The 63,633-nt window shown below is 40.1% G+C and overlaps 3 protein-coding genes and 1 long non-coding RNA gene across 7 annotated transcripts in view; 3 read left to right on the top strand and 1 right to left on the bottom strand.

The window, feature by feature from the left end:
* Positions 1 to 8,240: 8,240 nt before the first annotated feature.
* Positions 8,241 to 36,282, top strand: LOC130915108 (protein shisa-7). Of its 2 annotated transcripts, XM_057834848.1 has the most exons (7): positions 8,241 to 8,762; positions 9,610 to 9,736; positions 18,206 to 19,958; positions 24,403 to 24,557; positions 24,986 to 25,051; positions 27,818 to 28,003; positions 28,099 to 36,282. In XM_057834848.1, the coding sequence occupies exons 3-7, from the start codon at positions 19,276 to 19,278 to the stop codon at positions 29,061 to 29,063; spliced, it is 2,055 nt and encodes a 684-aa protein (XP_057690831.1). In that variant the 5' UTR covers positions 8,241 to 8,762; positions 9,610 to 9,736; positions 18,206 to 19,275; the 3' UTR covers positions 29,064 to 36,282. The 2 variants fall into 2 exon arrangements, with proteins under 2 accessions (XP_057690831.1, XP_057690830.1); XM_057834847.1 differs by lacking the exon at positions 9,610 to 9,736.
* A 7,749-nt stretch (positions 36,283 to 44,031) lies between these two features.
* Positions 44,032 to 49,880, bottom strand: LOC130915162 (uncharacterized). Its single transcript, XR_009063057.1, has 4 exons — positions 47,705 to 49,880; positions 44,371 to 44,554; positions 44,237 to 44,285; positions 44,032 to 44,154 (listed from the first exon to the last, which is right to left on the bottom strand). It is a non-coding gene; the product is annotated as an uncharacterized LOC130915162 (long non-coding RNA).
* si:dkeyp-69b9.6 (zinc finger protein 628) lies at positions 48,564 to 58,451 on the top strand. Of its 3 annotated transcripts, none has more exons than XM_057834970.1 (4): positions 48,564 to 48,985; positions 49,329 to 49,445; positions 52,142 to 52,765; positions 54,893 to 58,451. In XM_057834970.1, the coding sequence occupies exons 3-4, from the start codon at positions 52,546 to 52,548 to the stop codon at positions 57,232 to 57,234; spliced, it is 2,562 nt and encodes an 853-aa protein (XP_057690953.1). In that variant the 5' UTR covers positions 48,564 to 48,985; positions 49,329 to 49,445; positions 52,142 to 52,545; the 3' UTR covers positions 57,235 to 58,451. The 3 variants fall into 3 exon arrangements, with proteins under 3 accessions (XP_057690953.1, XP_057690955.1, XP_057690956.1); XM_057834972.1 differs by having other exon boundaries at positions 49,329 to 49,460; XM_057834973.1 differs by lacking the exons at positions 48,564 to 48,985; positions 49,329 to 49,445 and having other exon boundaries at positions 49,467 to 54,250; positions 54,350 to 58,451.
* A 2,439-nt stretch (positions 58,452 to 60,890) lies between these two features.
* dbpb (D site albumin promoter binding protein b) overlaps positions 60,891 to 63,633 on the top strand; it is a 10,790-nt gene continuing 8,047 nt past the window's right edge. The window contains exons 1-2 of the mRNA XM_057835255.1: positions 60,891 to 61,416; positions 61,577 to 61,893. Of these exons, the coding sequence (XP_057691238.1) occupies positions 61,704 to 61,893 (190 nt within the window). The 5' untranslated portion in view covers positions 60,891 to 61,416; positions 61,577 to 61,703. The remainder of the gene's footprint in view (positions 61,417 to 61,576; positions 61,894 to 63,633) is intronic.

Raw genomic sequence — 63,633 nt, 5'->3', positions numbered from 1 at the left:
GGTGAGCAAAAATCCCAGAACCACATGGGGGGGGCCTAGTGAATGACCTACGGAGAGCTGGGACCACATTAACAAAAGGCTACTATCAGTAACACAATGCGCCGCCAGGGACTCAAATCCTGCTCTGCCAGATGTGTCCCCCTGCTGAAGAAAGTACACGTCCAGGCCCGTCTGCGGTTCGCTAGAGAGCATTTGGATGATCCAGAAGAGGACTGGGAGAATGCGTTATGGTCAGATGAAACCAAAATACAACTTTTTGGTAGAAACACAGGTTCTCGTGTTTGGAGGAGAAAGAATACTGAATTGCACCCAAAGAACACCATACCCACTGTGAAGCATGGGGGTAGAAACATCATGCTTTGGGGCTGTTTTTCTGCAAAGGGACCAGGACGACTGATCTGTGTAAAGGAAAGAATGAATGGGGCCATGTATCGAGAGATTTTGAGTGAAAATCTTCCATCAGCAAGGGCATTGAAGATGAGACGTGACTGGGTCTTTCAGCATGACAATGATCCCAAACACACAGCCAGGGCAACAAAGGAGTGGCTTTGTAAGAAGCATTTCAAGGTCCTGGAGTGACCCAGCCAGTCTCCAGATCTCAACCCCATAGAAAATCTCTGGAGGGAGTTGAAAGTCCGTGTTGCCCAATGACAGCCCCAAAACATGACTGCTCTAGAGGAGATCTGCATGGAGGAATGGGCCAAAATACCAGCAACAGTGTGTGAAAAGCTTGTGAAGAGTTACAGAAAACGTTTGGTCTCCGTTATTGCCAACAAAGGGTACATAACAAAGTGTTGAGATGAACTTTTGGTATTGACCAAATACTTATTTTCCACCATGATTTGCAAATAAATTCTTTAAGAATCAAACAATGTGATTTCTGTTTTTTTCCCCCACATTCTGTCTCTCATGGTTTACCCATGTTGACAATTACAGGCCTCTAATATTTTCAAGTGGGAGAACTTGCACAATTAGTGGTTGACTAAATACTTATTTGCCCCACTGTATGTTTTTTATCTGTTTAGGTGTATGATAGCTTTCGTTTAGGCTTTCGTGTATGTAAATCCAATTTCCTTTTTCGCAGTTTCTTACAGTTCGGTCACAGACATTGACTGCAGTTTCCGCTCATTTGTTTTGTTGTGCTTTTTCTGTTTTCAAGACATATTGCTTTGAGTTTTCTGTTTTGACGCTTTGATGTCTTCATCGGTCATGTCTGCCTTTACCAACCTTCCCATGTTGTTAGTACTTGGACCAGATATTACAGACCGCTGATTGTGAACAACCAACATTTTTGCAACACTGCGTGATGATTTAACTTTTAGAAGTTTGATAGTAAAAATGTACAGGATAATTCCATAATTTTTTCCTCAAAATTGAGTGATTGCATTTTTTTCCCCTCCAGCTTGCTCAAAAAAAAGTAAGTGTAAGTCATACCTTTTTTTCTGGATTTCTTTTAGTGTTTCTTAAAGCCAGAAAGTTGCACTTGAAAAAGACTTTAGTAATGTGGCATGTCTGTGATCTGCTTTTTTTTCTCCAAAATTAAATAACTGCATGAACAAACATCCTACAAGACTGGTGATTCCATAATTTTTGCCAGGGGTTTTAATATCAATATTTAGAATATGTTGGAATGATAACATTCCTGTATTTATTATTTGGCTTGCCTGTTAGCTTGTGTTGTTTTCATTGAACTGAATTTCCCTTGGGGATTAATTAAGTCAATCTCACTTTCCATTTCTGTCTACTGATGCTTAATTGCTCTCTATTACTGACATTGAAATTTTCTCCATTTTGGTTCTCTCTGTCACTAATGATCTCTGTCACTCTTTTTGTTGATGTTTCTTCATCTATCTTTAATAATTTGGCAAAGCAAATATATATATTTTTTGTACTTGCGCCTGCGTGCAGAATATTCTTGATTTTTATTTTTTTTTTCAATTAGAGCAAAAATGTTTTTCTACTCTGCAGCCTCAATAAGAGTTTTTAACTGATGAATTTTATGTTGTGGTTTTAAGAAGGGGGAAAGATGCAGTATATACAGTGGGGCAAATAAGTATTTAGTCAACCACCAATTGTGCAAGTTCTCCTACTTGAAAAGATTAGAGAGGCCTGTAATTGTCAACATGGGTAAACAAACCTCAACCATGAGAGACAGAATGTGGAAAAAAACAGAAAATCACATTGTTTGATTTTTAAAGAATTTATTTCCAAATTAGAGTGGAAAATAAGTATTTGGTCACCTACAAACAAGCAAGATTTCTGGCTGTCAAAGAGGTCTAACTTCTTCTAGCGAGGTCTAACGAGACTCCACTTGTTACCTGGATTAATGGCACCTGTTTTAACTCATTATCGGTATAAAAGACACCTGTCCACAAACTCAGTCAGTCACACTCCAATCTCCACTATGGCCAAGACCAAAGAGCTGTCGAAGGACACCAGAGACAAAATTGTAGACCTGCACCAGGCTGGGAAGACTGAATCTGCAATAGGTAAAACGCTTGGTGTAAAGAAATCAACTGTGGGAGCAATTATTAGAAAATGGAAGACATACAAGACCACTGATAATCTCCCTCGATCTGGGGCTCCATGCAAGATCTCACCCCGTGGCGTCAAAATGATAAAAAGAACGGTGAGCAAAAATCCCAGAACCACACGGGGGGACTTGGTGAATGACCTACAGAGAGCTGGGACCATAGTAACAAAGGCTACTATCAGTAACACAATGCGCCGCCAGGGACTCAAATCCTGCACTGCCAGACGTGTCCCCCTGCTGAAGAAATTACACGTTAAAGGAATTCAGTCCTCCCGGCCAAAGCCGAACGGAAATGGTGCTCCGCTGCTCGACGCCCCCGCGAGACAAACTGGGAGGAAGCAAAACTCTGCGCGTTCCTGTGTAACCCTTTGCACTGACTCTAAGTTCCAAAAAGTTTGAAGAAGGCTCACCGATAGCAGGTTGACAATTTTTTCGTTCACAATAGTCAAAAACAAGGCAAAACAGACGACGGGGGAACAATGCTGGATCCAGGGTCGGTAACACAACGGCTACATAGGAATGTCTCCGAGGAGCGACAAATTGTTATCTCAGTGTTCAGTTTTTTTAACGCTTGTGTTGGAGTGGGCCGGGTTGAAGGCGGTGGGACGTGGTTGCCACAGCGACCGACGCAGGCCTTGACGTCCTAGGCGCCTTTGCTATCAAGTTGTTGGTAGGGCAGGAGCGCCCTGATCCCTACCGGAGTGCTGATGACGCTTTTCTTCGCCTATCAGGCGATAGGCTCCTTCACTTTACTGTGCCTAAGGGCATGGGCCTGTTTCTTTAAGCTATGGCTAAATGCTTTACCATAATAAATGTGTTAGACTAATGCAAAGAGTTATATGGCGTCTAAGAGAAAAGTAACTATTTCCTTCAACGTCCAGGCCCGTCTGCGGTTCGCTAGAGAGCATTTGGATGATCCAGAAGAGGACTGGGAGAATATTTTATGGTCAGATGAAACCAAAATAGAACTTTTTGGTAGAAACACAGGTTCTCGTGTTTGGAGGAGAAAGAATACTGAATTGCATCCGAAGAACACCATACCCACTGTGAAGCATAAGGGTATGCTTTGGGGCTGTTTTTCTGCAAAGGGACCAGGACGACTGATCTGTGTAAAGGAAAGAATGAATGGGGCCATGTATCGAGAGATTTTGAGTAAAAATCTCCTTCCATCAGCAAGTCTCCAGATCTCAACCCCTTAGAAAATCTGTGGAGGGAGTTGAAAGTCTTTGTTGCCCAACGACAGCCCCAAAACATCACTGCTCTAGAGGAGATCTACATGGAGGAAAGGGCCAAAATACCAGCAACAGTGTGTGAAAAGCTTGTGAAGAGTTACAGAAAACGTTTGGCCTCCGTTATTGCCAACAATCGGTACATAACAAAGTATTGAGATGAACTTTTGGTATAGACCAAATACTTATTTTCCACCATGATTTGCAAATAAATTCTTTAAAAATAAAAAAATGTTATTTTCTGTTTTTTTTCCACATTCTGTCTCTCATGGTTAAGGTTTACCCATGTTGACAATTACAGGCCTCTCTAATATTTTCGAGTGGGAGAACTTGCACAATTAGTGGTTGACTAAATACTTATTTTCCCCACTGTAACTAGAGGAGCACCCTAAAAGAGCAGACCTCATATTACAAACTCTTTGTCCTTCCAAACGTACTGTATTCTGCAAGTTTCATAATAGCCCCTTTATTCGTTGTTGAGTTATCTTCAACACAAACATACATAAAAAAAACTCAGCGACCTTTGACCCCATGACCCAAAATCTAATCACCTCTTCGGTTTCATATTACAAACGTATCCTGCAAGATTGATAAAACCGTTATTCATTCTCAGGTTATCCTATATATAAACAAATTCAATTGAGCCCTGTGACCTTTGACTCTAAGACCCCAAGATTTGATCGCTACTTCCGTTTCATTTTACAAGCATATCCTGCAATCTTGATCATAATCCCTGTATTCATTCTCAAATTATTTTAAATACAAATTCAATTTAGACCTGTAACATTTAACCTCATGACCCCAAAATTTGATCACCACTTCCATTTCATGTTACAAACTTATTCTGCAAGCTTGATAATATTCCCTTTATTCGATTTAGAGTTATCTTAAAAACAAGCAAACATACAGACAAACAGGGAAACAGACATATAGAACAGTATACATAACCTCCGCCTCCATAGGTTTGAACAAGTGGCGGAGGTAATAATAAAATATTTCTCTTTTTTGTTCTATCCCTCCCTCTTTCCATCTCATCATCCCTCCCCTAAAATGACAAGAAACCTTTGGCTCATTCCACAAATGGAGGACCCTTACTTTAATAATACACTGCTGGCCAAAAGTATTGGCACCCCTGCAATTCTGTCAGATAATGCTTAATTTCTCCATGAAAATGATTGCAATAACAAATGCTTTGGTAGCAATATCTTTATTTATTTTTCTTCCAATGAAAAAAACAAAAGACAAAAAGAGAAAGGGAAAAAAAATAATTAAATCATTATCATTTTACACAAAACTCCAAAAATGGGCCGGACAAAAGTATTGGCACCATTTAAAAAATCATGTGATGCTTCTCTAATTTGTGTAATTAACAGCACCTGCTACTGGTGGTGGCAACAACTAAATCACACTTGCAGCCAGTTAAAATGGATTAAAGTTGACTCAACCTCTGTCCTGTGTCCTTGTGTGTACCACATTGAGCATGGAGAAAAGAAAGAAGAGAAAAGAACTGTCTGAGGACTTGAGAAGCAAAATTGTGAGGAAGCATGGGCGATCTCAAGGCCATCTCCAAAGACCTGAATGTTTCTGTGTCTATTGTGCGCAGTGCCATCAATAAGTGTAAAGCCCATGGCACTGTGGCTAACCTCCTCTATATGTGGACGGAAAAGAAGAATTGATGAGAGATTTCAACGAAATCTATGGTAGGATACCCAGAAAGAGCCCACTTCTGACCCAGAGACATAAAAAAAGCCAGGCTGGAGTATGCCAAAACTTACCTGAGAAAGCCAAAAACATTCTGGAAGAATGTTCTCTGGTCAGATGAGACAAAAGTAGAGCTTTTTGGGAAAAGGCACCAATGTTAAGTTTACAAGGGAAAAAAACGAGGCCTTCAAAGAAAAAAACACAGTCCCCATAGTCAAACATGGCGGCGGTTCCCTGATGTCTTGGGGTTGCTTTGCTGCCTCTGGCACTGGACTGCCTGACCGTGTGCATGGCATTATGAAGTCCGAAGACTACCAACAAATTTTGCAGCATAATGTAGGGCCCAGTGTGAGAAAGCTGGGTCTCCCTCAGGGGTCATGAGTCTTTCAGCATGACAATGACCCAAAACACACTTCAAAAAGCACTACAAAATGTTTTGAGAGAAAGCACTGGAGACTTCTAAAGAGGCCAGCAATGAGTCCAGACCTGAATCCCATAGAACACCTGTGGAGAGATCTGAAAATGGCAGTTTGGAGAAGGCACCCTTCAGATCTCAGAGACCTGGAGCAGTTGGCCGAAGAAGAATGGCTTAAAATTCCAGCAGAGCATTGTAACAAACTCACTGATGAATACCAGAACTGTTTTTTAGCAGTTATTTTGTCTAAAGGTTGTGCTACCAAGTATTAGGCTGATGGTGCCAATACTTTTATCCAGCCCATTTTCGGAGTTTTGTCTAAAATGATAATGATATATATTTTTTTCCCATTCTGTTTTGTGTTTTTTCATTGCAAGCAAGAAAGAAGATATTACTACCAAAGCATTTGTAATTGCAATCATTTTCTGGGAGAAATTGAGCATTATCTGACAGAATTGCAGGGGTGCCAATACTTTTGGCCAGCAGTGTATGTGGTAATTACAATTATTGATATTTACATAAACGGGGTTGTCCTCTTTAGCAGCATTAACATCCAGCTAAAATGCTAGCTTGTTCTCTTGAGAAAAGCTAATATTATAGAGATTTGCAACCCTGTTACTATGATTATACAAGGGTGTAGGTTTGCTCTCAATATTGGTAGGGACGATAACCCTCACAAAAAATGGAGCCTTCCTTCAAGTAAAACACTACTGCTTTTGTCCACAAGCACAGCCAAACTCAACCAAAAAATGAAAGCTCCTTTGGGCTCCTTAAAGACCACATAAATAAAATAAAAACTGGGGAGAAGGAGGAAAACCTTGGTTCACTACATTTCTCACAGTTTAATGAACATTAACATTAGAAAACATACAGGAAAGCAGCTTCCTCCTAGAGTTCGAGAAATTCATATAGATTAGTGTTATGCTTACTCTGATGCAGGTCAGACTTTCAGTAGCAAAATTAGTGGTGTGTTCCCCACCTCCACAACATTGACGTCTTTTTACATTACTTACTGTGGCTGCTGCTGGCGGAAAAAAAATTCTAATATCCGTCGTCATCAAAGGGTGCAGAGGAGGCAGCATGTATTTCTGTCGGGGCTGTGAATGTGTGTGTGTGTGTGTGTGGGGGAGGGGGGGGTCAAGTCATCAGCCAATCAAACGTGCGATTGAGGGGAAAACATTCAGCAAGTGAAAGGGGGTCAATGTAGGTCTGAACATAATGAAAGTACTTTAATTCACTTAATAATGTTAGGGTCAATTCTATCCTTACAACATATCCTATATACCTGAAGTCATTATATAATGCAAATAAGGTTGCTTAAAAGTTGGTGGGGACAATTTCAGCATCCTGCAAAGTTGCTAGTGTTATGTCCCTACTGTCCCTATGCAAACCTACGCCCTTGGATGATACTAACTATTGCAAATACGAAGAAAAAAAACAAAAACCAAAGCAAATCATGTCATAAAAATGTCACCGTTGATCTGTAAGATGAGCTAATCAAGCCATTGGCGTTTTACTATCTATTATTGATGAATATGAAGAGGAAAATCAGGAAAGTGAAAGCTTATTTTTCAAGAATTTTGAAACCAACATATCGTCCAGTTCTGGGATGACCATTTTACAGTAGAATCCATTCTTATCTTTTCGATGTTATTAATGGATTGGCTGAGTCTAATTTTCCAGAACCATTGTTTCTATGCCAATTTCATATGTTCAAAAAAAAAAAAAAAAAACCTTCATCTTAACAACCAAATACTAAAAGTACATCATGTATTGTGATAACCTAACTTGTACAGTATACAAAGTACCAAAAATTGACGACAACAATGCAACGCAGAGGCAATATCTAATAAAACACTGACATGATGACACATTGATGTGATTTTCACAGCCTTGCGATTGGCTGGCGACCCGTCCCGGGTGTACCCCGCATCTTGCCGGAAGTCAGCCGGGACATTTTCCAGCTCACCCACGTCAAAGAAAAAAAAATGGATGGACGAAAGAAGTAAATTATGTTTGGATTATGTTTCAGTACCATTGACGTGGATAGACGTCCAATCCATTTGCACTGGGAGAGGCTGGAAGAAATTATTCGCCTCTCACATCAAATGGATTGGACGTCTATCCTCGTCATTGGCAGCCAATGAGTAAATTGGATGCAAGTGACTAGTGTATTCACGCATTTTTTTTTTTTGCACCAATCCTCTCCCCCTTCCCTCCCTCCTTTGGTTTCATCGCTTTCATAATTGCCACCAACATAATGACACTGTTGCCTTGGCAACCATGTCTCTATGTCTCCTCTCCCCCTCCCCTTCTCCTCTTCTTCCTCTCTTTCGCCTCCCCCCCTTTCTCGCACATTCACCGGAGGCTGATCGCGCTCATACCGGCTTCAATTAAACTTCTTTTCCGCTTCTGCTTCTGGGTCTGCCTCAGCCTCGCACTTTGAGTGATGATGAGAAGGCGCCTAATCAGCTCCGAGCAGAGTTGAGGGTCTCATCAGAGGGTCCAATCAGGATTGTGCATTTCTACAAAAGTTGTATTGAAAAACCCGCTGCGCTTTCCGTCGTCTTTGGTGGGGAATGTTCCAGCTGAACCCTGACATGTGTGAGAACATCTCAGAACATCTCGTCTGGTGGTGCTGACCCACCCTCCCCGTTGCTAAGCCACCCCCCCTCCTCTATATGTCGTGCGTGCGCGTGGATTTAGCAGGAGCGAGGACGATGGAGACCTGCGACAGTGGTTCAGTTTAATTTATTTATTTTTTTTAAAGAAAAGAGAAAAAAAACAGGTGGTTTCGCTCCAAATCCTGAATCCGGGTTCTCACAATCAATAACAACAGGCTGGCAGTCGAAGTGAGAGACAAACCTAACACAGCAGAGCACAGGTAAGACACGATCAACACTTTTTTCCTAACGATTATCATAATAATCATCTCAGTGCATGCCCCCCCCCCCCCCCATTTCGTCATCTTTAACCCATATTTTTTGCAAACACGTCCAGTTTTCCAAAATCCATCATGCGCTTATTTATTATTATTATTATAACAACCTTGATTTGCACAAACATCCTCTCATATAATGCGAATAATACTACTAAAAAGCACTCGTGAAGCAGACAAACCGGCTCGAATCCACCCACGCACCCACAGCAGCAGCATCCGCACAGTACGTGCAAGTCATGTCCATTTCCCCGTTACAAGTTGCAAGTAATGAACATGTCAGATTAAAATCGATGTCACTCATTGCGCAGCGGGAAAAAAAACCTGAAATCGTTTCCCAAAAACACGCCACTGAGCATTTTTTAAATTGAACATGTCGTATTTTTAACACCCCCTTGTGTCCATGGTGTATTTTTCCCATGTATTTGATGGTTTTCTGACTAACACCTGTTGCAATGAAAAGTAACGCGCGGTGGGTGTGGCTTACTCGGTGAGGAATTTAGTGGATTTTTTCCACCTTTTTTTGGGTTGTTTTGTTGTTGTTTTTAATTGTCCTCCCAGTGGAAGCTCTTCACTATGCATGTTCACACTTGTCAATGTGTACCATTCACTTGCACACCATCGCCCCCCTCCCCTCTTGCTGCATTGCCTCAGTTTTTTAGTTGCTAAATTGAACAAATTTGACGTCTATTCCCGTCAATAGCACTCAATGTGATATCTCATTCATTTCGTCGAAATGAATTTGACATCCATCGTCGTCAATTGCTTCTTGTATCCCCTTCCCCTCACACAGACAGCGCTGCAGTGCTATTCTGAGAGAGTTAGCTGCCTCAACCCACGCACGGAATCTGAGAGAAAGCGAGAGAAAGGCTGAAAGAAAGACGAAGGAGAGCGAGAGAGGAAAGGCGGACTGAAAAGAGGTGTGCAGTAATGGTCTTTCACTTTGACGCACCAACATGTTGACCATTATTGGACCATGTATACATGTGTCCTAATGTTGGTGATGTACTGCTAAGTGCTGGGAGAAAAGGACTTGGTTGTGTAGCCACCCACCCACACGCCGCCCTCCCACTCGTGGTCGTCTCTGCTCCTATATCTTCCTGCTCGCCTCTCTTTGTGAGGTTTTAAATCCTTTCGTTTACCTCTATTTGCGAGGAGAATAAATGATCAATTTCGTGACGATATGATATCAATACGATATTTGTCAATACTGAAAAATCTGCCTCGATTCAAGGCCTTCGATCGATTTTCTTGACATTTTTTTTTGCTGTCGCTGAAGATTTTCTCTTTGCTCTGCAAAGTTTGTTTCAGTTATGTGAATACAAATATATACGGCGGAAAACACAGACAAGACTGAAAAAGCAGTTTCTGCTCTTGCATTCCTTTTTAAAAGAAACTGCTGTATTTTAAAGACCAAATGTGAAGTAAGGTTGGCCAACCATGTTTTTGAATAATATCAATTAGAGATGTCCCGATACGATATTTGGATCGGATCGGACGCCGATACAGGCAAAAAAATGCGCATCGGTATCGGATCGGCCGACACGGAAAAATTCCGATCCAGACTTCCGATCCAGTTTTTTTTTTTTTAAACTCTGGTCCGGGTTTTCCAGTGCAGCGATTTACATAATCCATTCCAGTTTCTGCTTCGGTTTCCCTAAAATCCGGTCCGCATTTTACAGCACACCTTCAACACACTACATTACCATCTCCCAATTTACCGAGAGACTTTATCGGTAAAAATGTCAGCTGTGTGGGATCATTTCACCTTAAAGCAGGGGTGGGCAAACCGGTCCTCGAGGGCCGCAGTGGGTCCTGGTCTTTATTCCAACTGTTTCAGCACACACAGTATAACCAATGAGGTTTCAGTGGAAACAAGGAGCACCTGACTGCAATGAACTGATTGCACTTGTAAGAAACCAGATTGGTGAAAGGCTGTCCTCATTATGGGTATGAACAAAAACACGCACCCACTGCGGCCCTTTGTGGAATTAATTGGCCACCCCTGCCTTAAAGGACAACAAAGACGAAGAGGCAGAGGGCAACATATGCCACAATAAAGTCAAGCGTGGTGGTAAATCTGTAAGAAATTTTAATACAACCGACCTAATCAAGTATTTAGCGAAATACCACCACAAACAATATAAGGAGTATGTTAAGAAAACCGAAGACAAAAAGAAACTACACTGGCAGAAACTTTTGCTGGCACTCGACTGTCCCAAAGCCCAGGGAATAACAAGAGTCATTGCCGAAGAATTCATTCTGGAAGACGAGCCATTATCTCTCGTGAGTAAAGACGCACCATCCAACACTTTGAACCACGGTACAACATGCCGAGCCGTCATTACATCCTTGAGCGGTTCGGCCGTGGAAGATTCGAGAACGATTCACAAACATCCAAATTCCGATTATTGAAATATGTCGAGTAAAGTGGAATTAATATACAGCGCGGTCTTTAGGACACAATGAGAAACGGACCGCATTGCGTCCCGAGAGTAAACGTCATGCTTGTCATAGACCCGGGTAATGCCAATGCTCAACTCACGGCTTTAGCTCAACTCATGCTGCTGGATAAAAAACACAAGAATACCTGACCGCTGCTGACAGCCGCTACAAACTACGTCAACATTGTTTTACTGTAGATAATAGATATCATATGTATATAGAATTAGATGCAAAATGACAGACTCGACGGCGTTAGCAACATTGAAGTATGAAAAACTAGATGCGTTAGTAAACGGCCGCCATCTTAAAGCAGGAGACTTCCCTAGTAGGCTGTTGTGAACCTTCCAAGCGAACCTAATTAACTTTTTATCTAAAATACTCCTAAATCGGCAAAATCTTGACTTGAATCTATCTTCAAAACAGTTTTAAAATTTTCACATGTCGAAAGTAGACAGAAGGGAAGTTATGGAATAACGGGAACAATTTTAATAACTTTAACAGCTGATTCGCAAAATTAAATGAATTGAATGTAGTTTGAAGCTGCTGATACAGAATGGGAACTTTAGTATTTTATTTACTGTTTTAAAATGTTAACTTGATACTGAAATAGTTGTTTATTTAAACCTGAGAGGCTTTTTATAAAATTATTGTAACTAATGCACGAAACATTAAAAGCATCTAATAGCTTGGGGAGGTTTGTGGGATTTTCCACTGAGGTTGTTTGTGTGTTTTGCTTTTTTTTAAGACAGTTTACAATATTATTTGCACGTTTTACTGACTGACTATGCCATTTCTGTTTGTTATTTATAATGTTTCGTGTTTGTCACTGAATAAACAGGTCAGTTTCTTGTTACGAACCGTTGTGTGTTATTCAAACTCACCTAATTCAGCTGGCTAGTTGTTATCAAGAATACTAAAACTCTTTTCAACATGAGTCTGGCAACTAAGTAAGGAGGCTAAATAACTTTAACACATGCTCAGATAGGCCGGTATCGGTATCGGCCAGTATCGGTATTGGATCGGATTTGCAAAACAATATCGGTATCGGATCGGAAGTGCAAAAACCTGGATCGGGACATCTGTAATATCAATGGCTAAACAATTATAAGCATATTTTCGTAATTTTTTTAATGCAACCCTTCCAGATTCTTTGTTTGAACCATAGCAACGCCCTTGACAACGAAAATGCTTTTCTTCGACAATCTTCGGAAATTACGTCACACAGAGAACTGCGAGGGAAGTCCGCCATAGAACAGTATTGTTGCATTGCTTCCTGGTAAGATGCCACGGAGGTGTGTGGCGATGTATTTTTCTCAATCTAAAGAGAAGTTGTATGAGTGGCCAAAGGATAGCAGGGAACGTAAATGGACATCTTTTGTTCACACGAAGCGAATGAATTTCACGCTATCATTGAGTAGTGTTCTCTGCTACAAACACTTCAAAGATGCCTGCTTCCTCAACCGGTCTTCTTATGTTTAAGGATTTGCAAAAAGGTAAAGTGTGATTTTTGGATAGATGACTGATGACTTTGTCAAAGCAGAGCTGCCAACTGTTGTGGAATGAACAGTAGAAGGTAGCGACGTTAGCCGAAAGGTAACTCGAGGCAAAACCCCGATTGTGTTGTGGAATGAACAGTAGAAGCTAGCAACATTAGCCGAATGCTAATGGCAATCCCTGATCATAGTTGTATTGAGTTCATTTTGTCTACACTTATAAATTCATCAAAACTTTTCTTTTATCCCAGGCAATAGTAGGTGGTTTATTAACCTGACGTGTTTCGGCGAACACCTCTGTCTTGGTCGGAGGGTCCGAAGGCGGAAGTGTTCGCCGAAACATGTCACGTAAATAAAAGCTAACGTCGCTAGCTTCTACTGTTCATTCCACAACATGATCGGGGATTCGTCAAAATTTTCTTTTATCCCAGGCAATGGTAGGTGGTCTATTTACCTGACATGCTTCAAATCATAAAAATAATAACAGCCTATATCTTACCAATCTTGTAATCTCAATGGGTCTTGTCTCCATTCCATGGCAGGTAGTTTGGGCACATTGTTTGCATCCTGATTAGCGTCTGGCTAATGCATGTACGGTCCAACATAAAATTCCAAACTCCTCTTCTTCCTCCAACTCTTCAAAAACTAGAATCTCCTCACTTGCGCTCGATCTATCGCTTATATCGCTGTTTGAATCATTGTTTGAAGGGCTTTGTATGGCGGCCGTATGGAGCGCTGCCATCGCTGTTCTCGGTGTGACGTATGACTTCAGGGTTCGTCCCCTTTCAGGCTCGAACTTCGGAAACGTGATTATTTTGTCAAATATACAACATATAAATTATTTTTTCATGCTTTATTTGTTGGACAATGTTTATTTACTTTAATTGTGACCCTATTTGCCATTTTATGAAATTACTTCACATTTGGTCTTTCAGCCAAAACAACTGTTGTGTTTGATAGAACAATATGTCTATATGCTGCCCTAGCAGATTCATCGCGCATTAAGCCCCCGAACTATTTTCAATTTGTCCGTTTTACCCTGAAAACCCCCGTTTACAGACGTCGCGCAACCACTTTTGTTTCACCTAGTCTATCGCCGTCAATGCCAGCCAATGAGTTGGGAGAAAAATGTTCAGATAGACTTGACCAAAAGTAATGAAAAAACACAAGCTTTTAAGGGATCCACAGATAGAAAGACTGTAATTTTCGGACAATAAAGCACTACTTTTTTCCCCCTCATTTTGAATCCTGTGGCTTATTTGTTGATTTATTTGCGTTAATAGGTAGCACTGTTTTTGACTGGGGCATCATAGGACTGCCATAAGACCGTCATAATTATGACATGACACTATCATGGGCATTAATCAATGCTTATGACAGATTTCATTAAGTATCATCCGGCAAATTATGTCACTAACTCTGTTTATGTCCAGCTCGGATCTTTTACATCCATTCAAAAGTGAGATCATGGGCCGGATGACACAAAATGACATCTGTCGTAAGCCTTCATTAATGCTCGTGGCAGTTTCATGTCATAATTATGATGGTCTTATGACAGTTTTATGGCACCACTGTCAAATAAAGTGTTAACAAATACCATAGCTAGCAATATGTACATCTGTAGTGCTGCAATGCATGCTAGGAGGTATGTTGAATGACAACAGTGCTGACAGAAAAATGGCAGCAGAGGTTGATTGTCTTCCCCAAGGCAGCAGTGATGGCCAAATAAAGCTTTTTGAAGCAATGAAGCTTTGCAGCCAATTGGTGGAACGCTTCATGGTGTTTCATTTGGTCTTAGACAATCATATGATGCCGTTGTCAAATAAAGTTTTACCAGTTAAAATCCTTTGGTGTAAATATCCATTATGGCTTATCTATGAACAAATGCCATTTCCATGTCAAATTTTGTGTGTGGCGGCTTATAGTCAGGTGCGTCTTATAGTCCAAAAATTACAGTAGCTCTTAAAAGATAAACGTTATTATGAGTTAAAATAATTTGATATTGAAACCCCTCTTGATGTTTCATACAATTTGTAAAATTAGCTTAACTAGAAGGTCACCAATGTTGTTGACGTCGCAGGGCGGTCACATGGTTACGCTGCCGGGCTTCCAGAGTATGACTAGCGACATAAACATGTCATCTGTTCAACCCTTTCAGTTTGAACCCGAGAGGAACATTCATGAGCATGATAGCACTGACGATATTTCACAAAACGAGCAGCAAAAGCAAAGTGAACAGGAGAGACGGGAAGAGACACGATGAGTCTAAAAGAGGCGAATTAGACACCCAAAGTATTACCGTGAGCTTTCAGCTTGTTTTGTTTAGATGCATACAGACAGAACATAATAAAGATGCCTTAAGAAAATACTTAAACATACTAATATCAAATAAAGGTGGTTTAAATATGCTATGTGACTAATGTGGTCAACAAGTCAACAATCTGCCTTAAAGCTACCACAATACAAAGCTTAAAAGTAAGAGAGGGAAACACATGCAAAAATTATTTTGAGGCAATAAAAAGGTTATGAAAGACTCAATAAAAACACAAATAGTAAGTACTTGCCGCTTTTAACCCATAAGCGCATGTGTTGGACATCTCGCCCCGTAGAAGGAATTGCAGTAACCTGGTAATATTCGTCGAGTGACATTGACAATCTACGACTACGTCATCACCCCAAACATTCATTGCGTGCTTAAAACATGGCGCCCTCCCTAGGTCAAAACATGTACTAAATAATATAGATTTTTAAATCAATGACAATATTTTAATGTGTTTCTAGTAACATATTTTAGTAGAAGACAACAGTTGTGGCTTATTAAAGCCTACAAATCTTTATGTCCGGGGTTTCCTTTAAAGTTACGGCGAACTATTGGCAGCTCTAGTTGCCAGAATATTAACGTAAAAAAAAACAATGAAAAGCAATAAATAAAGTTGTGTTGCTATAGTAACCGTAAATTTCACGGAAAATGTTTCAACTGAAAATCATGGTCGAAAAGATATTATTTTTGTGATCCATATACAACCAAGCTTGATAGTATCAATATGCTCCATCTCTCATACACCCCCTTTCCAACTAAGATTTGAATTTACGCCGCCATCTTGGCAGTCGAGGGTGCTGACTATCGAGCAACGGAAGAACTGCCTGGGATGTTCTTTGTGTGTGTAAGGTTAAGAAAAGCTATTCCTGAGAACTTAAAATCACATATCAGCAGTTAAAGATAGAGCGGACTGTTGGCTCAGCAGTCAGCATGTTCAACTGTCACGATGACAATATCAATCAAAGCGAGGTTGGAGAGGGGGGAGATTTTAAGTTTTTTGACAGTGTACACAGTTTATAAAAAACTGGTTAAACAAGTGGTGGTAATGGTGGTGGTGACATCACTGTGCTTCCTTGCCGTGTCATCACCATAGCTGTCAAACGCGCTGACTGCTGAGTCAATAAACAAGTCGATACAGCTGGCGAACACTCATTTTTAATTCTCCAGGCAGTAAGGTTTTCTTAATCTTTTGCACTGCACTTGCTCCAACTGGTCTTTATCGCACAGTATTCAGCACCACCACCATTAAGACTGGTTAAAAATGTATCACAGTCAGGGCCGGCCCAGGCCATTTGGGGGCCCTAAGCAAAACAAATGCCAAGCGACCCATATTTTTGGCCCACCATTTCGTCACAGTGTACTGTGAAACCCATACATGCAATCCAACCTATATGTCCATATTTTGAACATTAATCGGATTTTGTTGCACTGCACTCTTCAAACTTCTCACCCCAAATGATTGTCAGTACTTACAGTAGATAACGCCAAACCTTTTTCTAAAAGAGGAAAGAAAGAACTTTTATTTTTTAAAGCTTGTAATCAAGTATCAAAACTCACAAAAGTCAAATAAAGCAAACTGTAGTAAACAAAATAGAATACAAATTAACAATTGCCAGATTGCCCCCTATATGGGCCCCCTAGTGGTCAGGGGCCCTAAGCAGCCGCATAGTCTGCGTATAAGCTGGGCCGGCCCTGATCACAGTATTAAAAAAATTACAAAAATCTCATTTTTCTACCACATTTTCAATTTGAGAAAAAAAACACTGTACCATATAAACCTGTATTTTACAATGGTAAAGTTCTGGCAACCAGTTCTGTAGAGTTCTAACGATAAATCGATCGCAAGCCCTTGTATTAAATTGAATCGTGGCAGACTTTGTAATATCAGCAAATATCACATCGTTGTGCAGATAATCTATATCGTATCATCATGAAAATGATACATCGATCTGGATCAATACATCGACCAGTTAGCAAAGATCCAATCAAGTCGATGCAAACTCAAAACATTGATTGTAATGTTTTTGACAAGCCATTTTGTTAAAAGAATTTCAAATACTCTAATTTTCGGACTATAAGCCGCTACTTTTTCCCCTCATTTTGAATCCTGCGGCTTGTAGTCCAGTGTGGCTTATTTGTTGATTTATTTGGGTTAATAGGTAACACTTTATTTGACAGCGGCATCATAAGACTGTCATAAGAACATCATAATTATGACATATCACTATCATGGGCATTACTGAATGCTTATGACAGATGTCAATATGTGTCATGTGGCATATTATGTCACTAAATCCATTTATGTCCAGCTCATATCTTTTACGTCCATTCAAAAGTGAGATAATTTGCTGGATGACACTAATTCACATCTATTATAAGCATTCATTAATGCTTATGACAGTGTCATGTAATAATTATGACTGTCTTATGACAGTATTATGGCACCACTATCCAAGAAAATGTTACCAAATACCATAACTAGCAATCAATGAAACAACTGGAACAGTAACTGAAGAAATCATTAGCACAGAACATGACTGTTATTTACATTGTAGCACCGCCATGCATGCTAGGAGGAATGTTGGATGACAACAGTGTTGAGAGCAGGTGGCAGTAGAGGTTGACTGTCTACCCCAAGGAAGCAGTGATGGCCAACTGTAGCTTTTAGTGACAATAAGGCTTTGCAGCCAATTGGTTCAAAGCTTAATGGTGGTTCATTTGGTCTCATGACAGTCTTATGGTGCCATTGTCAAATGAAGTGTTACCAGTTAATATCTTTTGGTGTAAATATCCCATAATACAATGAGGACAACTGCGGCTTATAGTCCAGTGCGGCTTATCTATGAACAATGCCGTTTTCATGTCAAATATGGTGGCTGGCGGCTTATAGTCAGGTGCGCCTTATAGTCCAGAAATTACGGTACCTGAAATGTTTTAGCAACAAACTGGACGAAAAATTAAATTTGCTTTGTATTTTTTTTCATTGCTTAACGTGAAATGTAAAAGCGTGTTAAGTTGGCAGACCTTTAATTGAACTGAGTCATGGCTGACTTTTAATATGGGTGAATATAAAACATACTCACTATTTACCTTGCTGCTAATCACTTCATCTCTTTTTTCCTGTATTCCAGCGGACCCCCCGTCCTGCATACAAGAGGTCCCTCAAGTCATTTTTGGCCCCATCTCCCCCTTTCCCAAACACCCCCTCAAAAACTGCAGGAGCCTCCATTCTCTGCCACGCATCTTTCATAATTACATATCATTATATTTTCTCCAGCGGGTGACGGATCTGCCAGCACACAATCACTTTCCCACATTTACATACTTCCCCACAAAAGTACTATTCTTTAACCCCTCCCACCAGTGACAAATAAGGGCTAATTTTTCTCCCTTTTGATTTTCTGGAATTTTTATTTTTCACATGCGGAGACGCCATTCATCACACGTTTAATTAGTCACCCCGTTTTAAATGGCGCTAGCAATTTGGGAGGCGAGCGCGGAAGAACGGCAGAAGTCGTCGCTGCGAATGTCTCTCGCAGGCGGGGAGCCATTTCCTCGGTTTGTGCTTACTCCTAATTTCCAGCAGTAGCATCCTCCTCCTTCTCCTCACACTTAAAAGCTTCCTCATTATCACCAACCAGCACCCCATCACAGTTACAGCCAGTGCCAGGCCAGCGCGGATACACCAATCCAGAACTAAAAGTACAGCGTGTATCTATAGATATGCCCGAAGATGAGTTAGTTCGGCGGGGGGTGTCTCCCTCGGGCTCCCCTTAAGTCAGTGAGTGAGTGATGAGATTTCCGACGAGTGCCTACTTTTTGAATGTGCCGTCACGCACAGAAGAAAGCAGTTTATAACGTTTACATTTGAATATACGTGAAAAGAAAAATTGCTGTTCAAGTGCCGCGATAAGCATAGGAATGTAAAAGAATGCCTCATACCTTAAATTGCTCTTTAGTCTAGAGTGAGACTAAAAGCATTTGTACAAAATTCATGCACTGTAGAGGCAAAACCATTAGTTGTATTCACACAAAAAAATTGTGTTCGCTTCTGACCTTTGTTTTTTTTACCGAATTTCATCTGGCCGGCTTATCTGAATGAAGCTGCTTTCACATTGTGAATCTTCTCCACCTCATTAGTGGAATCAGCTGGCGAGCTAAAATCTGAACAACAAAAACGCCGTCCCACCGTCATGTAAAAATGACGCCCGCCGCCAAGCTCCGAATCTTCGCCTTGCTTTTCTTCCTTGCCGCCCCATACGCCTTTGGGGAATATGTCGCCCTGTCTTCCGCCCCTTCCCCCGAGCCCTCAGTCCAGCAGCTCAATCCAAAACTGTCCGTCCTTTGGAGCAGACCCGCAGTTCCTGAGAAGGTTGAGGAAAATCCCCCAGATGGAGACCTGGAGGCACCCCCCAAGCCCTTGGCTCAAAAAATGTTCCCCAAGAACGTGACGTCATCGGAGGCCCTGGCCCCACCACTCGGCGCGGCCCAGGCACCTCCGCGCCTCACCGACATGTGGATAGACGCGTGCCAGGGTTATTACGACGTGATGGGTCAGTTCGACAACTCGTTCAACTGCACCTCAGATACGTACATCTACTGCTGCGGGACTTGCCACTTACGCTTCTGCTGCCCCGATCGTAACCGGCAGCTAGATCAAAACAGCTGCAAGAACTACGATTCGCCCACGCCCAAGCCTGACCCCGCTATTTTGATCATAGAAGACCCCGATCCGGAATTCGACCCCCTCAAGCAACAGAGCCATAACACTGGCTTTGTCATCGGAGGCGTGGTGGTGTTCATGGTGGCCGTGGCTGTGGGCATCAAGGTTGTTTTCAACAAAGTCCAGCAAGAGGCCATCCAGAGGGACCTCAACATGCCCAGGTCGGTTGTTTTCCGCCATTTTTCTCCACAAGTCAAAGTTTCCCTTTTTAGCTCATTGGCTGCCATTCACCGACAATCAAAGTGTCGCCTGGCATTCTCTTTCATTCATTATCTACTATTGACGGCCAAAGACATCAAATTCATTTGAACTGGAAGTGAATGTTCAAACAGTTTGGACAATCAATGGCAGCCAATGAGTTTGGTCTGGAGCCAGAGATTGGATTTTATCCCTGTTGATAATCTGTAAATATTTTCCCTTCAATTTTGTCTTCAGCCAGAAAAATGCATACTCACTTGGATTCAGGTCGGGTAAATGACTTGGTCATCATAAAACAGACCCTTTCCAGCTAAAAAACAAAACAAAACAAAAAACTGTTTACATTTGCAGTATGCTTTGAACATCCATGTCATTCTATGAACGCAACCAAAGAGTTTTCCTAGCAGAGAAATTCAATATCATGAATCCCCTGACCTGAATCCAACGGAGTATTCATCATACTTGCAGAAAACCGAAGAAAAATGCCAACAAGAACAGTTAAGTGAAGATAATGCAGAAGAAACCTTGCCATCAAATTATTATTTATGGCAAATGTGTTGATAAAAGAAATCTTCTAATCCGAAAAAATCAGATAAAGTTAGGGCTGGGTGAGTTTAAGAAAAAAAAAATGGTAACACTTAACAATAAGGGTCCCTTAATTAACATTAGTTAATGTATTTTTAGACACTAACTCATGTTTAAGTAACATGACAATAATTCATTTAATCCCTTATCTAACATTTATTAATATATTAATCAACATGAGTTAATGCATTTTAAGACAATAACTAATGTTTAAGTAACATTACAATAATACAATAATTAATACAATTGCTTATCTAACATTTATTAATATATTAATTAACATGAGTTAATGCATTAGTTAATGCATAACCAGACAGTAACTAATAGTTTGGTAAAATTAAAAATATATACAGTATATCGGCCTATATAGGGTAAGGGTTTGTTAACTTAAGCATTTATAATTTCTTAGTTAACTTAGTCCACTTTACAATAAGGGTACAAAAAGCATTCCGTAATGGTTAATAAAGGTTAAGGGGGGGAGGGCTAAGCATTTATAATTTCGCAGTTAAGGGATACATGTGCTACACTTTACAATAAGGGTCCAAAAAACATTCAGTAATGTTTAATTAAGGTTAAGTAATACTTATGATGTACGTTCATGTGAAATAATACCATACTTAAGGCCAGGTTATAATATATAATATATAATATATATAATACATTACTTAATATTAATTCACATGTACATTAGTGAAATAATAAATAGTTATTAATGTATACTGGTACTAGTAAGTGATTATGTTATTTTAAAATGAGAAACATTGTTCTGTGAGTCTGGGCGCTGCTAACCTAACCTTAAGTATGGTATTATTTCACGTGAACGTACCTCATAAGTATTACTTAACCTTAATTAACCATCACTGAATGTTTTTTGGACCCTTATTGTAACGTGAAGATGTAGCACATGTGTCCCTTAACTAAGAAATTACAATTGCTTAAGTCCGCCCTTCCCAACCTTTATTAACCATTACTGAATGCTTTTTGAATCCTTTTTGTAAAGTGTAGCACATGTGTCCCTTAGCTAAGAAATTATAAATGGTAAGTTAACAAACCCTAACCCTAAATCCAAAACCCTAACCCTAACCCTATATAGGCCTATAAATATTTTTAATTTTACCAAACCATTAGTTACTGTCTGGTTATGCATTAGCTAATGCATTAACTCATGTTAATTAATATATTAATAAATGTTAGATAAGCAGTTATTTTAATTATTGTAATGTTACTTAAACATTAGTTATTGTGTAATAATGCATTAACTAATGTTAATTAAGGGACCCTTATGATAAAGTGTTACCAAAAAAATCAGATCAATCTCTGTGATCGTCCGTGTCTTATTTAGTCAACCATATGTATATACAGATGCAAACTGACTAGTATGGAAGATTTTTTTTCAAGCAGTTTATGAGGGCTGCGGCTATCGATTAGTTTAGTAGTCGATTAATCTATCAACTACTTAGTTCGAATAATCGAGTAATCGGATTAGGAACAAGTGAACATTACAGAATAAATTTTAGGAGCTGTAAAATAGGGCTGTAACTTACGATTATTTCCATCATTGATTAATCGGACGATTAAGCAAACAATTAATTGATTAATGGGATTAATGTCACTTCTTTCAATTACCTTCACAATTTACCTGCATCAATAATCAAATTCATTGGCAATTAATTTATTAATCAATTTAATCATTTTTTGCAGCCTTATTAAGAAGCTAGTTTAGACGGTAAGATGTCCAAAAATTGGCAAATTTGTGAATTGTTGTTTTCCAAAGTAAAAGCAGATTATGTTTCATGTCGTACTTGGACTTAACAAAAATATAATGAAGAAATCTGATAATACTTACAAATGAGAAGTCATATATGTTATAATTTCAAGAGTTTAGACACCTTTAAGGTGAAGAACGTCATAAACGATTAATCGGTTATCACAATAGTTGTCGATAAATCTATTAAATGTTCCACCTCTACAGTTTTTTGCGCTACAGGTGTGCTTCACTGTAAAGTTAACTACACATTTGGAAAACTACACTAGAATAGATTTCATTTTTGGAATGCCGGCTAGTAATATTCAATATATACAATATACACTAATATAGTAATAATAAATAATAAATTTTATTTCTAGAGCGCTTTTCAAGCTACACAAAGACGCTTCACATGAAAGATGGAATCAAAATAACAACAAAACAATCATACAATTAGAATAAAAACAGGATAAAAGTAAATAAAAAAATTAAGAGGTGAGGATAGAACAGAGCTAAGGACGTTGCAGGATAAATCTTATTTATTTTATTTTGTATACAAAGATAGGCACCAATGAATAAAAACTACCAATTAAAAAATGTGAAAAGAATAGAGATCAACAGATATGGAAAAAAACAACAATAGCCATCATTTCTTTTTGGTCAGATCGCCCAGCCCTAGTTATTTTAGGTGTTTTTTTTTCTTATCATGAGCTAATTCAGTGTTTTGGTGAGTCAGGCAAATCCTTCCCAGGGTAATATTTTCTTTAAACAGTTTACGTCCACCTTAGTACAGAATGTGAGAGCTTTTGCCGTCTATGGTTATTCCACATATCTGTGAATGAATGATGTGAAGAAATGAGGTTTTCAGGACTCAATGAATGGCCCAGATTCATCATTCTGGCCTCACAATAATTTTCTTAGTCATCAGCTGGAAAGTGAGAGAGGCTGCCGCACACTCGTCTGGGCCGCTTAGCTCATGTACTGCGCTGTATGGGAAGCCGCAATAATGGAAATTTTAAGTTATTTATAGTTTCTTATACAGTAAGCACAAAAGAATTGTGAAGTAATGTCAATAAATTGTGTTGGTATTGATTGACACCCATAGTGGAAAGTGATTGATTAAAAATGTGTTGAAAATTGTTGCTGGTGTTTGTAGTGAAAACAAAACATATTATTATGAATAAAAATAAATAAGGTCCTCACAATCACCAGATTTTAACTCATTTTTAAGAATGGATTTAATACTTCAGATTACAGTTTTGCAGAAGGATGAATATTTTTTGCTTATTTTTATAGAAATGTTTGCATAACCTTACTACGACAAACTGGAAATAATCATTTTTATTATTATTCCTACTTTTTTCTGCAGAAAATCCTTGATTTTTTTTTTTAAAAATTCATAAATCATAAATAAATGATTTCCATTCAAACATGCACCAGGGATGCACAACGAAAAAATATCAGTTGAATCAAGTGTAGTGTTAAATATTAATATCATAAATAATGCAAAGTATTATCTTTTTGAAATGCTCCAAAGCCTTCAATCCTCACAATTGTTTTTCAGATTCCATGAAAATAACCAGCATTTACTCACACCTCTGTTGGCCTTCAGTGAAATTGGACTTTTGGGCTTTATTTATGCCCAAAATATTGAATTATTGATCATTTGTACACCTAGTAAAAGCCTACAGCTGCACTCTTACGCTACATTAGCGAACTGAGTGTTTGTTCTTACACAAAATTCCAACTAAAAGAGCCCAAAGTGGAATAATGAACCGGATCGAGACTGGCTTTTCTCAAAATGTTTTACGTCACAAGTAAGTACCACACAACAAATTTGCTTTGGCGTAAAGCAGTGCAAAAATAATTTGTACCGCCAGAAAATAAATGTTGGTAATCCCTGCCAGGAGGTGTTAATTGTCCAGTTCAATAAAACTGAGAATGCTAATGTTTTAGTGGCAGTCTATTTGTTAAAGAAGATGACGAGCACTGCTGTGATTGTCTGCGAATGGCAACCAGTGAGTTGATATCACTTCTGAAGGCAAGTACCCATACCATTTTCCCCTTTGTTTCAGGGCCTTAGTGGACATGCTGCGACACCAGTCCGCTCCAGTACAGCAGGACGAGAGGAACAACAGCGTGGCTCTAACGGTGGCGGACGGTCAGGGGACACTGGGCCGAGCTCAGAAAAACCTCTACGCTCCAGGACTGCCGAGCAAAGACAACAGATGTGAGCGCCGAGAGCTTTTTGCAGCACAAACCCACAACTTTATCGGCGTGTATTGTTTTGTGGATGGAATGTGTGAATACATGTTTTTTTTTAACAACTTCTGCAACAACAGTAGCGTTGTAGTTTTCATGACCTTTTTCACAGGAGTAGTAAATTGTCGACTATTTACTCCGATGTGTGCACAATTGCCCTTTTGTTGTTTATTGTAGTAAAATTTCATCACGTTACTGCTATAAAAACATGTTGTAAAGCAGTGCATGTGTAGAAATGTTCGCAACACTATGATTAATTAAGATTGTAATTTGCCATTCATGATCCAGTCACTAGAAAAGCGTATGAGAGGGTGTCAAGTGTGCTTGAAAAAAATCATCTCTTGATTGGGTAAAATGAACTATTATGTTTTTTTTGTTTTTTTTTTTTAATTACAGTGGGAAACCTACAACATAATTTTATAAACACCTCAGGCTCCAGTCCTAAGCACACAGCAACTATTGGTAAGTATGACCAAATAGAAGTGCCCTGAATTACAAGTGACTTACGAGCCAATTATATAGTTGCAAAATTTTAAATACTGACAAGCTTCAGTCGTGTCATTTCCCTGACAAGCAAGCTACTAAAGTACTGCATCATTGGTTGTTATTATGTGGCAGCAAGGGTGTAGGTTTGCATAAGAACGGTAGGGACATAACACTACCAACTTTTCAGGATGCTCAAATTGTCTCCATCAACTTTCATTATTTGCATTATATAATGTGTTCAGTTATATAGGTAATTTAGATGGTTTTTCTGTACGTTGTAAGGATAGAATTGACTGTAGCGTTATTTAGTGAATTACTTTCATTATGTTCAGACTTATGTTGACCCTTTTTTACTTGCTGAATGTGCCAGTCCATTTTTTTTCATCAAACGCACATTTGTTTGGCTGATGACTTGGCCCCCCTACACACACACACACGCAATCACAGCCCCGACACAAAAAATACAACATGGTGCCTCTGTCGAAGACGAAGAATAGACAAGTTTTTTACTGCTAGCAGCAGCCACCGTGAGTAATGTAAAAAGACGTCAATGTTGTGGAGGTGGGGAACACACCACTAATTTTGCCACTGAAAGTTCGACCTGCATCAGAGTTAGCATAACATTAATCTGTGTGAATTTCTCAAACTCGAGTAGGAAGCTGCTTTGAAAGAAAACTCCTCCTGTATGTGTTTTCGACTGTTAACGTTATTTAAACTGTGAGAAATGTTGTGAACTCTGCTGGAAACTATAGAACCAGCAAGATGCTGCTTAGAGACATTCTGTGTTTCACAGGAAAGAGGTGACAGTCAAAAAAAAAAAAAAACAAAAAAAAAACAGCCATGCTGCTGCTTGAACACTTTTCATTCATTCATTAAAATGTATTTATTTTCTCCATTATTTATGTAAAAATATTTTAATTTTCAGCCTATGACATTTTTTTCAGATAATCACACATTAATCATAATCGAAGTAAAAAGTTTAATTAATCCAGATTTAAAGTTTTTTTAGGGCTGTCAAACGATTACAATTTTCAATCGAGTTAATCACAGCTTAAAAATTAATCGTAATTAATCGCAATTCAAACCATCTTTAAAATATGCCATATTTTTCTGTAAATTATTGTTGGAATGGAAAGATAAGACACAGGATGGACATAAGCATTCAACATACTGTACATAAGTACTGTATTTGTTTATTAAAACAATAAATCCACAAGATTGAATTAACATTATTAACACTTATGTGTATTTTACATTGCTATTTGATTGGGAATGCGAGTTCTCTTTGCATTGAGCGCTTTTCTTTTTGTGAACATTATTTTCTTGAAAGATAGGAATATTATTCTTGTTGTGCTTTCACTAAATGATACTGTAGCGACTTAACTGTTCGGCCCAAATGCATAATGGGAAGTTAGGCAACCATGACTGTCAGTGGTAGCTGCAAATGGTATACAGTATGTTCTGTATTGTCTTCAATTAGGCATTTTAAGAAAAAGAACGTCTCCTGCTCCGCCCAAATGCATGATGGGAGGTAGGGCCACCATGACTGTCAGTGGTGGCTGCCAATGGTATACAGTATGTTCTGCGTTGTGTTCAATTTGGCGTGTTAAGAAATAGAAGTCTCCTGCTCCGCCCAAATGCATGATGGGAAGTTGGGCAGACATGACTGTCAGTGACGGCTGAAAATGGTATACAGTATGCTCTGTGTTGTGTTCAAGTAGGCGTGTTAAGAAATAGAACGTCTCCTGCTCTGTCCAAATGCATGATGGGAAGTTGGGAACCATGACTGCTAGTAGTGGCTGCTTAAGCCGTTCACATGTCAATTAGCTTTTCTCTGCCTTTTTGGTCTCAATGTGCAAAAATGGCATCATTGTGAACTGTTTGAGGCAACGCATGAACGGGTCATTACGTCCATGCGTTAATTGCGTCAAATATTTTAATGTGATGAATAATTACTGCCCGTTAGCGCGATAAATTTGACAGTCCTAATTTTTTTCCATAACTGCTCAACCCGTTGACGCATTTTATAAATGAAAATAAGGGAGAAGAAGATGAAAGAGAAAACCAATTAAAGCAATGTATTACACTTTTGGTGAAAGACAATGTAGGCTAACATGTAGTTCCATGTATAAGTTAAGTAGTACCCCCCCCCCCCCAAAAAAAAAGAAAGAAAAAAAAAAGAAGAAATCCTTTATATGAAGCAAAGGGAGATTGCCCCATTTTGAAAAATGATTTTCTCCCATGAAAACAACAATTAACTTTTTTCCTTTCACCGTAGGAAACACATGAGCATATTAATGAGAAATATAGCCCGTCCCCAGCAAAAAGAGTAGATGCAGGTTATGCTGTTACAGCGTCCCAAACAATGTTGAGACCAAACCTATGCCCTGCAGACAATTGTAAGCTATACTTACTTGTTTATAGGTTTTGGTATCAATAGATTGCACATATTTATGAACTTTATTAATTACTCAAAAGCTAAAAAAAAAAAAAAGATTCAACATACGACAAGTCACACTGACCTATAAAGAAAGTAGCCCGCATACAATATTAGTATGCTAGTAAACGAAACAAAATGGTGGACTCACCACATAAGGGACTTTATAGCGTATAGGGAGTAATTCCAAACACAGGTCTGTTGCTGTGAAAATTGGACTGATGGAAACACTGCTGCGTGCTGCTCAGTATATTATGAGGAGCAAATCTCATTTAACACCGTTTTCCCCTCGTGGCCCCTCTCAGAACGCACCCCTCGGATGAACAACGCACAACTGGCAGCGGGAGGCACCTTGCTCTCCAATAAACACAACAACACCAAGTCGCAGCCTTCCTTCCACCACTCCCTCCACAACCTAGCCCAGCTGCCTCCCTCCTACGAAAGTGCCACTAAACCCGAACTCAATAGATACTCTTCACTTAAACGGCTCGGTAAGTGCAGTCATTTTTCCAAAGATGGCGACACTCTCGACCCTGATGTGTCATCGTGTTCTGATAAATTGAGTGAAATTTCGTTTGGTTTTCAGAAAAAGGTCTCGACGAATACTCGTCTGGTTACTGTACCACCAAGCGGCGGCCTCACACCGCCCAGCCGGCTCTCCAGTCATCCCAGCACCACCTTCACTGGGGTGGCGACTACACACTAAGTGGTAGAGGAACACTTCCCAGGCACGCGGCCCGACCCTGGATTCCGCCACCCCCCTCCGGCATGCCTGCCTCACCAACTCCCAATCCTTACCCCCTGGATCCACCGGAGCCCCAGTACAACCCTAACTACGACACTCTCTCCAAACCCAGAAAAGTCAAGTCTAGTGACCAGCTGCTCAACATGGGTGACGTCCCTGGTAACACAGGGACCCTGTCGCGTCTTTCCAAGAACCAGCAGCACCAGTACTACAAAGCAATGGCTGCCTCCAATAAGAACTCCAACACGCAGACCCTCACCCGCAAGACCCAGGACAGGCAAGACAGGCAAGATAGGCAAGACAGGCAAGACAGGCATGACAGATCAGACAGACAGGACCGGATGCTCATGTCCCCAGACCACTTGGAAGAGAGAATGGGCGGTATGGGGGTCATGGATCCGTACTCCCACCCAGGTGGGGGCGTCCCTACACTCCCTCGCCAGCAGAAAGCCCAGTCCCAGCAGAACGTGTGCGCCACTCCCTCCCTGGATCGGCACCACATGATCAAGATGAACTCTCACCCAACGTCCGGAAGAGAGCAGGAGAGGAACCCGGGAATGACCGGCCATATTAGCGGGGGCATGGGCTGGGCGGGGGAGATGCCAGCGGCGGGTGTCGTCATGGGAACGGGAACCTTAGGGGGCCACAACGCCCGCAGGATGGCTTTCGCGTCTAAACGGCAGAACACCATAGAGCAGCTGCATTTTATCCCGGGAGGGGGCGGTGGCGGTGGTAGTGCCGGGTCAGGGGGGAGCAGCGGCAGTCAGGGGATTAGAACGGGGAGCAAAAATGAGGTTACGGTGTAAAGAGGCATTGTGCCTATCGTACAGCTTGCCCAACGCCGCGGGACTAAAGCGCCTGTTTGCATTTAAACTCGTAGATTCTTAGCTGCCAGAAATATAATATTATTGTTGTAACGGTATTATACACTACTCACAAAAACTGAAGATTTTTTGGGGGTGAAACTTTAGGTTGTGCTCTCTTGCCTGAAATTAGGCTACGTTCACACCATATATTTATGTGTAGATGTTCACATTGCAAAAACAAATGTGACTCATAGGTGAATGACTCAACACACAACACATTGTCACGTCGTAGTGTTTAAAGCAACACTTTTCAACCTTTATAAAATATTTTCATAACATTTGTGATGATAAGTCGACTGACAACTAGTTGAATGACGCCTCTTCTATATCTTGAAGGGGGTCTGTATCGCTTTCACCTGCACTAATTAACTTGGAGGAGGGTGGCAGGCATAGGCGGAGTTTGACTTTTGGGGCAGGGTGGGCACAATATGTTGATGACACCGAAATGCAGTGTCGGCAATAAAATTAACTAACAAGAATATTTATAATAATAAGTTGAAAATGAACATTTTTGGTTTCCCATCATTCATGAGGGGGATTCTAAAATCAGGTTGCTTAGGGTATACTTTTCGCCAAGATCGTCATCCATTGAATATGGTATGCCCACCGGTGTCGTGCCAATGTAGTTACCCCAGTCTGGGTGGAGCCACTGCACTGCACTGATTTGCTTGATTTCCGTGTTGTGGTGATGTAGTTATCTACGTAGTTATCTACGGGGTTTTAAAACATGGCACAGCCATCAAAAAAAACCTTTTTTTTTCTGTCGTATACCTTAACATACGTACTGAACGTTAAAAAATATATAACTGTGGTTCTTTTCTGACTTCAATTAATTGTTTAAGTCGACAACCCTCATACCTAATGTGTGTGTGCGCGCTCCCGCGGCCAGGGGACACAATTTTTGACGGGGGTAACTACATTGACAAGACACCGGTGGTAGCTGTACAATTAGCGTCTTTAGTGGGGCAAATTGAAACACTGCTCACCATTTTGGATGGTGGTGTCTAGCGTTTCATGGTCCACATTTTCAATCCTTGGTTCTTGCTAAGTAGTTGTCGCTTTTGAAAGCTTAGGTTTAAAAAAAAAAATAGCCTATCCTTCTTGCCTTTTCGGTCCTCGGGTGGTTTGGCTAAGCATACAAATAACCACATAAGGTGCTAGTCACATAATCTGTTCGAAAAATAATTGTGACCCATTGTAAAAATTGTTTTTTTTTTGTTCATTTCATTCATTTTTTAAATTTATTTTATTTTACTGCTTTACAACTTTTATGGTCAATATTTTACCGGAAAATTCTTAATTTTAAAATCATATATTGTATAGGAAAGTCAATTACATGCAATGACACTTTTCGGCCACCAGAAAATCCGCTTATGGTGGCAGGAACCTTGCCAGACAACAAAAAACTACAAATGTGCTGACTGCTTTATGGCATATGTCACTTCCCCCTTTATTATAAGGACGGAAGCCGATGCGAACACTTTTGCACAAATTCTGCAAGATGTCAGATGGCAGCGCAACAAAAAAGACAAAACGTTTTGGAAAATAAAAGGGAGGCTACCAGGATATACAGAATAAACTTTGGCCCGGCTTTCACTTGCTGGCATGATACCCCCCCCAACCGAACTCGTCAGGTTAGCCACACTAAGCCACATGGTTGCTAACCGTCATATGCTATTGGCTAGCCACAAATGGATTCATTACCTTATTACTATTCAGCCTTCACACAGCCGCTGGAGACATAAATCCATGGAGACATTGAATCCATCTGCAGGCGACCGGGAGATTGATTTTTCATTAATGGATTGATTGATGATTTTATGACACTGCGCGGGTATGCGCTGGTCCTCATGGGAAAAGCCGTCTTCCTTAAGGCAAAACACTACTGCTTTTGTCCACCGGCATTGCTAAAATCAAACAAAACGTAAAAGTTACCAAGTGTGGCTTTAAGGAATTAAACACAGTCCAACGTTGTCAAGCTTTCTTGGCAATTGTGAAGATTTTGTGCTAACAGACCCAACGTTTTAGGAATATTTTCGTATCAAGTACAAAAAAAGGTTTTCACCTGTTGAGGACGTATAGGTCACATGCATACAGATCGTGCTCATACTGCATTGGTGGGTATATCAGATTTTTTTATCCACATAGGGATGAGCCCAGGTTGGGTTTGAAAAAATCAGAATTTAAGTGTTTACACTGCATGAAAAAAATCAAATAACATCATTCGTCATATACGGGGGAAAAAATCAGATTTGACCTTTAATGTGAATTTAGCCTTAGCATGACCTTTCTCTTTAGATGTACATCCAACTGATCAATGTTTCAGTACTCTTTTCATAACTTGGACCTAAACGGCAAAATTGATATCAATTGATTGCTTTCTTGTGATTGAATGTATTAATTCCAATTGAATTACATATAATGGCAAATAAATGAAACTCCGTTTTTATGTTCCCTGGCATTTCAAAGCTGCTACTGACGTAAAACATTCGCAGCTAATCACAGAGGTACCTGACATCCATTTTAAATTGTACACACTAACATCTTACTGTACTGAAACATAAACTCATTGGCTGTCATTGACGGTGAATGATCGCTGCCATCCTCCAACAGATTGGATGTCTAACACTGTCAATGGCAGTTAAACTGGATTATTCACTTCCAGCCCTCCAAGTTCAATTGGCTTGGACATCTATCAATTTAATTTAGTTGGTGAGAGAGCATTTTTTAATTCATTCTGAAATTTCACCTAAAATAAAAAATCTTTACCATTTTGTGAGCTGTGTATTTAAGCAATTCTAATTAGTGTTGTAGTAAAACATGCTAAATACGACCACTTCTTAGAATAGTTAGGCGAGCTGCAGTTGTGTGATAACATACATCAGCCATATTTTGTAAGTGAATTTGCCATCTTTGCCATATACACAGCAGTGCCATTACTTGCACAGAACAGTAGGGTAAAACAAAGCAGTACAGTAGACCGTTTAAAAAAAAAAGCACTCAGGAGCCATATTAGATAAGAGATATGATGTATATAAAAGGACTGAAGAAGAATGATGAGAAGAGGACAAAGTACGAAAGAGAATTTATTAACAGAATGAAGCAGACTACCTGCTTGGCCAACCCTCGCCTACAACGATTTATAACCGAGACGATTCTCGTGGGTGAGCGGCAAGACACCGGTCTGACCTCGCCACAGGGAGAAACTGACTCGCACTGCTTCCCGTCTGTGAGAGTGACTGTTCTCGGACTTTCTGGGATGACGGCTGGGATGACGCCGCAGGCATTCAAACTGTGAACCGACACCCATCAGTCCCAATGCCCGGGTTGCCTCGTTTGCCATGTGACCTTAGCTTAGACAAGGAAGTCTCACCGGTCCAAAAGTGTGGAGACGAGAATGACGACAGCATCCCGTTGTTTTAAATCAGGATCTGACTGCAAAAACAAATGGGCTACCAAATAACCAAGAGCCATGATTTCAGTGCGTATACAAAGTTTACACATGCCTGTTCAAATGCTGGGTTTTTGGGATAAAATTTGAATGTCATGGGAAAAAAATTAAGTTTTCCGTGATATTCTAGTTTTTGGGAAGGAGTGAATGGAAATAAATCAACTTTTACATGCTATTCCATTTTTTTAAAATTCAAATATTTTGGAAAGGGTCTGTTATACCAAAACGTTTTCCATAGTATTTTAGTTTTTTAGAAATTATATATTTTTGGAAAAGGTCTGTATATTTTTAGGAAGGGTAATAAAGGGTCTAATATGTTTTAATAATGGAAATAGATGAATATTTCCATTAAAACTTTTTTTTTTTTGTAAAATAATTGAGAAAACTGTGGAAAAGTTTATTTATTTTCTTAATTTAAAAAAAGTTTCCATGATGATCATTATTCAAATTTTAAAAAGTCTGTCTAAATAATTAAATTAAAAAAAAAAAAAAAAAAAAAAAAAAAAAAAAAAAAGAAAATTATGGAAACATTTTATTATGGAAATAAAATACATTTTCCATAATATTCAAATAATTTTGAAATTCATTTTTTTTGGAAAGGGTCTATACAAATACATTTTCCACAATATTCAAATCATTTTGAAATTCAATTTTTTTCTGGAAAGAGTCTATACTACTGTCTATAAAAGTAAGATAAGCCAAGGCAAGGGAAATTTACTTATATGGCACAATTTAAAGGTACAGTAAATTAATGTGCTTTACATATAAACACTAATATAAATAATTTAAACTATTTTTTTATTTTTGCAGCAGCAGTGAATGATTATGTTTATGTGTCCTCATTGATGAAAGATGTCTATCCCAGTCATGGCAGTGAATGAGTTAAAAGAGACAAGATAATTATCATATAATTGTTAAATGCGATTGGAATTTTAAAGTGCCTCTGATTAACTCATTGGCTGCCAATGACGGTGAAAGACGTCCAACTCATTTGAAACGGTGACAAACAAATTTAAGTTCACCCCCGTAAAAAAGGAAGGAAAAGGCCACATGTGGCTCTGGAGCCGCATTTATCATCGTCAATGGAACTAAAAGAGTTAACCCCAATTAAACTCCGATTTTACAATAGGCTTCTTTTTAAAAAAAACAACCCTTGCTCTCATTTTCTTTATAATGGCAAAACCCTGCATTTGAACAGGGGTGTGTAAACTTTTCACATGCACTATACTTAAGAATCGTCAACTTGCTTTAATGTAACCGAAGATTATGTTTTTCTTTCGTTTTTGTATCGATTTAAACAGAGCACAAATAGACCATGTCGCAGAGGTTGCACGTACCCAACATGTCCTTCAAAGCCATTTTTGTGGAGATACAAAGAAAACAAAACCACAGAGGAAGCTGGTCAGACAATCACCATTTTAAACGCGTTTCGCCAATTCCAAACGAGCGAGCGATTTTCTGTACAGGCACGGAAGACTCGGGACGGCCAGGATGCCCTTTTCCAAACATCTTCCCTCGCTGTATCATAATGCACTTCAGCCAGACGGAGGGTTCCAACACAAAGAAGAAAAATAACCCCAATAAACATCAATAACAACGCTTATCAATATTAAGGGCTATCCTATCCTTATACACTGTAGTATGTGATATCTGTGGTCCATATAAGATGCTATCTCTTGATTTTGTGTTGATATTGTCATTGCGTATTGAGTATTCATGACAGAAAAAAATGAGCAATTGGAGCGCAGTTCAAAGAATCACATAACAAGACTGAAATTTGCACAAATAGCCGGGCCCTTGTCTTTTTTTTTCTCTCTCTCCGTTTTTTAACGAAAAAGGGAATTCAAGCGCTCGCTTTTCTCTCACGAAAGGACATAGATTTCATCCGAACAATCTTCCTATACGCAGTGCTAAATGTAGTTGTTATGAATATGATGGAGTGTTCTTATTGATGATTATTATAATTGTTATCGTTATTATCAACAATTATCTTCTGATGTGATGTTCATTTACTTGGTGGGGTTTTAGTGTTTGTTTTCGGATCAATTTTGGCATCCGCATTATGTTTTTTTTTTTTTTTTTTGTGTTCCTTACATGCGGGGTCTTTGATGCATGCCTGGATCTGTTCTACAACAAAGCATTTACAGTACGTCTGGACTTTATGGTCTTTTTATTGTTTCTAGTTGTACGTACTGTGCCTATAGACATTGGCCTTATGGCGTATTGATCTCATAAGATTTCTTGGGTTGACATAAGAGATTGAAAAAGAGTATAGTCAAGTGGTTTGGAACGGGGTTTTTAAGAATACCAAGAGATTCTACACTGTAAAAAAAAAAAAAGTTGGCAGAACTTGAAATTTCAAGTCAACTAATTTTAGGTTTTGCAACAAAGGTAAAAACTCAACATTTTAAGTAAACTGGATTTCGGTTGAGAAGTTGGAACTCAATATTTTAAGTAACTGGACTTCACGTTAAAGGTGCTATATGGAGTTAGTCACATTTTTACTTGCGACTGCCATCTGTGGCTTAAAGCATAACTACAGCCTGCCTCAAGCTCATGCATGGGGCACAAGCCTTTCGCCTATCAAATCAGCACCAGAAAAGTGTGTTAGAAAAGTGTTTTTGCCAAGCGGTTACAAGGCGGAAGCTTGGTGAAACAGCGCTGCTGCCACAGCATAGGTGGATGTGCACAGCCATGTGTTCGCCCAGAGTGGTCGAATCAAACCCTCTCTATTGAAAGAAAAATATAGAGCTTATTGTGGCAGTCTCAGTTAAAATGTTAGGGCTTTGTGTACTCATCTGTTAACACTAAAAATTCTGTATAGTACCTTTATGTACAGTGATCCCTCGCTACTTCGTGCCCTCAGTCCATTGCAGATTTTTTTTCAATTAAAGAAAAAAAATACAGATGAACTGTCCCAAGCCAATCGATAGTCTCACGCTCCCTCCCTCCCTCCCTCCCTCCCTCCCTCTCCCTGCTCTTTGTTTGTCAGAGAGTGAACTGGAGTTGCTAATTTAAAAAAAAAAAAATTTGTTGAATTTTTGTGTGTGCTAATCAACGATTGGCCACATTTATTTACATGTTAAGAAACAACAACAAAACATAGAAAACAACAGCTGCTTCAGCGAGCATTAAAAACAACCAATCTATTTGTCCTCTTCTTATACATGATCCTGTATGTAGTTGCTTATTAAAGTAAACGATGATTGACAGATGGTTAAACCCTAACCTAACCCTAAACCCTAACCCAGAGACTCGACCTTCAAAGGGCCGCATGCGTCGTTTAACTTAAACAATTGCTGTGGCAACGCATTGTGTTTAAGTAAGCAGCTGGCGCGGATTTGAGTGGACACTCAATGAAGCATTTAATAAAGACAAGCATTTTTTTTTTTTTTTTTTTAACTTTTCTTAAATGGATTGGGCATGTACTTTTTCTTGTTTCAAAATAATTCTGTGGGATATGTTTGAAACATCATAATTATTACATTTAAAGTGCTTCAAAACCCTTTATTAAAAAAATAACGTTTTATATATATGGCGGAAAACACTCAGGTGACTTGAAGTTCCGCTCTGAGACCCCCAATTTTGCCAAATTTCAAAATTGTCCTATGTGTGATACATCATTGGAAAGCTTAAAATCTGGGGGAAGAAAAATTTTGAAGAGCAGGGCATTTAAAAAAAAAAAAAAAGTTTTTTAAACCGCAAAATCCTATCTGGAGGTGAGAGCACGCGAAAGCAGAATTACAGACGCCATGACTTTAACGAGATATTATCGCGTACTTACCTTGTTTCGATCCAAAAACTCCATGTAGCATGTATCACTGAGTGTCAAGACACAGCTGTGGATGGCCACAGCTGGATTTTTGGGGGATTTTATGGATGAAACATGATAATATAACAAGGGTCGCGATGCAGAAATCGCAGACATCAAGGAATGGCCAAGATTTACTTTTACCTATATTTACCCTTTTAAACGTTTTTCTCATTTTTGTTGTTGCTTGAAACGATTATTTATCATCTAATATATCGGAGAAAATGCGACAGTAGCAACAAAAAAAATACAATTAAGCGATAATTATGAGGTAGATATCCGTGACTTTTTTTCAGACGCCATTTTTCTCATTGGGACATAATTTGTTTAAAAGTTTAAAATATGTGAGTGAATAATTTTTGAAAGTTTTTTTTTTTTTTTTTTTTAAACGAAATATGAGACATTAATCAGTGATTCTAAGTTAATAACGATAGACATTTTCAATAATAAATATAATTAATTACCTTCGTTTTCTGGCTGGGTTGAAACAAAAGTGGTTGCGCGACGTCTGTAAACGGGGGTTTTCAGAGTAAAACGGACAAATTAAAAATAGTTTGGGGGCTTTATGCGCCATGAATCTGCTATGGCAGCATATAGACATATTGTTCTATCAAACACATCAGTTCTTTTGGCTACAAATACAGCAGTTTCTTTTAAAGAGTGCAAGAGCAGAAACTGGTTTTTCAGTCTTGTCTGTGTTTTCAGCCATATCTATACATCAAAGTTTTTTTCAATTATACTTTGGGGGAAAAAGGTTAAAAAAAAAACATGTCTTATATGTATCTCTTTCCAATGATAGATCTGAATAAATACATTGAACAAAAATACAACCCCCAAAAATTTTTTGGAGGGTGGGGAACTACATCGAGGTGGGTTCTTGTCCCCATTAACCGAGTAAAACGAGGGATCACTGTAAACATATAAATTGCTACAGGAGGGAATTGAACCTGACTTCACTTCACACAATCTATCAAATTCAGATTACTTAAAAATTTCAGTATAACTCACAAATTTGATCATGCAATTTAATACAACTGTTTTATTCAATTTAGAATAGATTCATGATATTAATGTGATAAGATTAGTATACTCCAAATTCAATTTTACTTAAGAGAACTTGAAAATTTGAGTTATGTCTACTTAAAAGTTAGTTAGCATGACTAACTGAACGTACATTTTTTTTACGGTGTAATGAGTTAAAAATGAGACACATTTAAAATGTTTCCATTGTAAAGGTGTGACATTTATGGGATGTTTATGTCTAAGATGGCCTGATGGTAAAACATCAGTGATTTTTTTTCAGGGAAATAGACCCTTTCTCACAGTGGTGTCATACCAGTTGCGCTCTGTCTTAGCGTCACTTCAGTGCCGTTTTCAATTAAACAAATGGCCGTCAGACAAAGTGTACGTTTTCTGACGTCACATGTAAAGGGTCTATTATTGAGAGAGTTGTCTAAGTTTAGTTTTGAAATTTTGAATAGAGCCACAAAAGGTCTGTAGCAAAGTCTGTAAACTCTCATAAGCCATATCCATCCTCATATTTTTCTAAATGGTTAATCTAATTTGTGCAAGTATCGTATTTTGTATAGCTAGTACAATCAGAAAACAATTTTGAGTGATATCTTCATTAATTTGAGAATTAAAAAGCAAATTCTGTGTTAGTATTTAATGAATTGTACAGTGCCAAACTCATAACGTTTGCAGTCTTGCTTCTTGTCATGACCTTCTGTGTGGCTACAATGGTACACTACTGTATATCTTTTTTCACTGCTGAGAGCTAACTAACGAAACACGGGAATTTAAGGGACTTTTTTTTTGAAGAGAAAAATGAATGAACATGGTGTGTGTTTTAAACCATTATGAATTCATTTAGAAAGAGGATGCTAAATGGCCACTTCAAATGTCAAAACAAAGGTAAATGACAATTGTAAGGATAACAATGGTGTTGTCCAGTAGCCTAAAAATGAATTAATTTTCATGATTCTGAGTTTGAACCGACCTTTTTTTGGGGTTATTGTTTATTACATCAATTCCCTTGGATACGACAATGACTTACAGAGAATTTGTATAATAAAGTTGGTGGGAAACATGGTTTTTGTCATGTTTTAACACAGCTCAGACCAAAGTCATCGTTATAAAAGAAACGCGGAGCATATACAGTACAGTGAGAAAACTGCTGGTCAACATGCACATAAATGGAAAAGTTGTATAATGCAGTTGCAGCAAGGTTATCCAGCACCTGTGGGAGTAGATAGCTCCACTTTTGATATATGAAATGAAAAGTACAAATAGCCTCCAAATAACTGTCTCAGCCACACAAAGTTATATTGCGCTTTGCACTCTCACCAAGGAAATTGAGCTCGTATTCAAAAAGCCTCTTGTGATTGCGTTTATTGCACCGAGATGTATTGGGAGATGCAATGAAAGAACACAGCAGATTGCTTTCCCATCTACAAAAAAACATCACGTTTGCAGCGATGCTTGTAGTGTGTGTAGTTCACCACGAGGGGGGTAAAAGGATGCTCGCATATATTTGCATGGGAAATTTACATTGGAACAATTACAATACAGCTACTCTTAAACATGTAGTGGAATGTACTCATAAAAATGGATTAGTACTATATCTTATTTGAGGGCTTCTTTTTCTGATTTATATGTACTTTTTTTCGTCCTCCGAGGATGATGACATAACAGAAAAATAATAAAAATAGAGCCAAAGCCAACCTTGGAAGAGATCTTTGTTCAGTGGTTTGACGCTACAGATTCGGAGAAGCAAGATATTTCTCAACCACGGGCTTACGTTGTCAGTTCCAGGTGCATCCATAGATTTCATTGTTGAATCTCATGCCAGTTTACAAGGACTAGCTGCGCACAAGCTTGATCAAAAATTCTCAAAGAAAAAAAAATACATGTAATACAGTAAATGTGTATTTTTGTTCAGGTGTCATCATCAGGTAATTCAGCACGGATTTTAAATATAATGCTAAATTTTTAAAACATAACACTTGACACTTCAGGTAGATGAGTTTTAAGTTATTTGTGACCAACAGCCGGATTCATTCCCAAATTATGATTGTTTTTCTTAAAAGTGGTTTCAAACTTGCTGCCCAGGAGCCAATTGCGGCCGACGGGACAATATTTTGCGGCCTCATTTGACATCCAGTTGTAGTATTAGCAGGGGTGAAAGTGGGCCAGAACGGTCAGGAACGCAGTTCCGGTATAAGATTCAGGGCCAGAATGCAGTTCCGGTATAAGATTCAGGGCCGGAATGCTGTTCCGGTACACTGTGCTTTGATTCCGAGAATATGACAGCAACTGTCAAAACGCTATGTAAAAAAAAAAATTTTTTTTTTTTTTAAAAAACCCTAAGCTGCCACACATGCAATTCATCTCCAAGAAGAAAACAGTCTACCAACATCAGATTTACAGGCATAATAAAGTGCTTGTGTAGCGTAATCCGTTTCCACCAATATACCGTATTGGCCCGAATATAAGATGGTGTTTTTTGCATTGAAATAAGACCGAAAAAGAGCGGTCGTCTTATATTCGGGGTCTAGACGTTATACCCATTCACGACGCTAGATGGCGCCAGATATCATTGAAGTGAATGCTGAACTTGACTCCCCAGGCCAAAGCGAACCCCTGACACGAAGAAGAATCTCAGACACTCTCAAGTTTAACAAATTTGCATTATTTTATTGCAATGGTTTTCCTTATTCAGATTTGTTTCAAGACTACAGTTACTGCGATGGTTAATGCAGTTATTGCAATTTTGTTGTTTTATCACAATAGATTGGTTTATTTACATTTAAAAAATCAGAAGCCATTGATTTACGAATGTGATTGCACTTTACATATTTAAATGTTCAGATATTAAGATTTGAATGAGGCAAAATAACATGCTTTTTCTCTCAAATATATTGTTATAATCATTTGTTTCAGATGTACTTTAATTATTTTCCGTATAAAAATTAATTTGGTGTTCTTTTTTCAAACTTGAGTCTTGAAAAAGAGGGGGTCGTCTTATAATCAGGGCCGTCTTATATTCATGCCAATACGGTATTTTTTTATTATTTAAAAAAAAAAATGTTTACATTAACTTCAATTTTAATATACATCCTATGATCTTAAGTAGTTAAAATTGAGATTTGGCATTTAGTATGTGAGGAAATGAGGGAAAATGAAAATTAGGAGATGGAGGTTGGGGTTGTTGCTGATTTTGTTAACTTTTATTTAGCAAATCATTGAAAAAATACAATTTTAAATAAAAATCAGTTTTTGTATGTGTGATAGAAATAACTTTGCTAAAACAGTTTTCTCTGCATTTCAGTAGTTTAAGAGGTTTGACCCCCCCCCCCCCCAAAAAAAAAAAATAAAAACATAAATAAAATTTCTGACTCCATGGCGACCTTCACGTCGGGGAGTTCCGGCAAGAAATTCTAGTCACTTCCACCCCTGAGTATTAGTGTTGCCTGCACGTATTTTCTGATGGAAAATAAACATTTTTTAAATCAATAATTTTATATAAAAGAATAAATTGACAGATCAATTTGGGAGAGGAAAAAAAGTGATTTTTTTTTAAAAAAGCCATGAGTTTAAAAAAAACAAATAATCCTAAAGTACATTTGATTTAAAAAATTAAAACTTCAAAAAAACAAATTGTAAAAAATTAAAGAAGGATAAACACATTCATTCAATTAAGTGCTCTCTGTGTATTTTGCTTGAAGAATTATATTCATTTTTGTATTTTGTTTTACAAATCGCGTGTCTCTACACATGGCTTAACTCTTTGTCTGCCTTTAACAGCAATGAACATCTAAGGCATTTTAACTGGGAAGCCAGTTGAAATGTATTGCATGTCTATTATCATCAATAGGTATTGTCAATGTCAGTTTCCCTCTAACTACTACAACACATACTCTGTGACCTGGGCTGGCAGTGGATGAGTTAAGCTAATGATAACTTTTGAATAAAAATTCATTGTATTGACCACTGTCTCTGAACAGGTTTAGAAAAAAAAAATCAAAGAAAGAATAAAAACCTCAAAAATACTTACCCCATAAAAACCACAAATACGTATTGCATGATTGCATTATGGCCATCAGAGGAAGAACTGAAATGACCTGTGATACAAAAACGGTGCCCCTTAAGATTAAGATGACGCATTCATGACCACACAATTATTTTCATTTAATGGAAAGATTCGCTCTTGTCCTGAATGTCCTCACTGATTATTCTTCCAATTCAGACATGATGACTACTTATGAAATTCTGAGCGACACATAGCTGTAGGCTGATTCACATCAGTGTGATTATGACTGAATAATAAAAATCATGTAAAATGGAGAACAACAAAGATCTATCTCATATCCATAAAATGTGCCCTACGTTTTATGATTAGAGACTAATAGCATTTATTGAAAAAGACTAGATTCCATCTCTCACAAGAAAATGGCAAAGTAATTTTGTTAAAAAATTTAATAAGAACCTAAAAGTAATTCATGCAAGCGTATAGGTTTGCATAGAGACAGTAGCAACATTAACACTACCAACTTTTCAGGATGCTTAAATTGTCCCCACCAACTTTTAAAACAATCTTATTTGCATTGTATAATGACTTTGGGTATATAGGTCATTTATTTTGTCTTCCCATTTGTTGTAACGCTAGAATTGACCCTACCATCAATAAGCGAATTATTTTCATTATGTTCAGACCTAAGAGTGTAGATTTGGTCTCAACATTGGTATGGACAATATAACAGCATAAACTGCATGTACACTTTTTGCTAGGGACGGGACATTAAAGGGCAACTGGAGAGCTTTTCGGATTTCGCTCTTGAGTGTTTTACTCAGTCGAATTGTATTAAATGCATCATTCGCCCTCTCAAAAAGTCACATAAAAGAAGAAAAAAAAAAAAAATTGACCGCGTAGTCTTTGAGTTATTGCCATAGCAACACCATAGCAACGAGGGACGCGCCGCCCTGCCGACCGCTACCTGATGACGTAACTTCAAGGGAGCCTCGCCACCACTCTGAACACGGAAATATAGCACCACGCTATCCTCGCCATATATTGCATACATTTTCTGGGTTTTACTCGCGAGATTCGTTATGCCATCTCGATGTGTAGCGATGAATTGCTCACAGGAAGACTCGAGACTCTATGAGTGGTCCCCAAAAACTTCTCCTACAATGGTTTGGATCGTTTTTGTGAGCATGCATACAGGTCCCCAATCGGCTCATTGTTTTCATCATTTCAGCGACGACAGCTTTTAAAATCTACAACAATGCAACCTTGGTTTTACAAATACGTAAGTAGACCCTTACCTTTCTGATTCTAAAATTTGATGCACTTCTGTTGATAAACGAGGGGGACTCCTACTGCCTGTTTGTTGAAGCGCGACATATTTTTTTTGTTGCTGTTCCCCTGTCATAAATAGATAGGTCGTCTACTCATCTGATTTTATGACTATATCAATATGTATTATGTAAATTCAAATGTCCCCAGCACCAAATAGATCCTTGGCTCGTTGTTCTTTGGTCTGTCACAGGGTAAATATAAAGCCAATACAGTATATAAAATAATCCACCTGCCAGGCCCTAATGTATCAAATACATCTCAATAAAAAATGACTATTGTACTACAGCTTCAACATCAAGGTCTGCCTATTTTGAAGAAGGAACAATAGCATCAAATAGATGCTGATTTGACTGGGGCATTATTATTTGATCACCAAGAAATTATTATTAAAAATTATTAAATTAAAATTAGGATTCATCCAATAATTTCATGCTGCTGTGATTTTTTTTTTCCCCAGGAAGCCAAACATAAAAAATTAAGAGGCGGAAACCCTCAGCACGATGAAAAAAGCGTTGCAAGTCAGTCGCCACCCAGTTTCCCAAAATCAACAGAGAGTGTGTCGAGTCATATGATGACCCAAGTGATGCGGTGTCAAGCGATGACGACTGAAGAGATCCTATGAGGCCTGCCAGATGCTGAATTTCTTCTGTCTGAAACATCAGATGATGATGACTTAGGAGAAATAAATGTAGCAAATTTTGATGACATGAAATCATAAACTAGTCATATATACTGTACACATTTTTAAAAGAAAAATCTAGTTACCTTCATATTTTAATAATGATTTATCTTTGTATAGAGAACACCTAATGCTACAGAAAAGAGTAAATACTTGAGTAAGGACTTGAATTTATTTATTCATCTTTGTTGCTTCGTTTGCTGTTTCTGATTGTGTATCATATTGCCTCTGCAAAGCCCTTTGAGACAACATTTTTGTGATCCAGGGCTATACAAATAAATTGAATTGAAATAAATACATATTTGCCACTGCCATTACCATTTTTCAATGCTGCGCTAGTCCGTTGCAATCCTAACTTTGTGTTGTTTACTAAATTTATGTTCTTTGATGTGTGCCATTGTGTGCTTGGTATAACTTAGCTTTCTATGTTGTGTTACAATCTGACAGCGAAAGCTGATGCTGATTCAACATAAATCTGGTATCATTTATTATTGTGGCCTATTGAATAGTGTTTCAGAATGTAATGTAATTACAATATATACCAATAGAATACATTAGACAGTCAACAAAATATGTCCATGTTGTTTACAATTTATGGTTTTATTTTTTTTAATGTAATTCATGCCCCTGTCAGTGCTTCAGCCTCAAGTTTGGCTCTCACGTCTGGGATCTCCTGACGACACAGGCATACTCTTGGAAGGGTAATTACTTGACGGTTTACAGCAACACCTGGAAAATAAAATCGTTTTGTCATTTATTTTGAAAAATCAATAACATATCATTCATTTAGCCACATTTGGGCAAGCTTTACCATATTTAGACCGGTAGGAGCTGTCCCATTACCTAATATCCAGTTTTAGCTATGTGGAGAGCATAGAAAAATATACAACCATGTAATAGCATTCTCTCAAATAAAAAAAATCACGATGCTGGACTTTGGCTTACCACTCACTCTCCCGTTCGTGAAGTGTCGACCTGTCAATTGGCGTCATGAAGACATCTGCTGTGTCAAGCAAATCGTCGTCATCTGACGACTCAGGTTCAAACATGTAGGGATTAATTGTAGTTCATCTTTCCTGGGAGCCTTTGCCATCGGTAGCGTCACGAAACAGCGATCCTGAATGGTTACCTTTGGTGGAAATATCACTGACATCGTTGTTGCTGCTATGCTAGCTGTAGATAGTCTTCTCTGTTGCGTCGGGGAATCTACGTCACACTTCCGGGCTTGCGAAGGGACCATTAACGGAGTGCAAAAAAACGCAAACTATCCTTACAATTACGTGTTTATAATGTCATGGTTGTTTTGACGAACTCGTCCAAAGTTTATATTCGTAAAATTACACCAAAATCCGGAAAGGTCTTCAGTTGCCCTTTAACCAGCTTTTGAGTGTTATTGTGACTGATTGGAACTGTACCGCATTGTTTCGCCACAAGGTGTGCTGTCGTGTATTTTATGCTCGGTGTGAAGAAGAAAAAGTTAAAAGAGGCATTAGCGGGCTGTTCTCAACTTCTCCCTCACTGCACTTTGGCTCTCATGGAGAGCACGTTTGCTCATGTGTTCGAAATAAACGATAGCCGACGTGCAAAGTAGCAAGTGAGCTGTAAAAATAGCGAGCTTAGTGGTGTGAAAAACGCGGAAGAGCTAAGTGAAGCTAACAAACAGCTAAGCGGAGCTAAGCAATGCTAAACGGAGCTAAGCGAAGCTAAAGGGCGCTCAATGAAGCTAAGCGAATGTCGTCGTGGAACAGTCCATTGTAGTGTGTGTGTGTGGGGGGGAGAGAGAATATAAACGCAGCATTCAAATGGCTTTCTTTTTTGTTTTGTTATTTGTTTGTTTGGAATGCTGACATAATTATACATGACGAATAGTTGGGGGTAGGCCTGTCGCGATAACAAATTTTAGTGTGCGATAATTTTTATTGCGATATGCGATATTATTGCACCCCCCAATTAAAAAAAATTACAATAACACTGTGAAAATACAGTATATATTAATAGATCACGAACACCCATTTAAACGCAATAAATGTTTACTCTTAAATTCAAAAATACTTTTTTAAGAAATCACAACTAAAAACAATAGACCATGCCTCTTTTAAGTAAAAGACAACAATATTAATATTGCTAAAATGTGTTTTTTAAGAAAAAAAAAAAATACAATTCCACTTAATAATTTAAGCATCTAGGCAAATGAAAACTTTTCCCCTCATAGCTTCTGCTAAGGTGTTCCATGAGGAATACAGTGGTACCGCTACATATGAAGTTAATTCGTTCCAGGAGCTTGTTTGTAAGTCGAAATGGTCGTATATCGAGCAGGATTTTCCCATAAGAATGCATTATAATTCCATTAATTCGTTCCACAGCCCAAAAACCCACACTACATCCTTAATAAGTACTGCTGTTATTATTGTAAATTGCAACTACAAAGAGCAAAACAAATAAAATATGAATAAAAATCAGAATAACACTAATATAACAATAGCAATAATAATAATAATAATACAGTACCTGTAATACGGTAATGTAACGAATCGGGTTTTAATGTGGCGGACTTTTTTCGCTGTACCTGAACGCACCGCGGGGCTAACAGGAGAGCGCTATTTTACTTTCTGTTTCGATACTGGCGTCAACAGCAGTGGACACTCGGCGAGTTGATGGAATAAATGATTAGAAACCTGACGAAGCTGGCGATTTCTTTGGCGATGTTACCACAATAAGAACTGTCACCTTAACTTATAAAGACTGGCAAATGGAGGAGGATCGCCGGCCGAAATCGGCATTCTATGGCCCTATTGTCGACCCAGTTCATGGATGCACACACCATGCTTATATTTTGCTATCATTCACATCTTCATTTCAATGGTAAGCGTCACCTTTTCTTTTTTTTCTCTCCAAACTTAAACTGCACTAAACTAAAAAAAATAGCCTAAACCATCCGGCGGGCTCTGGCACGCTGGAGATGGTCTGCAGCCAACCCGGAGCACTGACGCAGCCGGTATACGTTGAACAATAGGATATAATGGGAACAAATTGGCTCCGGCGCTATTTTTTGCCGGACCCAGAACGAAAATGCATTTTGAGTAGTTGGTAACAAGGAAGGCGAACTTTTAACAGCACGTCAGCCGCACGCGCGCACACAGGTGCACGCGAGGCGATAGATCGCAGAGGAAAAATTATCGCCTTCATTTTCATTTACCGTGCGCTAAATGGAATTATTGCATATTGCGACAGGCTTAGTTGGGGGTGCTGCTGGCTCCGGTGGCTCAAGCCCTTGCTCGTTGGGGCAAGGGCAGCTGGTTGCGGGCCCCCTACTGGTTGGGGGCCTAAGGTGATCGCCTACTTCGCCTGAATAGTAAATCCGCCTATGCCTCCATGCCACGCCGCATTGAAGCAGTCATTTCTGCAAAAGGATTCCCGTCCAAGTATTTAGGTATAGGCATAGGTGATATAATTAATTGAAGGTGACTTTTTTGTATTTGTATTAAAAAAAAAACAACAACACTTTTTTTGTATTGGTCGGATGAAATATGCAATTTTTTTTAGATGGGGATTTTTGGGTTTTCTTGACTTTTTTGCCAAAATCATCAATATTAAAGGGTATGACAACACCTGGGGAAATGCTAATATTCCATCATTTATCCATCAACGCATGCCTTTTGAATTCATATCATGCCACTTCGTGTAATTACACACATCGCAACACCAAGAAAATGATAGAAATTAGGTCGATTGTCAAGCTAAAAGGACCCGCCCCCGAGATGCCGGAAATCTAGCATTTTGTGTGTGTGACGTCACTATAGGGAAACAACCGGCTCAGTGCTTAGTACTGAATGGCGGCGATGATGGCGGACAATTTTGTTTCTATTTGCAGCGACGAATCCGACGTAACGAACATTCTTCTAATGGTGACGAGGAGAGTTATGAACCTTTCTTTGGTGTTTTGGGTTATCAATTTGAGCCCAAACGAAAGCCAATGCAGCCTAATGAAAGGATCATTGAGGGGAGCAATCACACTGATGAAACAACGGCGGCAACAGAATCGCCGAATGGTTTGTTTTGCATTTCTTTTTGTGAAGCTGATACACCGTGACCGCAAAATAAAGTAATGTATAGAATAATTATCATTTAATATGCTATCATCGGTTTCGCTCTGCCAACCGACACAAATATGAATGGGATTAGAGGATTTGTTCTATATATTTTACGAGCGATAATTTATACATGTGTCCAGTCCTATATCCAATGCGTGATATGTTTTTTATTATAAAAGAGTACTCACTCTGGCCATTTCCCTCCTTTGCTTTGCCTGGGGTGGTGAGGTGGTCTCATCAGAGCCAGTCCTCGTCCTCTTTCACCGGGCACCGCATCTGCTTTCAGCAGCAATTTCTGAGCAAAACCTGATTTCATTTGCCCATAGTTCGTATAGCTTTCAGGTGTAAAATGCACACCACATAAAACCGTGCCGGAGGCTGGGTCTGCAAAATTAGCCCTCTAAGCACTGACGAACTTTACTCATTGTCTGCGTAGTCCAGCTCTTTTTCTCGCGTTCGGGAACTCATGGGACTACATTGCGACAAATGGCTATTGTAAACCACATAGCATGACAGGTTTGAACCATTTTAGCGATTTTTTGATAAAACACGAACGCAACTCTCTCGTCGATAAACAACGATGGAACCTGCCTCGACCTTTTGTTTCCTTGTTATGACGTCTCCGGCCCATTCGGCTGTTTCCGGAACACTTTCGGAAATGTTTGTCATTTTCGATCTATTTTCGATAATTGCTCATTAATGTGATTGATTTTTTTGTTAACTTTATCAATATTTGTTATCTTGGCACATAACGGTTCTATTGATGTCTCACACCCCCTTTGCGTTTTCATACCCTTTAAAACAATAAATGGCTTGAACTACTTCAGTTGTGTGTAATGAATCTAAAATATATGAAAGTCTAATGTTTATCCGTACATTACAGAAAATAATGAACTTTATCACAATATGCTAATTTTTTTGAGAAGGACTAGTATTTATTTGATTTACTGAAGTGAAGAAGTGATGTGTGACCAAATGAGGGATTAGTCAAAAGTGAAAAAAGCAGTGCGTCCTGAGTAAATCAGCAGCCCAGAGTCGACCGATTTGCCTCGCTGCTGCCGCTACCCGGAAACATTAGGAGGGCCGGAAAGGACCGATGTTTGGGGAGCACACGTCACTCACTTTTTTTAACCCCAAAATAATTAGCGCCCACCACCATTCCAACATTTTCCTCCGGCTAGGGTTGCAAACTCCTTCCTCGTTCCCCGTTGAAGCTCGAGTGTCTTGCGGAAGGACGACGGCGTTATCCGTCGGTGATTGTTTTCCGCGCGGAGGGAGACAGACGGGAGGGTGGCCGGACCCGCTTTAGCCTTTTGGCTCGGCGTTAGTGAAAATGGCTCCGTCTAAACACTGGAAAATAACACGCACTAACGGAAGTCAGCGCTAGCTGCTAGCTTCGAGCTAATAGCTAGCTCGGCTCGGAGAAGGCGTGACAGGCCGCATCCATCTTTTACGCTCTGAATGGCCAGGTAAGCACATTTTTATGTGGAAATTCTCCACTCCAAATGTTCCAAAGCTGCGGTTGACGTGCAAAAGTGCAGCCCGCTGTTGCTTTATGTCGACGTATAGACGATGGCTAACGTTGGCTTGGGGCAGTTTCTCCTCTCCAACACAACGGGCTAGTTGAAATTAGAATGCCGGGGTGAATTATGCACTTTAGAAATGTTGGCTGTTTCCTCCTACTTTTCTCTGTTGCCAATTGCAGGCGCCTTCCCCAAGTTCCTCTGTTGTTTGGCGTGTTTTAACACGCCTCCAATGTTTACACTGTGCAGCGAGGGTGATACTAATTCTCGTCGCTTTTTGTTGTTGCAGGATTTATGCTTTTCACGAAAATGAGAATCGGCCCTGGATGCGATAAAATAACTCCCTCGTTCATCAATCGGGGGATCGTGTTCTGCAAAAGCTCATCAAGATCGACTGGAGGAAATGGTAAGAACTGAAGAGGTGAGCAAAAAACAACAAAAAAATTAAAAATAAAATCGACCTACTAAGTGAGCAATTAAAGTGCAGGCAGCCCCCCCAAATGCACAGAAAAACACATTGGAGAAAAAAAATTGACTTGATTGGGTCATGTTATTGCCCGATCATACAACTAGTACAGTTACAATTATATGTATTTTGTGTGTGTAAGTTATTCCTGATAAATGCCTAATAACAACTTTTGTTTACTACTGTCATCAGTAAAGAATTGCTTCTTAAGTAAAAGGTAAACCTGGAGTGAAAAAATGGTGTTTGCATTAGATTTTTGTAATGGCATAATTCATCTTTATGATTTGATGTTTTGGGAACACAATCTCTGTGCAGCAATAAAACTATAAAAGCGGGGAAAAGTTGGTACTAAGGTAAACGCAACTAATTTGCTGTTTCCACTCTGGCAAATCTGTGTGCAGTCTGAGATAGGCCCCATTTGACATTTAGAGAATAGGTGAAAAAATAGAATTTTATGTTTTATTGAACATTGGATATGAAAAGTCTACATACCTTAGTTTAAAAATAATTTTTACAAAAAAAAAAACTGCAACCACTGTTTGTAGAGGCATTCGAAATTTCCAATTCTTAGATTATTCGCGACTCGGCCGTGGAAAATTCGAGAACGATTCACAAACATCTAAATTCCAATTATTTAATAATACCAGGCGGAACTAAAATGCATTCAGGGCGGTCTTCGGGACGCAATGAGGAACGGACCGAGAGTAAATACGTTCAACTCATGGTACAGACCACGGCGGCTTTGGAACATGTATAGAGAACTAGATGCGAAATGAGACTTGCCAGCATTAATAAACAGCCGCCATCTTAAAGCAGCAGACTTCTCTGGAAGGCTTCGTTTTAGCGAACCTAATTAACTTTTTATCTAAAATACTCCTAAATTGGCAAAATCTTGACTTGAATCCATCTTTAAATGATGAAACATTTTTAAAACTTTCACATGTCGAAAGTAGACAGAAGGAAAATTATGGAAGAACGGGAGCAATTTAAAAAATTTAACGGTTGATTCACAACATTAAATTAATTGACTGTAGTTTAAAGCTGCTGATACAGGATGGGGACTTGAGTATTTTATTTACTGTTTTGAACTGTTAACTTGGTACTGAAATAGTAGTTTGGTTTAGCCTGAGAAGATTTTGGAACTAATGTACGAAACATTAAAAGCAGGGGGGCGGCATCAATAATCGATTTATAATCGAATCGTAGCCTCTGACTCGTAATCGAATCGTTAGGTGCCCAAAGATTCCCACCTCAAAATGTGATTGTACAAGTGTGCACACTTTAAAAACAGGATGTAGCTATGTTCACAAACAACCAATCACAATGAAGCTCATGTAATATGACTCAGCTCGGTACTTCCACTATTTAAATTGCATCTGATTAACAGCACATAATGTTAAAGCTAATGTTCACTGGCTTTATTATAACTCACTATATATTTAAAAATATTTTGCTTTCTAAAAAAGACCTGGTGCCAACTGACTGGTATTTTTGGCAATAAAATTCTCACCCGATTGGGAGATTTTTGTTGTGATCGAATGAAACCAAAGAAAAACGACAGTAACCAAGAATAAATTGAAACTCCGGAAAAGATGAAACTTCATATTTGAGTTAGTTGCACAGGTTACAATTTATGGTGATGGTGAAAATAATTGTGAAATGTTTACTCTTGATCTCATTAATTATATGACAGAAATCTGACATTTCTAATCTTGCAGCATTGTAGTGTGCCATGGTATCTTGGTTGCTAATCCCTTAAATCAGTGTAAATAATTGTGCCTTTACAATGAAGATCAGTTTTCATGTTGACCGACACAATCAGACAGGAATGAAGTTAATATCATGCTTTGACTAATGTTGTTGTAGAATACATTTTTCTGAAGCTGTCAATCAAAATGAAGTATGATTATCCTTGTCAAGGCCTAAACCATTATGAATCGCTTTTATTTGAACTCATTAGATTGTAGAGTCATCATATTGAAATTGTATGTCACTGGTATTTTTTTTTAATAATCTTTCACTAATTAAAGTAAGACAGTTCATTCATTCATCATCAGTGAGCCTCAATCCAGCAGAACCACCTCAGGGTAAGTTGTAAAATCTCAAATTTTTAGTATGATTACTAATCTGATGAGGTGGTTAAAGAAGTAAAAAACTTAAATATGTGCCTCATATGTTTTTTAATTAAACCTTTTCTAAGTTGTGGGTTAATTTGCAATGTTGATACCTGATCAACATATATCTATTGTACTTCCTCAGATAGTTGCATCTAGTCCCGTAGATAAAAGGTGCTTACTGATTGCAGACCTGTTTGAATGCAAGTTGCACCCCACATAGCTAGTAAACATTTCCACATTGACCCCGCCCCATCCCGTCCCCAAAAGTTTGAATTGGAAAAACAAAAGTTCAATCTGTTTTACATATTTTAATCTGTGATTGAGCAAATAAACACGCCTGGCTACTATGAGGAACTGCAGAAATCCGTTATCTACTCATCTTAGTACTTAGTACCTCAACATGCAAACCATAAGGGGATAAACAGCTTTCTCAAATTGATATAATTAATGTCAATCACTGAGGAAGAAATGACTTCTTTCTATGACATGTATTTTTCTTTAACTTTGTGTTTTTTTCAGTGTCAGGGTCTTCTTGGCTGAGCACAGATGAGGAATCTGTAACTCTCAAAGGAAACAAGAAGAAGCCTTTTGAACTGCTTTGCTATAAGTTATTATAAGCATTTTTCAAATTAAACGGGAAGACTTTTTTTTTTTTTTTTAATGCTATTGAGCTTTCCGGCTCCCCCACTGCTTTTGGAAGTAAATTGTTAGCAGTGTACAATCGAGAGTACCAACATCTGATTTTGTACAGTCCAGATAAGAACCTTTGAAGTGACATTCAAGCGTTTTTGGACAACAAATTTTCACAGAAGCCTAAAGACGGGCTTTTTTTTTGGTAGTACACACTCCTGTCTCGGGACTCCCGTTGCTGTTCCCAGCACTGGAGGTTCGGCCGTGCACCCCCATGTGCATGTGAGTGGGAAATGTTCCAGTTTGGAAAATACAATTTGGACATTATAGAAATGTTAAGTGGGCACCAGGCCCACCAATTTAAAGGGCTTGGTTTAGACCGGCAACTGCAGCATCAGCAGCAAGTGCAACTCCACCAGCACCAACTACAGCAGCAGCAGCAGCAGCAGCAAGCTGAATCGTCTGGAGCTCTTCTGTCTGGACTTGGCTTGGGCCCCCTGCAGGGGTCAAGAGGTAACGCCTTTTCTGATTCTGCCTCCATTTTTGCCAAGATGAGTGCCCCTCCTCCCCCACCTTTACAACAGCAGCCTTCCTCATCTCAGAACTCTCGTTCAAAGTCAAGCAAGATGAGCAGCAGCAGCTCAAGCCATTCTTCAGGCTATCCACAGTTCCTGCGCTCTTTCCACCCGTCTGAGGCAGCACTAGCGCAGGAGCAGTTACACCCAGGTGTAGGCCGCTTTGAGCACTTTGCCGGAGGAAGTAGCAGTAGTGTGAGTGCTGGGGGATTAGGAGGATTAGTACCATCCGCACCTCCACCCCCACCTCCTCTGCATCCCGGCCTCTCTGTCCCCCAAGCATCATCTGGCCCCTCCTCGTCCTCCCCTTCCCCTTCAACCTCTGTGGCCACCTCTAACAACCCTTCTAGTAGCAGTGCAGTCAGCTCATTGGGACACCAGTTGGTTGGGGCCCAGTCTGATGCACGGAGCCTTCACCAACAGTTTAGTTGCATGCTAGCTGCTAATCAATATTTCCTTTCCGGTGTGCCTGCTAATGCTAGTTTAGAGCAGTTTCTCGTTCAACAGGGTAGCCATAACCACTTAGGGATTGGTTTAAGTCAGTCAGCCGGGGAGCCTAGTACTAGCCTCGCTCCGCCTCCCGCACTGCATTCTTCTCACTCGCATAGCCACTCCGCTTCTCAGTCACAGCAGGCTCCGCAGCAGCCTCCCCAGCAGCAACAGCTTCCGCCTCACACCCTGTCTCATCCTCACTCTCATACTCATCCTCACCACCCGCTCCACTCTGGGTCGCAGCCCTCGTCGCTGGGCGGCTTTGACTTTCAAGGCATTCCTGTCCTCTCGTCGAATCAAATAGCTTCGCTTATGCAGCAGGAAACGGGTTTGCCGCTTCCATTGCCACTTCACTTATCTTTGTCTAAAGATGAGGGTAAAGCGGAAAGCACAGGTGGTGGAACTGGTGGTGGTGGTGGTAGTAGTGGCGGTGGTAGTAGTAGTAATAGCAGTAGCAGCAGCAGTAGTAGTAGGAGGAAGAAAGCGATGGCTGGTTACTTGCCCCAGAGAAAATCTGAAAGCACTAATAATGGCCACAGCAGCCACAGTAATCCTAGCACTAGTAGCAACAATGAAGCACTTAATCATAATCAGGCCCCATCTTTAATTGGAAGTGGGGTTGGCTTATCAAATATTGGTGGGGAACCTTCATCCTTGCTTGCTTCTTCATCTTCATCCTCATCAGTAGTTTCTTCTTCCTCCTCCTCTGCTCCCTCTTCTTCTGCTGCCTCAGTACTGGTTACTAACGAGTCTCACATTTCTAAATCTGATAACCTTAACTCAATACAACCTAACACCACAGAGTCTGAAACAGAGTCAATATATAGCTGTGGAGAGTGTGGTAAAAGCTTCCCTCACCTTTCAAGCCTTCGCAGGCATATGCGTATGCATGAGCCAACTGCAGCTGGCACTAGCAAATCTACCACTACTGGTCCAAATCCTGTTCACATTAAAAGTCAGTCAGACCCGACCATCCCCCATTCGACCCAAGAAACTCCCCAACCTTTGTCCAATTGTTGCCCTAGTCCAGACAAAATATTTCATTGCCCTGATTGTGGTAAAGGCTTTAAGAAAAAAGGACACCTCCTGCAACACGGTGTCCTACACTCTTCAGCCCGCCCATATGGCTGCTCCACCTGCTCTCGGGCTTTTAATCGTAGAGAGTCACTGACACGGCATGAGAAGATACATGAGGAAAAGCCATTCCGATGTCCTGCCTGTGGTCGTGCCTTCCGTGAGAGCACCTCTCTACTCAACCATGCTGCCTCAGGCACCTGCGGCAAGCCAGGTAGGGGACCCAAACAACGAGGCAGCAAGTCAGGAAGTGATGGTGAGGACAGAATAGGGGGAGGGAGCGGAGGAGGTAATGGAGGAGGGGGAACTTATCCGAGCAATAGGGGGGTAATTTATGGGAAAACTGAGGAAAAGGATGGTATAATTATTGTTGGGGAAGGAGAGCAAAAATCAGGTTTAGGATGTGATCTGTTTCAGTCTGCAAGGGGAGGGAATTCAAATGACAGGGACAGAACAGATTCTAAATACCCCACTGACTACTCTCGGAATCGTTACACAGGCTACCATGAAGACCACCGATCTCAAGGTAATCCATCTCCATGCTACTCTGGAGCCTCCCCCTGTGGAAGTGGGATGGCCGGCCCAGCTCTGAGAAAGGCGCCCCTGGCCCCAACACTGCATCCGCACTCTCAGAGCCTCAACCAGCACCATCATCCGCAGCAACAGCCCCACCTGCCCCTATCCTCTCTACTGGATGACTCAGAGGATGATGTCACTAGCTCTGTCAACAATGCGATCTCTGCTATCACTGCAGCAACTGGAAATAGAGATGACAGGGGAGACATCATAGGAGGTCTACTTGGTGGTCTTGGTCTAGGCCCCCTGGGTTCACCGTCAACATCTGGCATGGACAAGAACTTCCGAGTTGGTGGGAACCAGGAGGCAGTGGGCAACAATCCACCGAACCCCGCTGCTAAGCCCAAACGTCCCCGCAAACCCAGAGCCAAGAAAGATCCAGCAGCTGATGGGCAGCCCCCTAAACGTAGACAGTACACTCCGAGAATGGGAACCAGTGGGCTCCCACGCACTCACCTCTGCAGTGTCTGCGGTAAGGGTTTTGCACGTCGTGAAACTCTACGCAGGCACGACCGCATACATACCGGAGAAAAGCCTCATCACTGCACTGTTTGTGGAAAGTACTTTAGGGAGGCATTCCACCTTAGCAAGCATCAAACAGTTCATTCTGGGGCAAAGAATTACAAATGCAGCATCTGTGGGAAAGAGTTTGGGTACTCCCAGAGTCTCAGGAGACACAGCAAGCTCCACCAGAAAGGGGAGATGGAAGAGGTGCCCACAACACCAGCTCCAGAGAATATAAACAGCTTTAATCCAAACCCTCAATGCAGTGTGACCCAAGACGGGAGCCAGAACCAAGTACCAAGCACCTCCTCCTATTACTCCTACCCTCAAGATGTCAAACCTCAAGACACCCAGCCACATTCACAGCCCCCGCCTCGTCTTTACACCTGTGCTATATGCTGGAAGTCGTTTCGCCACCACTTCCATCTGACTGCTCATCACCAGACAGTTCACGAAGGTGGCGGCGAAAAGCATTTCTGCTGTGAGGTATGCGGCAAAGCATTTGCTTACTCAAATAGCCTTACCCGACACAGGCAGTCCCAGCACGGAATCACCCGCAGTGAAACGTCAAACCCTCAAGAAGGCAGTAGTGGGTCTGGAGACAACAGGGGAGGCAACGATGTGAACCAGTCAACATCAGAGAGCGAGGCTGCCACCAATGCTCTTCTCCAGATGGCCCCATCTACAGACAGCCACGGGGTCCCTAGTCTTAACGTTGTCACTCATGGCCATCAGCAGGCACAACCGCAACCCCCAGCTGGTTACTCTCCCCTCTTTTATGATGCTACAGCAGCCCAGTCTTCAGCCTCCAGTGCCCTATCTTACTCGCAGCCTCTGCCGCCCAATTCAACAATCATGCCTCCCCACCACCCGCACTCCCCGGCCGGTGTTAAAGGAGAGCACATATATCCAGCCGGATCCCGCAGCCGTACGCTACACACCACAGCTCCGTTCCAGCCTCTTACTGAACTGCCCTCCACCGAACATCACCATCTACATCATCATCATCATCACCCCCACCATCATCCTCATCATCAGTCAGGTGCCCAGCTCCAACAACACCTCGACTGCAGCAACCAGTTGCCGCACGATGAAATCAGACGACACAAGAAGAAAAAAAAAAAGTCCGATAGGAGAGATTGGCAGGAAAATAAATATGAATCCCAAGACTTAGTCAGATTTGAAGGGAGACACAAGAAGAAAAAGATAAGTTGTTCAGTAAGAGGGCAGTTGAACAGAAAACAAGGCTCTCTTCGCTTGACAATTAGGCGGGGAGAAGGATCTGGTGGCGGTGGGTATAAACTTGTCAACACTGGGGGAGTGAAAGTTCAGATCCTGTCGTCCTTAAAAGTTCCTGTGAAGCGTTTCGGCTGTCCTATATGCCCCAATTCAGTGTTTTCCCGCAAAGCAGGACTGCTAGTCCACATGGCAATTAGACACCCACAAAGAGCCACAACCACTCGGGAGCGACTTCAGTGCTGCGTATGTGGGAAGCAGTCTCAGAGTTCCATGGCAGCTTTTGTCCATCGGGCTTCTCATCGTGCCAGAGGGACTTTCTCCTGCCAGTGCTGCTCCGCTCGCTTCTGGAATAGCACACTTCTCCAAAGGCACAAGGGTTCCTGCCGCCGCGTGGCAACAGGAGCTCAGCAAGAGGACATCAAGAAGCCTGTTCCATTACCGTTAAAGAGACCAGGAGAAAGACAGATCCGAGATGGTCAGGGTGACTTGCCGTACCATCTATTGGGATCATATAGATACTGAGCATCATGTTTCCTGATGTGACAACTACAATAAAAGGACATGGAAAAAGGAATAGTTGATTTTAGACTGCTGACTTTAGGATTGAGTGTGTTAACAACTACTGTAAAGCATCTTATTAAATGCTTCCAGATTCTTTTGGAATGTTTTTCAAAAATATGTGACTGTTTTCATAGGAATCACTAACCCCTTAAGTGCATTGACACTATGCTTGGCAGACACTGTGCAGTCACTAGGCAAGTTTAGATTATGTTACCTGCACATGTTTCTATCTTCCCCATATTCTAACTAGCATCTGCGCTACACACCTTTTGCTGTATGATAAACTGTTTCTCTGCTGTGTACTTTGTCTGGTTAATGTAGCAGCTCCGAGGATTTTTTTTCTAAATATGTAAAGTGCTTATATTAGGACTAGGGACTTTGGGGGATGAAGAAATTTGTTGATACTATGTCAGTGCATGTTTGTTCTCTGGTCAAGTTTTTTGCTGAGGTGATATGTGATGGCTTTTTCAAGTATATCCCAGAAGTTTTAGTGTAAATTTGATTTCAGGGTTCCTCCTATACGCCCAAGTGATTATAATCACATATAGATAAAATGTTGATGGTAATTAGTATACCGTAAAGGGTCTGCCAAAATGAAGAAACGTACAAAAAGCCTTGCTTTTCATGTTCCCTTCTTTTATTTGGAATTTTTTTTAGCTTTTATACTAAGAGATAGAACACAAGTTATTCCAGTATACTACGTTTGTCCCATGTTATTTGTATGCTCTTTCTAGCAGTGCTTATTTTTACAGTGCTTCACTTTGTGTTAAGGACCTATTCTCCAAGCAAATGAACTATTCCATGTATTTATGTACGTAACTGTCTTCATACCAATCTTAGACTGAACCTCAACCTTTTAGTGTGTGCCGAGTTGCAATCATAATCGTACTGTCTCGCAATTTTTGTTTTCTTCTAAAGAAATGTTAATTTCCTCACGTATGACATGTCCATGCCTGTTTCACATCTTGTTTTTTCTTCTAAAGAAAAAAAGTATAGTTTTAGTAGATTTCTATCACTTTATTTACTGAAAAGCCAGTAGTTGATTATATTTGAAATGAATAAACCTTGAGTGTAATAACCGGTTTTCCTTTGTTATTTAAAGACACGCAGAACATGATAGAGGAATTTAAAGACATTTCCTGATACCAGGTATTATAAATAAACTTTACCTGTTTTAATATTTGTGGTTTTGTTATGTAACAAATGGCACTATTCTGTGGTTTAACGTCAGGTTTTGCCAGTAAATAGTCAACGGAATACAGGATGCAGATAAAACTCTTTCGAATACATTTGGACTCAATCCACTCACCGCTATTGTACCTCCACTAGGTGTCAGTAAACGACGCAGGACTACTATTCCCATGTTCCAGCAAGGCTTTGCCATCCAAGGGAAGTCACATGGATTTACACTGTGACAGGGAGGATAATGCTTTATGGTTGTGAGTTTTGCCTGCTGTTTTCCACTTAAAATGGACCACAGGGAAAACGTGAAAAATATGCTTCAGCATCTCAGGAAGTGTAACCAGCTGACCTATATCTAAACAACAGGGATGATAGTCCTTGTGGATTACACCAGTATGTACAGTTCTCTAAATGTACTCTTATGTTGCTCTAATCTTGATCCAAAGTGGTAGTCGCTAGTCACCAGTGACTACAAACCACTGTGCTTCGCCATGTAGCTACACCATGAGAGCATCAGGTTTTGTAAAATTATCTGATTTCTTCCAATTGTTCTGAAGATTACATCACAAATAGTTAAGTGATACAATAATCAAATATTCCAACAGTTGGATAGTTACATAACCTGTGTATCAACCTTTATATATATATATATATATATACAAAACTTGTTCAGTAGTATGCGGTAGAATTTTTATGTAAAATATCACTTGGTCTAATAATAGAGGTTGGCAAACTGGTTAAAGACTTGGTTACATTGGAAGATGTTGAAATTGATTCGCTAAATCTTGATTTCACATGATTTAACGAAAAAGCATTTTGATTTTTTTCAAATAAAAGCCATTGCACAAATATCCTACTCATCCAACTTGTGGTTGCTCTGTACGTAGCGGAGAATTGAGCAAAAATGGTCTCCAAATTCTGCATGAGGCCTGAGGTCATGGGTACTAATTACATCAAGCCTAGACATTTTGACTTCAGGTCATGTAAGTGTTTGAAATTGTATTTTTACATAAAACCTTAAGCTGTGTCTAATGGAGCTCTTCCTCGATTAGTTCACATTATTATAAATAAATCCCCATATCTATTGCAAGTGAAAGGGGGATCCCTCCAGCTCTGATCCCTTTTCAAGGTTTCTATGGGGTTTATATCAGGGAATGTTATGATAAATGTGGGCCTGGGAAGCCTGTTAAAATTGAGATTGCAATGGCAGGACTGACCTCTTAGAGAAAATGTCAAATTGGGCCTCTACTGTAACAGTTCAAATGAACTCTTTCAGTGCCACTGACGATTATAGACGTCCAATTGTGAAAATTGTCATCCTGCTGCTGTGAATTTATTGTGTTACTAGTGGATGTCCAATCCATTTAAACTGGACAGGCTTCAGTCGCTGCTGCTAGACTTGCCAGTACAAATGGATTGGATGTCTTGTCACCAATGGCAGCCAATTAGTTAAAACCTACTAGTGTACAAGTTTAACTACCACTTGTGATACTACTAGTGAAGCAAAGACGACGCTGTATGGTTAGAGCCCCCCAAATCAAATTCTCCTTGAGACCAGATAAGACAAAGGGTTTCAGTGATAAAGTCTAGACTTAAGGTCATGTTGAAAGAGATTGAAATTGATATGACATGAACGACAAACAAATCACGCCTAAACATTCTAATGGAGCCTCTGCTCTTCACATCATGGTTAAATTTAATAAGTCACGTGTGTGCTCACGCTTGCAAATGATTCACCCGCCAACGGTGTCTCAGCCCTGTCAACTGTTTACTTGTCAAGTCGAGCACATCCGTCTGTGGGCCGTGCAGAGTCGGATTCCTGTGGCGCGCTGTTTTGCATGTGCTCGGGTACAGTGGAGCGAGCTGGGCCGCCCTCGTGCCTTTTTTCCTCCTTCCAACTCGCTCTCACGCGGCTCTAGCATGCACGGAGGGAATCCGAGTGGGCGGGACCGGCCGACCTACTTCTGGCCAATCGCGGTGCTCGAAGACGACGAGCTCCCAGCCAATCAGAGCGAGAGCCGCCAGCGGACAGACTTGTCTCCGCGTGCCCGGTACACGTGAGCCGTGGCGCTTTTGTACAGTGTATCGGGAGGCAACGTGGGAAAAAAAATCTGCACACTCACGTTTTCTTTGGATTACTAATGTTGATAGAACTTGAAAAGACACGTTATAACATTACCAATCACACAAAATAAGAAAGGTTAGTGAATAGACATCAGTTGTATATTGGACTTCCCGTAAGCAAGGTTGTTTTAATACGCTAGCTTGTATGTTAGCCCTGAAGATAACGACCCCAGTGTTACAGCCGCGAAGTAAACAAACAAGAACAAGTGACAGCAGCCGTCTCCTCGAGGTGCGGCACGAGAGTGGGCGTTGCTCATAAATAATAGCACAAGCTCGGGGGGATCAGTCAAGAGTTTTGGCCAACCCACTCCGCGACGTTTGACGTCACGTGAGCCGCCCGTGTCCGTTCCATCTGAGCTCCAAGAGGAGGAAGACGACGGCTTCACACACAACTGCGCCCGTGACTCGAGCCGCCGGATGCAAATGAGAACGAGTACGGACAGAGAAGGAGGAAACGACCCCCCCTCCACCTACTCCCACCACCACTCGGTCCCTCCTCCCACTTCCACGCGACGGACAAGTGAGCGCGAGCACTGAGAAGAGAAACATCAACTTGTCATTTGAAAGACAACATCGACACTCTTGTCGATTTCTCATTTTGATCGATTCTTTTGGGACCTTTATTCTCTCCGTTTCTTAAAAACAACAACTGAGGATACCATTTTCTAATTTCGTTGCCCCCCCCCATTCACAAAAAAATTTCGGTGAGCTTTTCCACTCAGCTGTCAGTAACATTTTGGACCCCCCTCCCCAGAGGAGTGCAATGGAATACTTCGAGGCAAACAGTCTTGCAAAGAAATAAAAGGGACTTGCTGTCTTCGTGGTGCGCGAAAAAAGGTAATAAAACCTGCATGTACTGTTAATACTATACTTGCTATTAAAATTCTGCTCAGTGGCAACACTATAAACAAGCCCCCCTTCTTCCTCCTCTGCCTTCCCTCTCTCTCTTTTCACCCCCCCCCCCCCCCCCCCACCTCCACCCCCGCTTCATGCACAGTCATCCAAACTCTTATTGGTAGCTCCTGTGGTCAACTCACCTCGCCCCTTCAAGTACACCCCCTCCAACTTCCATATCACAGGTGTTTCTTCGCGACCCCCCCCCCCCCCCATCCATCTATCCCAGGATGTCCAGGCAGCTCACCCAGCTCCCAACCCCGGACCTTCCGGCAGGCGCTAGCCCTCAGTTTGGGAGTTGCACCCAGCCGGCTGGCTCCCTGACCGGGGGGCACCTGAACTCCATGGTGGGACTCAAATCCCTCCTGCAGCACCCTATGAAGGGGGACCAACGTTTGAGAAGCCCTTGTGATCTCAAAGGTGGGCTCTTGTTTATGTTATGTATCACGTGACACCGCCTCCCACGAATAAATCACAGTTCCTTCTGCCATTGTTATTTCAATACAAATATGCAACATACAAGAACTAGATCCACCACCACATATTATAATCCATCCTCCCTTGGATTGTAATCACTTGGCAATTACTACTCAGATTACAATGTGTATTTAATGTCAAAGTTCACATGTGTTCTGGTTTCCCGCCATAGTGAGATTAGCTCAGGAGCTTACGTACTCGGTACATAATGGTAACTAACGGGCCCTGGCTCTCGTTTTAATGCTGCATTTCTGTTGCCATCTGCTCCATCTGTGAGTTTGGAGCTTGTGCGAGGTGGGTGGCGGGGGGCATGGAAGGAGTTTTTGTAGAAGCGAGTGGAAACATTGATAGGTGGGAGCTGGAGATGCCACGTTTCCACCGATTAGTTCGATTTTGTTCGTTATGCTACGATCCGTTGCCGAATTTCTCGCCACCTTTGCACAATGTACGATGAGAACCAGCAGGCATATCATTCTGGTTTGAACCAAACCGTACTGCTTGGTCAAAACAGGGAAAGGGCTTCAATTTCCATCCGTTGAGATCAATAGACCCAATAGGCCAAGCTATAGGGTGCCAAGATAACAGTTACCTTTAGAACTTTTGCAATGAAAAAAATCCAAAATCAATCAAATTTAACTGCTGAGTGGAAAAGAGACTTCGGCCTCTATTTCCTATCAATAAACAATCTAATAGACCTCATAGGGAAAATTGATTGAAATGAATGTGACTCTACACTTTACAATTTTGGGCAACAAGAACCAAAAGTGGATATCATATCAAACTGGACAAAACTATACAGCCTGGTGGGATTATGGCTTTAGCCTTTATTTCCATTTCTCTAGTGAAAATCATAATTTTACTATTTTTTCCACATTTTAATTCATCACAGCCAAGGACGACAAATGCCAATGTTATATCTTAAAAGATTATCCTTTGCTATGAGACCTCATTCACGACATTGATGCTATAGAAGTTAACTATCCATGGTAATTGGGAAGGATGACAGGGAATAGGTTTTAAGAGTGAATTTGTCCAGAGATTAGGGTCTGAAATCGGTTAGGCCGACAATCTTAAATTTTAAGTGTTAATATTTACCACCAGAAATCCTAACAAGTGCGTGAAATGCTGACATCTCCCCAAGTCATGGCTCCTTGAACTTTAACACTGAAAGGAATATATAGAAGTAACAGCATCAAAGAAGTGCTTTGAGGAAAAAGGAAGCTGTAAATAGCAAAAAATGTAGTTTTTCATATAAAAATAGATTCAACAGATGGCAAGGAGTATTTTGTAAGACAAGCCTGTTTTGACGACTGGGCCATTCTTCAACACTTCCACCTCCGGTCCCTGGCGCAGCTTATCTCGTAGTGGAAATGCTTCTTTATTATTGTTAGAGGCTGCGAGTGTAGACGGTGTGAGTGTGTTATATTTTTCTACTTCAGAGGACTTGTTTCTAGTTGGGTGGTGGAACAGAATCCTTACAACCTGAACCATAAAAGGGTTTTTCATGTGTGGAGCCAAAATAATTAAAACAAAAATCACTATGTGTGAACTAATGGATCCTGAAGGGATATTTGTAGAGCTCCAAGGTGACTGTTAGTACATTATACCAAAGTGCAAGGGTGTTCCCAAACTATAAAACTCGATGCTAAGTCCCAACACTATAACACCCCCCGATGGTCCAAA

Source organism: Corythoichthys intestinalis, chromosome 4 (assembly GCF_030265065.1).
Source record: "Corythoichthys intestinalis isolate RoL2023-P3 chromosome 4, ASM3026506v1, whole genome shotgun sequence".
Lineage (NCBI taxonomy): Eukaryota > Metazoa > Chordata > Actinopteri > Syngnathiformes > Syngnathidae > Corythoichthys > Corythoichthys intestinalis.
The sequence above is the reverse complement of the archived record's forward strand: the minus strand, read 5'-3'. Positions and strand labels throughout refer to the sequence as shown.

Bases quoted from the DNA above. Each gene is read 5' to 3' on its own strand.
- si:dkeyp-69b9.6 (XM_057834973.1), top strand. From the start codon at position 52,546: ATGTTCCAGTTTGGAAAATACAATTTGGACATTATAGAAATGTTAAGT. The intron at 54,251-54,349 runs GTCCAAATCCTG...GCCCTAGTCCAG, and splicing joins TAGCAAATCTACCACTACTG to ACAAAATATTTCATTGCCCT.
- LOC130915108 (XM_057834847.1), top strand. From the start codon at position 19,276: ATGACGCCCGCCGCCAAGCTCCGAATCTTCGCCTTGCTTTTCTTCCTT. The intron at 24,558-24,985 runs GTGAGCGCCGAG...TTTTAATTACAG, and splicing joins GCCGAGCAAAGACAACAGAT to TGGGAAACCTACAACATAAT. The intron at 25,052-27,817 runs GTAAGTATGACC...GGCCCCTCTCAG, and splicing joins TAAGCACACAGCAACTATTG to AACGCACCCCTCGGATGAAC.